At 41.8% G+C, this 72,089-nt stretch overlaps 1 protein-coding gene and 1 pseudogene across 1 annotated transcript; both read left to right on the top strand.

The window, feature by feature from the left end:
• The first annotated feature begins 37,288 nt into the window (after positions 1 to 37,288).
• On the top strand, positions 37,289 to 39,248 carry LOC147428542 (serine/threonine-protein kinase Nek3-like). Its single transcript, XM_086496854.1, has 8 exons — positions 37,289 to 37,438; positions 37,969 to 38,022; positions 38,407 to 38,453; positions 38,531 to 38,576; positions 38,679 to 38,759; positions 38,874 to 38,916; positions 39,010 to 39,059; positions 39,156 to 39,248. Exons 1-8 carry the CDS (start codon positions 37,289 to 37,291, stop codon positions 39,246 to 39,248), a joined length of 564 nt encoding a protein of 187 aa, XP_086352980.1.
• Positions 39,249 to 48,473: 9,225 nt separating this feature from the next.
• On the top strand, positions 48,474 to 59,382 carry LOC147428541 (dolichyl-diphosphooligosaccharide--protein glycosyltransferase subunit 1A-like; annotated as a pseudogene).
• The last annotated feature ends 12,707 nt before the right edge of the window (positions 59,383 to 72,089 follow it).

The raw sequence follows: 72,089 nt of genomic DNA, 5'->3' as shown, positions 1-72,089 counted from the left end.
GGAGTCTAGTTTGCATCTTGAAAATGAAGTTGTGAAAATTTGCTCTATGGAAATGTATCAAGTAATAGAAGCCTTCAAAGAAAACCAAACAGTTGGTCCAAAAGTCCATGTTGAAACTAAATACAAGAGTGTAGCAAAGAAGGTGAAACCATGAGCTTCACCCTTACCACCCAACATCAGGGAAAAGATTGAGCAGGCTTCTTTACAACCAAGTTTGAGGAATCCTAAAAAGATTGGGCATACCTTCATAAAGGAGTCTTTCCAAGAGTTGCAGATTGGTTGCAAGGAGTTTCTAACACAGGAGGAGACAAAGTGCTTCAAAGAAATGCTTTCAAAGCATGGTAAGGCTTTTGCATTTGAGCCACATGAGATATGATGTGTTGATCCTTCTATTGTAGATCCTATGGTAATTTTCACATACCTCATGTGCCTTGGAATCTGCGGCCTATTCCGGTTCCAAAGGCTCATTTGCCAAAGTTAGTAGAGCTACTGAATGAGAAAATCAAAATGGGAATCTTGGAGCCTTCTTGTGCTCCATACTCAAACAGGTGGTTCACAGTTCAAAGAAGAATGGTTCTCTATGCTTCATCCAAGATATGCAACCAGTGAATAAGGTGACAATTAAAAATGTAGGTACAAATCCAATTGTGGATGAGTTTACAGAGGTGTTTGCAGGGAGGGCAATCTACTCAATGGGGGATCTCTACTCAGGGTATGATCAATTTTAGCTTGCAATCGAAAACAGAGACTTGACAACCATGAGGACACCTTTGGGTTTGGTAAGGATGTGTACCTTGCCACAGGGAGCAACCAACTCGGTTGCACATATGATGAATGGGATGAATAAGGTATTACGTGACTTTATTCCTCAAATCACAATGCCTTTCATTGATGATTTGCCTATCAAAGGATATGAAGAAAGTGACAAAGATGAAGCTTTGGATCTCAAGGGATGTCGCAGGTTTGTGGTAAATCACATAAATGATTGTGATAAAAAATTTTGTCTAGGTTGGAAGAAGTGAATCTTACATTGTCAGGGAAAAAGTCCATGTTTGGTGTCAATGAAGTGCTCATTGTGGGGCACATATGCGGGCCATATGGTAGGAAACTTTGTCCAACAAAGGTAGATGCCATCCAAACAATGAAAGAAACATGCACTAGCATCACTGAGGTTAGAAGGTTTGTGAGAGACCTGTCTTCTATGTTATTTGGATTCCATATTATGCACATATAGCTGATCCTCTTTATCAGTTGCTTAGAAAGAATCAAAAGTTTAAATGGATAGAAGGACATGTAAAATCCATGAAAAAGCTAAAGGAGTTGCTCCAGTCAGCACCAACTTTGAGAAAGGTAGACTATGAGTGTCAAAGGCCAGTAATTGTGACAGTAGACACCAGTCCTACAAGGATTGGATGGGAAATAGGGCAAGATGACGAAGAAGGACGCAGGTATGCGGTAAGATTTGGAGCAAAGGTACTAAGTGCTCGCCAAAGAAACTATCCACAAATAAAAAGAGAGCTATGGGGTATGGTTATAGCCTCGAAAAATGGAAAAGAGTACCTAATTGGTGCATGTGTGGCTGTAGAAACAGATTGTCTACCACTTCTTGGGATGATTACAAGCTGCTCAACACCAGACATTGCTATGTTGCGGTGGATTGCCTACATTAAGTCCTTAAATCCCGAGTTTAAGCACATTGCAGGTAAAGACAATACAGTGGCAGATATGCTATCAAGGGCAAGGTATGAAGATGAGTCACAAATGATTGATGAGGGAGATGATGTAGGCACAAAGTTCTATTTTATCTCTCATGTCAAAGGCAACAATGTCTGCACGACTAATTCACTTGAATTGTTCTTGAAAGATCTTCATGAAGGTGATTGGCTTCTTATTGGAAGCTACTTGAGTACTCTAACAAAACAGGATGATTGGTCTGAACAAGAATTCAAGAGGATACGCAGGAAAGCATATGGGTACTTTTTGAGGGATGGTTACTTGTGGAAGCATCCTAAACAAAAGGGTGCTACACCACAACGGGTGATATGTAAAAAAGAGACTCAAGTAAAGCTCATGCAAGAGTTTCACGAGAGTCTATGGGTTGGACACAGAGGTGTGTGGGCAACTTTCTCCAAGTTAAAAGAAAAATACTGGTGGAAGGGTATGTATAAAGATGTATCTCAGTTTGTAGAGTCGTGTGTATTCAAATGTCCGACATCGTGATGGATTGCACCCTACATATCCACTAGCAATGCACTATAAATGGGTTGTGGATCTAGTCACAATGCCTTTAAGACTCTCGCAGATGAGATACTTGGTTCTTGCACGACAGGACCTAACTAACAAGGTTGAAGGAAGAGCATTAGGAGCTAAAACCACAGAAGCTGTGTGCAAATTCCTTCTTGATGAGGTGATTTTCCGTTATGATTGTGTGGAAAAAATCACTGCAGATAGAGGTGAACTGGATGCCGAAGAAGCAAGGGAGTTCTTTTCTAGATTAGGAATCAAGCTTTCTCTTACTACAGCTTATAACCCTGAAGGCAATGGAAAGAGTGAAAGAGGGCATCCTCCTATCATCAAAGCTTTGGCCAAGGCTTGCGAAGGAAGAGTTGGTCAGTGGCCAAAACTGTTACCATATTCTTTATGGGCTGATCATACAACGCATAGCTCAGTAACTCGCTACATGCCTGCAGAGCTAATGTATGGTCAAAAGCCAGTGATGTCAATTGAAGATACAATTCCCACATGGAATGTACTACCTTGGCAAGAGGGGCTTAGCAGGGAAGATCTCCTTACACTGCGTATAAGGCAACTAGAGAGAAGACCTGGAAACATTGAAGCTGCAAAAGAACGACTCAAAAATGCAAGGTTGAAAAACAAGGACTACTTTGATAAGCGAAATCGACTCAGAAGCAAAGCAATTGACAAAGGTGACTGGGTTTTAGTGTATGATAGTAGCCTTGATAACCAGCACACAGTCATGCGTAAGTTCTCAAAAACATGGTTTGGACCGTATGTTATAAAGCATGTGCATGAAAATGCTACTTACAGCTTGCCTAAACTAGATGGTACAGAAGTAAAGATTCCCATTGCGAGAAAAAGGATCAAAATGTTTAAGAGAAGAGGAGACAATGATCTAGAAGATGTTGATGAGGAAGATGTAATGTACCCAAAGATTCTCAATTTTGTGAGTCATCATGAGTTTATTAGAGCAATCGGATTGAAAATCGGGTTCAGAATCCATTTATTTATGATCTTTCTTCATGTGGAACAATAAGTTTATGTGGAAACCTAATCTATGTGTGAAGAAAAATCTTAGAGATAGTATTTTTAGGAAAGAAAGAGAGGTAAGTCAAAATTAGGATACTTTTTTTCTTCTCTCTTTCAAGATAGAATGGGAACTTGTAAGTATAAAGCTTTTTGAAAATCGCGCATAGGATTCGCGAACGCAAAAAGAATTATTATTATTTTTTTAAGTTTTTATAGAGCTATGACGATGCGCGAGCTTTTCCTTCTCCTATTCTTGAAACCTCTCAGTATTCTTAGCACCCCCCTAGGACCTATATAAACGATCCTTCTCCTCTCCCTTTGAACACACACATCTACAGAAGCGGAAGCTCTCTCGCAACGACGTGCCGGAGGAAGCCTCTCTCCCTTAACCTCTCACCTTCAAGCCATCTCCATCTCCAATCGTCGACGTGTCGTCACCTGATTTGTGAACGCTCTCTCTCTCTCTCTCCAACAATGCGCTTTTCTTTTCTCCATTCCGAAGCTATGGCTCCGAAGCGTGTAATGCGAAGTTCTAAGGACGCCCATGTCGTTGCACCACCAAGGAAGGTGGGAAGAAAGGTGTCAACTCCGAACGTACCTCATACGGAAGCGTCAATCAAAGAAGAAGTCGAAGCCATCCAACCATCAGCACAGGAGTTAGCCGCACGCGCTCCAAATCCGGTAAAACAAATTAATAATTATGCATAGTATTCATGTTGACCGGTAAGATGGACTTAAATATTACCTTAAACCGACCAGAAACGTGATTGTTCAATCACATGAAACAAGCATATGTTTCATAAAGTAGTAAAAGTATTGTTTTTATAAACTGTTATTGTTTGATAAAGAAATACCGTTGATAAGTGATTATGGTTTGAGAATATGATTTTGATTGATCTTGTTGAAAGAAACATTTAGAATATGAAATACGGAAAGAAAATCTTGTTTCTAAATGGAACTCGCGGTTAGCAAGAGGAATCCGCGGTTAGCGAAAATTAAAGTTGAGCTCATCAACTTTGTTTGTTTACCTTGCGGTTAGCAAGATGCCTTGCGGGTAGCAAGATGCCCCTTACGGTTAGCAATGGGGAAGTATGCGCATCTTGCGGTTAGCGATTGAGAAAAACCTTTGCAAAGGCTCTGTCGATTAGAAAGAGAAAGTCCGTGGTTAGCGAAAAAACTTGTATAAAAACTAAAGACTCTTTTTTTGCGGACTATAGAATTGTTTAACTCTGGTTATGAAAGAATTGTTTGATGATGTTTGAAAGGATTGTACTAAAGAACTTGTGTTAGAAACTAATTAAGGAACATTGTTATATATATCGTGGTAGTAATTAGATAACATTAAAAGAACGGGTGAGTGCGGTGTGAAAAGTGGAGACCGGCTCAAGTTGCCGGTCAAGGATGGGTGGATTCGATTAGTCGAGTACTTTTCACTTTGTCTTAGTTAGTTAGAGATCTATCTCATGTCATATTTCGGATTTAAGGATGGCGGCCGTGCCTCTTAAACGCGGGGAAAAAGGCATTTTTTTTTGGATCCTTAATATGTGAAAGGGATTTTCTTCTCTTATAATGTAGGATCTCGAGTCCATAGAACCTTTAATCTCATCGACCTGGCTTGTGGCGTAGGGTCTTGCAACTACGAACACATCAGGTGGAAGTCTTCTTCTCTTTCATTGCTCGTATCCTTGCTTCGCATTACCGAAGTAGGGTGTCGTCTCAGCGGATTTAGAGAATAAAGAAGGCTATCTCCCAAGTCGCCCCGGTCTTCTAAGACGGGGATCTTACAGAAGAAGAGCAAAACACAAGTGAAGATCAAAGTGAACATGAAGCTCTAGGATCATCCAGTGAAGAAGAAAGCAAGGAAGATGTACAAGAGGGCTGATCTTATAAAGAGACAATGTGGCACATACCAGAGGATGTGCAGGTTTAGAGGGGGTGGATGTCGTGCTGTGGCATGCATATAGTGGGAACGGGCATTAAACGATTTATCTTGTGAGTTTTTGACGCATAAGTATACTTCATATAATACTCATATGCATAAATAAAAGCTTTCTACCATACCTTAGTATTTACCTTTGAAGTAATATAAATGTACATTACTATTAGAAAGTACTCCAAGAGAAGTATCAATGATTGTGCCTCTTTTTGTCTGGGGAAAAAGCATTTGTATATTTCTTCTAATATCTCACCTATACCCTACCATATATAAATTATTTTTTTCTTTTCACATTTATTTAATAATATAACCATTCAATAATACATACCTTCTTGGATACATACAAGAGGGAAGGGCCTACTAGAAGACTTTATGAAAAGGAAGATCCAAAGCTTCTTGGACCATCCCAATTTGAAAATCCCGACCTAAGGGCGTGGAGAAAAGACCAAAACCAAGTCAAGCTCTTTTAGTAAGCCAATTTTTCTTTTTGAAGCATGTCAATCCGAGTTACAAGTCAAAAGTTACAGGGAAAACAATGAAAAATTCTCTCACAACTACACTGCAAGAAGAGATGGTAAACAGGTGAATCAAGTGAAAAGAGGTAATCTTGGTCTTTTTCCATAAAATAAGATATTTGGACGATAAAAGACACAAGCATGTGAATGTGATACCTCAAAGATGCCTTGAAGGACAAGACACACAAGTTGGGACCCCCAGTTGGAGCCACACAGAAGATGCCTAGGTGGGGCCCACATACATCATGCACCCACATGGAGCCTCAACGACCAAAAATGCTGAATTTCATGATATTTTGAGTCCTATATTTCCCATTTTAAGAAATATCCAAAGAACATTTGATTTGGGCTAATTCTTTAGCCTAATCAAGTGATTATGTAAAACATGGCTCCCTCACCTATAAAAAGGGCAACCTTCTCTTCATTGGGGGCAATTTATGAGTGAGTGAGAATAGCTCAATTCCATAGTGACACACTCATCTTAGTGCCATACTTTCCCTTGAAGAAAGTTTGAAGTATTGCCTCATCTTCTCTCTCCATTAAGGTGGTGACGATTGCTCTCATGTAAGATATATGTTGCTAGTTTTTCTTTCATTTGCATATCTAGTCCAATACTTGTCTCTAACTCTATCTCTATCTCTCATTATCTATCTTTAATACCACCACACTTAGATCTATCTCTAATTCTATCTTTACTCCTCCTTTCATCTCTCTTGTTGTGTCCTAATTGTTTCATTGGAAGGTATTCAAGCAGCAATCTTGTTTCATTGGAAGGTATTCAAGCAGCAATCTTGTCAATGTAACGGACACAACCTTCTTGCAGGAAACAATTATGTGCACAAGGTTAGAAACCATATCTTCATCTTTCACAAGCATCTATCTCTCTTAAGGTTCTCACTCTCTTCCACAAACTCTAGAATCTCCTTGCTACAGGTACTTCTCTCCCCGTAGTATGCTTATTGCCTAAGGGCAACAATAGGGCTTGGGAGAGAAGCTCTCTTCTTCTTCTCCTGTCACTTCTTTCACACCTTTATCTTTGAACATACTAAGTATATCATTGATAAATAACCATAATCCACATAGAGTCAATTTCTTTCATTTCCATTATGTGCAATCTATTAGGGTCAACATTTGGATTAGTCGACAGATTCACTTTCAGTAACGCATAGTGTTTCTATTTGGTCCTAAAAGGCTCAGCAAAATCTCTCACCAGATCCCATCATACTACCTATTATTGACTATAAATTCTCTTTTAATGTGAATGTGGTTATTTTATTATGAATCAAGAGGATTTGTACTCACAACTAATCCTAATCGCTAGACAAAACATATACATTATAGTAAGCACAAAGCTACAGTTCCAAAGAGCAATCCGTAGCTTATTTGGACAACAAAGATTAAATATCATTAACTCATCCATTAACCCTTTTATCCTACCCAAGATACAATATGATCGTAATCTCGATGTTTTCATTTTCGTTTTGTTTTGACTATCTTTCATGAGTTCTGTACACCATGTGTGTGTTTGTAAGGAAAAGTGAGCGGCTTCTTTGGCTACATTTCTTCTTTAGCTCTAGAAGCTATGTTATCTACATCTTAGCTCCTTCTCATAACTCTTGAGCTTCCTCACAAACTCTCACAGCAAGAGGCCCGGTGCCTTTCTGGCAAGACCGCCAACTTCTTGACAACGCGACAAGGAAACTTCTCAAAAGAGGAGGTTGCCAATAGAGGTGATTAATATTGAGGACGAGTCAACTCATCGACCAAAGTACAATTTAATCACAAAGGACCAACGATCAGGTGGATGGCCAAGGAAGATAGATTTTACAGGTGAAGCGACGTCAAACACATCTCTTAAAGAGGAATAAAGGGGAGGGTCCATGAGAAAGGAAATAAAAATCAGCAAAGCAATGTGGGCTATTTGATGCACCCACAAAGATTGCAAAGTGACATATAGTGGAACGCAAAACGAGGGGAGAATATGTGGCAGACTCGCTACAAGCTCCAATGTGGGAGTTTTGGCCCCCTCGAAGGATATTGCAAACACCCTACGATAATGGTTTGCCAATAGTTTTGGTTATGTCTCAAACATGTTTTATATTGTTGTATTTTGAATAGAAATATCAACACACAATGTGGGGTAGTACCCACTATTTGGCCATTGTAAATTGGCAAAAACCTTTTTCCAAAGAAGTGTAAAAATTGTATGAAGTTGGATATTAAGTGGAACAGGTTGCAGGGGAGTGTCCTCTAGATATTTTGGGGACACCGAGTGCCAATGAGAATGTAATGAATCCATCATAAATTCCAATGCAAAGCGTTCCTTCCAATAGTTGAGATGGGGTGCAAAAAAAGTACCACACCACAATCTCATTAGAGGCAAGTTGCAAAATCGCTTTGGCTCTATCTTTGAAGGCAAGGGTGGTAGAGGAAATTTTTGGGTGAAAAGAGTGAATGAAGTTTTTGAGGTCAAACCACATGGAGAACATAATCATGTGAATATGTAGAAGGTTCAAATTTGCAAAGAGCCAACTTGTACAAGCATGTATTTTCAAGCTCCTATAGTACTCAAGCGACCAAATCTTGCATGTAAGCACATTTGATTCATTATTTTTTTTTGTGTTAGGCTTAAGCCAGAATGAGAAACGTTTATCCACCAACTAGTGATTGGGAAGGTCCAAGTCTTCAACCTTTATTATGTCTCCTGAATGTCTTTTCCATGTTAGAACTCCATCAATGAATGTTTTTTGAAAACATGTTTTTTTTTTGGCCCCACTTGTACAAAGCATTGTCTAGAAATATTTATTTCGTATAGTTTCATAAGGAATGAGACTGTTGAGGTGTCAGATCAGTCAACTATTCAATTAAATATTAAATATCTTAGTCTTCACATCTTCTTTTCTTCACCACTCAACAACTAACATTGTACAGTACTCTTTCTAACCATAATGTCTAGAGACATCCATGAAATCTACTTGGGATGCTCTCAACGCCATTCCCAATGGTGAGGCAATGGTTCAAGCAAGCTATCAATACAGCAGTGGAAATATATGGACGTTATTGAATGTGCACTGAGCTCAAAATGCGCTCGTTGATTGCGGGTGCAACATATAAAGTGATGTTGTGTGTACTATAAGTGATATGAAATGTAATGGTTTTTATGAATAATGGATGTTCATCTTTTCAATGTTTTGATCAAATTGTACAATGGGTATGCAATGGAGCGTTATGAGTTCTATTGAAAAGAATGCATGTCTCATGAGATCTATTTTTATTTTATAAGGTTTATCCACATTCCTCTCTATCTCTATCTTTCTCTCTAGCTTTGCATCCCATTTTTCTCTCACTGAAAAGGGTGAAAGAGAGTGAGATACCCATGAAAATAAATTAGAATGGCCTTTGTGGAATGCAATCCTTCTCCTCCCATTCTCCTCAGTCACATACCCTCTCTCCCTCTCTCTCTCTCTCTCTCGCACGCGCGTCGGATTCATCATTCTAAAAAAAGTGCTCACCATGAAATGTTTGCCAAAAAATCCCCGTTCAAAAGCTTCCTTGCCACATGAAATTTGGCCGCAAAAAATTGCAAATGGGTACAAAAGTCTTGGAGGATTATTCTCTATACAAATAAACTAATCCTTGGAGGGAGTAGATCACATCACCAAGCCAATTTGGTTTGCAACCAATCACAAGATACTATTACTTGGAACGAATATGGAAAGCCAAGAATCTTCGCATCTTTGAGGAAAAATATTTTGTGGCTCAATTCAATGTTATTGTCAGGGAGAGCATTGAGCTCGTATATGTTGTAGGATCAAAGAGAGGGCGCATGTGAAGATTGGAAACATAGACTTAGTTGCATCGACTACTTGAGTGGTAATACTTAGCAACTCTTTGCCAGTCTCCTACTATGTCTTTGTACAAGTCCCCTTTTGGAAACATTGGCCCCTCAAGGCACATGTAGTGCTTGAAGTGCTTGAGATTGATAATATATTCTTTTTTGAATTAATATAACATCTCCACTCACAATTGTGAGTATGGCAAAGAAAAATAAAAAAGATCCAAGACCAATGGCCTAGCTCACTCACAATTGTGAGTGATAGATAATTTTTTTTTAAAATACATCAGCCGCCATGTTCGTCTCGAGCCATGGCACCACAAATTCAAACATCATCCACAGGCTGACAGGGGAGCCACCCCAACCCAACATAGCTACATACACCAAAAAATAACAAATTGTTAACATGTTGTATACATCGGCTGATAAGGGAGCCACCCTCGTGAGGAAGAAGATCGCAAGGCAAGCCAAATCAGGTGCCACCGGAGCCCAAACCTTTGTCACGAGAGAGAACTCCACCTAGATACGACCGTCGATGACAGAAACCATAAAGCCGCAAGGGGTAGGGCCCAAGGTCCCCATTACCAGTGTTGGTCACAAAGGGTACCACCAAGTCGAGGACCCTGTCACCAAATTCGATAGACTCCACGAACAGCATAAGAACGATCACCATCGGAGCAAAAACCTGACATCCTCAGAGACCAACCAAAAAAACGCAGATCCTTTAAACCACAAAACAACCAACCGAAGAGCAGGTAGATGTAAAGCCATGTCCCACATAGGCTAGGACAAGGGAGCCAATATTCTAGATACTATGAGTCGAATCCATGCACAACCATAACTCTCCCTCTGTTTCCGAGTCGAACCTCAACCTAGTACCACTTGTCGCCTACCAAGAAACCCACGGTCCAGTGCCAAACAAAACCTTCACCTGCACCAACCCGAGAACAAACCAACCCACCAAACACAGACTCCATAGAGCAGACCCCCAAGCAGAGGGCCCCAAACCGTCGCAAAGCCAAACGAGGCGAGCACTTTCGCTTCCGATCAAAGCAGGGAGGCTGCCATACCCAAGATTTGAAAAATATCCTTGCTAGTCCTCAAACACCAAGTGGCAGGGTGCAAACAGCCACTCCCGGAGCAACCCCTAATTGTGGGCCTCCCCGACCCCCACCACTCGGCCACAGCAACTGCAGCCCTCGTTGACCTCAACCCATACCCTGCCAAGAACCCCTAGACCAACCACCAAAGCGCTCCCCAGCCCACGTGCAAATGCTGAGGCCATCCCAAGAGAGGATAATGTAATGTTTTATTAGCATCAAAGGTCACACAACTTGCCTTTTCGACTAAAGTAGCTAGTTTGTTGCAAATGTGAGTGGAGAAATTAAAGTTAAAAAGACCATGTATATAAACTCCTGATAGAGAGTTGCAAAAAGAATTACAAGATATGTGAAGCTCGAAGGGGAGCCACCCACGGGACTATTTGACACCACTTTGTCAGGTGGGATCGGCGGTCCAGGATCTCTGAAAGATGTGGACCGTCCATTCATTCCCAAGAATAAAAGATTTTGACCGGTTTACCCCCACGATTTGAACCCACCACCTCCCACACCGGAGACATCGGCTCTCCCATTAAGCTATCGCGCGCTAGTTGAAAAGAGGGTGAGAATATAGTATGATATGGCAAAAGTGACGGGGTGCGGATCATACGGTGTTCACTTGAAGATCACTTTGGAATGGTTGGGGTCACACGATGATCACTTGGAGATCACTTTAGAATGGTTGGGGTCACACGGTGATCACTTTGGAATAGGTAGGTTCACAGGGTGATCACATCTCAATTGGGAATCACACGGGGATTACTTGGCGATCACTTGATGTTCACATTGCGTTTCCTTGGGGTTCACTTCGATTGTGATCACATGGAGATCACTTGAGGATTAATTCGCCATCGGACGGCGCAAAACCAATCCCGCCGCCCCAATTTGATAGCGACCATTGATCCCACCTGCCACAAGTGGTGTCAAATAATCCTGAGGGGGAGCCACCCCACCATTCAAAGCATCAACAGACACATCCTAAGATAACCCATAACTCAAGCAAAACGGCTAAGCAGGGAGCCACCCATCCATAACCGAAAACCTATATCCTAAGAAAGGGGGGAGCATGGGAGCTTCATTACCTGCTAAATCTGCACAACCACACCAGAATAAATGCCACAGATCTATTCGAGCTTCCACCAAGAAAAAATCCTCCAAAGGCATGAGCCAACAGAACCTAACCAACAAAAAAGAACCAGCATCGCGAAGCAAGTTGTAGAAGAGCAAAATAAACCAAAGAACCACAATATAGTTAGTTAAGGGGGGAGCCCACATGCCCCATCACCTCACAGAGAGAAGCTTCCACTAGAATGACAGGCACCCCACAGGGAGCCATGCACCAACTTCCGGCCCTTGGATAAATGTTGAGGGCCAGCAACCACGAACCATGCTAGAAGGGAAGCCCACCCCATAGGACCAAGAGCACCATTGCCACCATGAGAGGCAAATCTTGCCACGGCCATTAAGCATGTTGGAGATTGCCCATCTTACAAAAATGGTTCGATTATTGTATCTCCACTTACCATCAAAGAGGGTAGAGGCATTGGGTGGGTCCCTTGTCCCATTGGCAAGAGCCAACCCTCCCACAAAGATCGGTGGATGTAGCAGCAGCACCTGCCGTAAGCATGCGCCCCCCGCCAAGAGACCAACCTCCAATGGGCGCTTTTGTAGCTACCAAGTGGCGAGTGATGCAGAGAAGCGAAAATCGTCACACCCAACATCACACAAAGGTTCTAAAAAATTAAAGTAGCTAGGGTAAAGTAGCCAATTTACATACGAAAATTTTTGGGCCGCAAGTTTGGAACAGACCCACCCCCAATTTACAGACAAGAAAATTGGCATACTTGTAGAATCTTGCCTATGTGTCTTTGTTGTGATTTGCTAAAAAGTGTACGAAAGTTGGACCTTGAGTGTTTCTTATGCATCAAAAAAAGGTCAAAATTGAAGTTTCTCGAGTGGAGCGTTGAAAAAAAAATCTAAAAAACATCAATCTTGGTATCATCGGATTCATCTTTTCATGAGGATTTTTATGCAATTTTTAAAAATTCAAAATGATTAGATTTTCAAAATCTCCCCCAAGAATATTAAAAGCAAAAGGCTTGTTTGTAAACAGTCCCTAAACTGGCTACTTTACCCTAGTAGGCCCATACAATTTTGCAACCATTTCTTTAGCTGGAACCAAAGGGAGGGAGTCGACATGTGCAAAGGGATAAAACGTGGGAAACAAAAGGGAACGGAAAGAAAAGTCTCTCTCTCTCTCTCTCTCTCTCTCTCTCTCCAAGGATATATTTTTTTCCTTTCCGTGTCCCTCACACTGGAGCGTCGGCATCTTCTTGTGAGGGATATTGGGGCTGTGATCTTTTAGCATCATATGGTGCAAGTTTGGTCTGATCTTGTGTCATGCTTGTGCCGACATGTTGGATGGGTTGCATATTGGAGCACGTTGGCAGGCTTCTCTCTCTATTTCTCTCTCTCTCTCTCTCTCTCTCTCTCTCTCTCTCTCTCTCTCTCTCTCTCTCTCTCTCTCTCTCAGTTATTTGCAGGTGAGTCTCAATAATCTACGGGTGAGGCGTTGAGTGCAAGAGATGGTGGGTAAGTTTAGAGGCGTTGGGAGAGAAGGACATGCTCTCTCTCTTTCTCATTCCTTGCACTGCTAAGTGTGTTTATGTGTTCAATGCCATGATAATTTCAACACGATGCTATGTTGCATGGCATGCCAGAGAGAGAGAGAGAGAGAGAGAGAGAGAGAGAGAGAGAGAGAGAGAGAGAGTCTCTCTGTTATTGTTACCACAACATGGAATGGCTAGAGAGGACGCGAAGATGCATATTTTGGCTATGACGGGCAAGAACATCACACTCAAATTTGAGAGCAACGATATCGTCAACAATGTCAAGAGAGAGTCTCAATTTCCATGGGTGGCTCTGTGTGAGAGAGAGAGAGAGAGAGAGATGCCATGGTGTGCGCGAGAGTGAAACGAGCCGGTGCCATGGCAAAGGGAGCAAGTAGAGCAGAGAGATGGTGAGGGCAACTCGTGCAGAGGTGGCAATGATGGCGACATGTGAGATTTTGCCTTTTCCAAAATTTGAGGAATCTTAGAATCTAAAACCCTAATTAATGGTTTTTAGTGATTTTTGATCGAGTAAGGAGCCAAAACGTTGTTTTCACAAACCTATTAATAATTAGTTTTTTTGTTTTGTGTTTTTTTTTTTGGGGGGGGGGGGGGGGGGGGGGGGAGGAAAAGGGAAGGGTGGAGAAAAGAAAGGTAAAGGAGAAAGGGTACGGGGCTTGGGGGGGGGGGGGGGGGGGGGGGGGGGGGGGGGGGCCGTGTTTTGTTTTTTTTTAATGTTTAAGGGGAAATTATAGGGCAGCACAGGCGTATGGCCTGGTGGTTAAGCTTGAATCTTTGTTCTCCTACGTGTTGAGGTCAAATCATGTCCATTAGCAATGGTTTTAAATCGTGGGTTGATTGGAGATGCTGAAGCCTCTTGAGGAGATTCTGTGTAATGGAAAGAGAAAGTAGAGCCAAATAGTATGCGATACAAATAGCTATGTTGCTACAATCGAGTAGCTAGTATTTCTTGAAGTATTTCAAAAGGAACGCTAACAACAAGAAGCTCGGGTGAGAAATTAGAATACCTAGAAGAAAAGAAGGCTATCCCCACCTTCTCAACTCACAATTGTGAGTATGTTTTTTATGCAATGTGTGCAAATTTTATAACTTTTTTCCAACATATATGAAAGAAAATTCTATAGACCTTAGGCATAGACATAGATTGGGGAAAAGTACCAAACCAAACAAACAAAGATTAAAGAAAGATTCAACAGCAGTGGCCTAGCTAAAAACTTTGTTAAAAGGGCTTTCACACGGAGGGTTTTGTAACTACTCCTAAATTATACTGATGCAGCAACAAAAAGGTATCAGATTATTTCCATGTGCACATTACTTTGTTGAAACAGACAAGTGGAGGTCACTTTTTCCCAAATATGTAATAGACAAAGCTATTTAAAGAAAATAACTTACAACTTGAAGTCTATGAAGTGTTATTGTCCACTAGTAAAGAGACACCGCCTCCGGTGGCCGCATGGCCCCTCTTACCCTCAAACCCATCGCTCTTGATAAATTTCATAAAAATAGATCAAGAAAAGCTCTCTCTCTCTCTCTCTCTCTCTCTCTCTCTCTCTCTCTCTCTCTCTCTCTCTCTCTCTCTCTCTCTCTCTCTCTCTCTCTCTCGCGCGTCCCCCTCTTGCCATAGGCTTAGAGTAATCCCACCTCGATAACTTTCAATTCACCTTTTTTTTTTTAGAACTAACAATTGTGAGTGAATTATATTGATCATCCCAAAAAATTACAAGGTCTTGCCATGCTCGTGTTGAGCCATGACATCATCCAAGGACCACAGTTACATCGGCTATATGGGCAGCCACCCCTAACGAACCGTCCCCCTATCCTTGATACACAAGGTCAATTATCATGTCCTTCTGAGATCTTCTATTTACCATTGGCCAAGGTTTTCCCCCTTCCTAGGCATTCCATCTACTGACAACAAGGCACCAGTAGTCGTAGACCAATCCTCCGAGTTTTGCTTGCGCCCTAGAGTCCATATTAGCACTTTGCTTTTGTGTATAATTTCTGCGAAGCTTGCCACCTCAGATCCACCTTCAAACACACGGCGGTTCCTTGTCTACCATACATCATGTAAAAAGAAGTACCTGATGATTTGAGTGCTGATGAGGAGGGCAAGATTACCTGAATTCTTACCTCCAAGGAATAGATCAGTCTTGAAAAAACTAATTTTCCATGTTCTTTGGACCCACTTGCATATTTTCCCTACGAGGCCCCCCAAATTACCTTCCAGAAAAATACCTTCATGTGCTGCGGAACCTTTGGCTTCCAGATGTTCTCCATTACTTGCTCCCACCTTTCCTCCGGCCATTGTTTTTTCCATATCTTGTTAAGGGGGCTAGACCAATTCTCCTTATGCATCATTGTATGATAGATGCCTTTAGAATGCGGTTTCCATAGGAGACTGCTTCCGGGCCATTTCCAGGCATTCCAGTCAAACTCTGAATCACAGATTGGCGTCACTACATTGTCAAGCTCTTTCATCACTTTGTTGACAAGCAAGACCTCCAAGCTATTAAGTTGGTACTGGGTAACCAAAGGTCAATGGTTTTCCAGCTCTTGCAGTCACTGTCCCAAAAGTGCCCAAGTCGATTCAAACCCTTATTATTCAGCTTCCTGGCTGTTTCTATCCAATAGGGATTCTGTGGTAGATCTACTACTTTGTAGAGCCAAGGGGGCCAATGTAAAATGGAGTTCTTGAAGTATCTGGTTTCTTCCCCCCACTTTAAGACTCCTGCTACTCTAGTGCATTTTCTTACCAATTCTCTGGAGCTACCCCCCAGTCTTAGGGTAGACCATGTCGGGGCTAATAGTTTGTCATGAACCTCTACCCCTCTCCACTTTTCACCTTTCGAGCCAAGTTTAGTTGATTCTATCATATCTCTGATTCTGACAGCCCAAACTTGATCCTGTTTGGCCAAGGAAACAACAAATTTGGCACAGCAAGCCTCTGCATGGGCCATACGGTTGAGAACTCCAAGGCCTCCTTGGTTCACCGACCGAGCAATTGATTCCCAACAGGCCCATTGCCATGGCCTGGAGGATTTTTTGTTCTTTTCCACAGAAACCTTTTTACTGGTTTTAAGAACTCTTTCTAGTGACATTTAGCCATCTTGAGAAGCGGGCTAGTGAAGGCAATATAAGGGATCATAAAAGCATTAATCACTTTTATCCGACTTGCAATGGGAGAAGAGCATACTCCCACCTACTCATTTTTAATTTGATTTTCTGAAGCACCCACTCAAATCTTTGCTTGTGAGTTATGTCCACCCCCAAGGGGGCTCCCAAATGTTTGAAGATATTTCCTTTTGTGACAATCTCCCCCGACTAGTCAGAAGGGTCAAATGAGTCATTTTCCGACAGAGAGATCATCCTTGACTTCTCTATATTACACTAGGACCCCAAAACTACTGAGAATATTTGTACAATCTCCAAAGCTTTCCTGATGACCTGGGGGCATGCCTTCAAAAAGAGGAGAGAATCGTTTGCAAAAAGTTTTGCTAGTAGTTGGCTATTTCCTGGTAAAGCCAAGCCTTGCAACTCCCCTCGTTCCGCACTAGCTTCGAGCGCCATGATTAAAGGATGTGATCCTATGCGAAAAGCAAGGGGGCCAGAGGCCATCCTTGCTTAATGGACCTTTTGACCTTAAGAGAGCCCACAATTCTATTGTTAAATAGGAGCTCTGACTGGCTTCCAGCACCCAGTACACGTACCAGACGACATAGGCGAGGCCCAAAGCCCATAGCTTTTATGACAGCTTCTGTATATGTCCATGTTATTTTGTCACAAGCCTTATCAAGGTCCAACTACAGCAAAATGCACTCTTGCATTGTGAAAGTTGCGTATTCGATGCCCACCATTGCTGCCAAGATGTTATCGTAAATGGACTTTCCTTTGATGAACCCATGTTGATGGGGAGAGATGGTCTTGGTTAGTAGGGGGGCTAGTATGAGGGCTACTGCTTTAGCAATAATATTGTAGACCACCGATATCATTGTTATAGGGCACCAATGCTCTAGTTGAGAACAAAAAATCTGTTTTGATAAGCCCTCTCTTAACACTTATCTTCAACGATCCTTCGATAATAGATTTATTGGCCAACCTTGTGACTGGGACCTTGAGATCATCCCAAAATTCTCTAAAGAATTCCACCATCATCCCATCCCAACCACGGGACTTTTCCTTGCCAAGGGCTTGCAATGCTAGTGAACATTCCTCTTCGGAAAATGCCCCTTCCAAGCAATTAGCTTCTGAGTGGGGAATCTTCTCCTTGACACTCTGAAGTAAGGTCCCTCTGGCTTCTTCCACTTCTTGGGACTGAATCTTCGGCCGTCCAATGATTTGACTAAGATAGCTCAACATCAAACCAACCATCTCATCTTGGTTATGAACTTCTATCCCTTTCTCACCATAGAGTGAGCAGACGTGGCCCCAACTCTTCTTGATTTTTAAGGACCTAAAGAAATGAGCTTGATTAGAGGCTTCAGGTTGTAGGAAAGTCTCCCTAGAGAGAAGCCTTGCCTTTCTGATATCTTCTAGCTGCTCATTAGCCAGGTTAGATTTGGGTTCGAGCCATCGTTTGTGCTCCTCCTCAGTAGCAAGCCCCTTGGCTTTTATGGAGGTAAGCAATTGTACCTCCGCTGTAAGATGCATAAGGTGCACCTCCCTAGATTTTTTGATTCGGGGGCCCGAGGTTTTTATTGCTTTCTAGATGCTCCAAGAAAATAGGTTCCATGCATTGTGTTTGTTGAGGTCTACATTTGTTTTGAGCTTACCCAGTGTCTTCTTAGTTAAATTCTTGAAAAGAGGGTCTTTGAATAGGTGTGCCCCTGTTACTAATAGTTTCCCCCCCCCCCCTCTTGGGGGATGCTCCTCCCCTTTATTCTTCTTGAAATGTATGTGCAGCGGTATGTGATCCAAAAGGCTTTTTGTTGCAACTACCTTCATCTCCATCAGCATCGGTATCCAGTCAGCTTGGTGTGAGCAATAACATATGTCCAACTTGGAGGCAGTGCGGGCATACTGGAGACTTGTGTAGGTGAAACCAGGCGTGCTGTTACACGGCCCGGCTTCCCATAAGTCGATCATCGCCCACTTTTCACACAAACTTTGCCATTTAGTTCTTTCCGAGCCAGCCAACATACTGGAGGATCCTGTTCCATCCGTGCACTTTCCTACCGTATTGAAGTCACCTACAAACAACCACTCACCTTCAATAGGAGTATCTCTAAGATGCATCCATAATTTAGCTCTTTCTTTTGCATTGCAAGGGCCGTACACATTCACAATGGTGAAGGGATGCCCTTCCCATCTGATTCTAATCCCTAGGATTTTTTCGGATGGGTGGTTTGGAACCAACTTCGCCTCCAAATCCATGTCCGCAATGCTGAGGACGCCACTGAAATCGTTACTTCCTTCTCCATAGAATATGAGTTTTTACGGGTTTTCCACCCCTTTACGTTCCAAGATTGGACAGTGAGAGACTCCATTATTAATGAGGGATTTATTGGGATAGAGGAACAAATTCTTCAACATCCAAATCATGCCCATTCCCCCCCTCCTTGGTCTCAGGCAAATCCGGGGGTTCCAAGGAAGGGGATTTCTTTTCTTGGAGTGCTGCAAATGGATTGTGTAGTGGGACAGTGAACCCCCCTCCTTTCAAAAGGGTGGAGGATGGACCAGATCCTTTCACCTCAAGTGTTCTCACGACTTCAAGCACTTTTGAGTCTCTTGCCACTGCCTTCACCCTTTTGGCTCTTTTCAGACCGGGGACTTGAACAACCGTCACCGTTGTCACTGTCATAAATTTTGGGGTAGGAGCGGGAGTGATGATCCTATTATTATTGCATGCACCTTCGGCGATTCATTGTATGAGAATTGATTCCTCCACAATCCTTTCCTACATCTTTATATCCATTTTGTCACATACCATATCTTCTTTATCCTTCCCTGCATTTGCCCCTTCGTTACTGCCTCCTTGCTTCTGCAGCCCTTCCATCGGGGATTCCTTATCACTGGGGACCTATGCTACCGGAGCTGCAGTACCATTAGTCTTCAAGGGGAAATCCTTGGTGAAGTGTCCAAAGTTGTTGCATTCAAAACATGCACCAAAGTATGTCCCAAAGTTTAGTGGGATAGTAACAAGCCCAACTCCAACATTGATTACCATGCTCTTAGCTGGCATTTTAGACACATCCCTGCCTATACAAACCGTGTTTGAAGTTCTATCAAACCCTCTCTTGCTAGGTATAAATAAGGACGTGCCCAGTTGACTAGCAAGCATCCTAAGATTTTCCCACAGCCAGTTAGGCAATCCCACAAACTCAACCCAGACCGGATGAAACCCCTGTAGAGATTCAGTTGAGTCGAACACGGGCTCCCAAGGTACTACACAAACCATAGTCCTGTTAAAAATAAGGGGCCCTTTGTCAAGGATCTTTTCCACATCGGAGGCCTCTTTGAATCTCACTAAACAGAAACCTTTTGCTAGGTAAAAGGTACTTTCAATTGCTCCTCCATGACCAAGAAATTGAGGGCCCTGAAGCCATTGAATCATCTGAGGACCCTGAAGCCATTGAATCATCTTAAACCTGTTCGGGGTTCTTCCACTAAACCCAAATACAAGCATTAGCTTAGCTTGCCTAGCTTGATAAGTGTTGGTGGAATTGCTACAGTAATAGCCTCGACAACCTCCACCTGCTGTGGCAAAGACTTTTTTAAGGCAGATAAGGCCCGATCTGCCAACTCGTCTCCCACCAGCTCACTGTAGTCTGCTTGGGAGCAAGTTCTTTTGTTGTTCTTAGGGCTGGACTCAATCTTTTTGTTGAATTCTTTGAGCTCTTGCTCAAGTCTAGCTCTTGCATTCTACAATTTTTTGATATCTCTTTCACTCGACAGCCCTATTGATGAACCTTTTCCAGAGTCCTTAGAGACAGTCCCCTTGAGTATGCTACCAAATGAAATTCCTAGCCTACGAGCTACAGATGAACTTGAGGCCTTATTTACATTTGAACAGATGGGACCCTTGAGGGACCCCTTCTTTGAGAGTTTTTACCTCAAATTGAAACCCTTGAGCTGAGCCCACTTTCTCTCTTGTTTCCTCAGAGAGAGCTTTTTCAATCGAGACAGTTTTGCCCTCTTTCGTGATTGCAACCCTCGACGAATTGGGGCTTGACATTTCTGCAGCATATAACGGTCGCAAGACCGAGCCGTCTCCTTCATCCATCGGCACGACTAACTCTTACTCGGGTATTTTTTTCGACCGCTAACATGTGTGAAAATTTAACAATATCTTCACTTACAGCCATAACGTCGAGTTCCATTTCCAAATGACGCAGCCTTACAAAACTTGATTAAATTAAGGGCAAAAGGGCTTCTAGGAGAAAATAATTGCTCTTAGATAATAATTGCAATAAGGTAAACTCTCTAGATAATAATCGTGTGAACTCAAAGGGGAAAATAATCGCCTTCTCACTCAGTAAATAATCGCGAGCACTCTTATGCAGAAGATAATAATTGCGCTATCAAAGATGAAGTCAAGCCTAGGTATGCAAGGTCATCAACGTGCTTAGGTAGCAGGAAATGAGCACACTGAAAATACAAGATTCAACAGCTAGGGGCAGGTGGGGGCCTTGGCGGTCGACTAAGAGACCTGCAAACACAAGGAGCCCTGCAAGCAAAAGGCTCACAATACAGAGAGCTTCCACAAACCTCTGGTGCAAGAGAAGCCTTTGCGTCAACACTTTGCAACAAACTATAGGTCAAGCAGCCCCATGCAATGCTTTTCTGTTTGCTAAAACCCTATGTCACTTGCCATCGCTCTTACATCTTAGCGCAAGAACCCTCAGTGGGTGCAGCTCTTACTGGAGGTGAAAAAGCATACATACATAGTGATACATACATTTATCTCTCTTTTGACTATACTTTCATCTCTACTATAGTCCAAGAAACCACATCCTAGCGTAGAAGTCCAAACATACAAAATTCTTTCCTTGAATTTTCCAAGAGGAAATTTTATTAGGAAATTAGGTTAATGTTTCTCCGTTTCCCCTTGCCCTCAAACGGCATTTTTGAAATTGGAAACAGCACAATATTAAGCTGAGACAAAATTTAGGAAATTAGGTTTATTTTTCACCTTTTCCCCTTGCTCTCAAACGGCATTTTTGAAATTGAAACCGGCACGATATTAAGCTGCGACAAATTTTAGGAAATTAGGTTTATTTTTCTCCTTTTCCCCTTGCCCTCAACCGGCATTTGTGAAATTGAAAACAACACGATATTTTCCAAGATGAAATTTTAGGAAATTAGGTTAATTTTTCTCCTTTTCCCCTTGCCTCCAGTCGGCATTGAAACCGGCACAATATTAAGCTGAGATGTGGGCACGACTCTCTTTCTCTCTCTACAGACGAATTTAAAGTGTGTCTCTCTCTCTCTCTCTCTCTCTCTCTCTCTCTCTCTCTCTCTCTCTAGTGTTCGGTAAAATTCATTTTATGAAACATACAAAATTCCTTTCCTTGAATTTGTCAAGAGGAAATTTTAGAAAATTAGGTTATTTTTCAGGTTTTTACACTATTTTTCTCTATTTTGGGGCGGTTTTCCCCTTGCTCTCAACCAGCATTTTAGAAATTGAAAATGGCACGATATTAGGCTGAGACACTTTTTTCCTGAACATTGTGTCTCTCTCTCAAATTGCCTCGACTCTCCAGCTATTGGGTCTCTTCAACAAACGAATGGCAGGCTACAACACCGTAGAGTGCAGGTCTCTCTCTCTCTCTCTCTCTCTCTCTCTCTCTCTCTCTCTCTCTCTCTCTCTCTCTCTCTCTCTCTCTCTCTCTCTCTCTCGTGCATGAAATAAACTGTCTGCATTGTCTTCCCTCCATAGCCTAGTTTTCGTGCGCCAGAGCAAGAACCCCCCTTCAATTCCCAATGCACCTGGGCTTCGAATATGCCACGATGATGAGGTAGAGCAGATTGGGTCTTGCGAGGTTGGTCTGGTGGTGGAGCCTCTCTCTAGGTTCGAGAGCACACGCCGTAAAATGTGGAGCTGGAAGCCTAGAACTCTCTCTCTCTCTCTTCTCTCTCTCTCTCTCTCTCTCTCTCTCTCTCTCTCTCTCTCTCTCTCTCTCTCTCTCTCACACACACACACACACACACACACACACGTGCGCTGTGTGATTGTTCCTAAGTGTATCCTATCCATTGTCACGTCGCGTAGGGCAAACTGATCTGATTCTCGTCAGATGAAGCTCGTATTAACACGTGTCTGGGGGGAGGGTCTCTCTCCCCCCCCCCCCCCCCCCCCCCCCCCCCCCCCCCCCCCCCCCCCCCCCCCCCCCCCCCCCCCCCCCCTCTCTCTGTCATACACATACACATACAAACTCAACAATGTTCGCCGTTTGGCCTTAGCTTAACCTTGAAGCGGTTGAAAATTCAAAACAGACTACAGTTGATCTGAGAGAGGGGGAGAAAGGGAAAATTTGCTTGGCAAATTTAAGAAAATAGATCTAAATTGTGAAATATGATAATTATTTTGCATTCTCTCTCTCTCTCTCTCTCTCTCTCTCTCTCTCTCTTACACAAATGTAGACAAAGTCCATGACAGTGTTCGAGAAGGAAAAAAGGGTGGTCTGGTCGGTGTGTACAGTGTGGTGCAGGACATGCAGACGTGTGTGCGCTCTCTCTCTCTCTCTCTCTCTCTCTCTCTCTCTCTCTCTCTCTCTCTCTCTCTCTCCGACCCAAGAGAGTAAGCGTGCCAGCAGTCTTCGAGAAAATTCATTTTTACAAACATACAAACTTCCTTTCCTTGATTGTGTCACAAGAGAAAATGGTTATCTTTTGGGGGTTTTACACTATTATTCTCAATTTTTGGGCAGAATTTATCCCTTCCTCTTGCCCTCAACTGGCATTTATGAAATTGAAATCGCTTAATAAGGCCTCCTTTAAATTTTTTCTTTTGTCCCATAGAGCCTGAAGTAGTCAGGTGGCAGGTGTTTTTGTGGCTTGCCTCCCCGGCATGATATTAAGCTGATACATGTTTTTCATGAACACTTCGTGCCAGACAGACAATCCCTCTCTCTCTCTCTCTCTCTCTCTCTCTCTCTCTCTCTCTCTCTCTCGCAAGCAAGCAAGGATGAGGAGGGGTTTGGGGGGAATGCGAGGTGGAGTAGACATAGAATGAGAGAGGGGAATGGTTTGAACGGGAGGATGGGCATGGCTTCATGACTCTCTCTCTTCGTGCAATTCACAATGTCTATAGAATTTGATTCAACACCCGTAGTTAGGCCCATCCCTTCGTGTCTCTCTCAGACTCTCTTTCTTCATGCAATCTCTATCCGCTACTATCAGGCGACAGGGCACACCAACCAGAATGAAGTGTTGTTGACATGTGTCCGAGGGGAGGCCGGAATCCCTCCCCCCATTATAATAGTATGGATAAACTTTTACTCATTTAGCAAATGTTTATGAAAAGGAATAAGTCACCCTACCTTTTAGCTTAGCAACCCAAAATCAGCATGTGAATGTAATTTTTGTGAAAAGAAACCCGTTTTTCTTTTTGAAACTCACTGTGTGGCGACCCTCTAAGCAGCTCATAATGTATTTTTGATTGGAAGAACAAAACCTCCTAAGAGAGACAAAAGGAAATTATTCATTTGTCTTTTCACGTAAAGTAGGGACTATTTCTCTCTCTTCACACACACGCACACATTACTTAGCTCTTTGTTAGTATATTTATATCTGAAATCTGCATAAGAACATAAAAGCAAGCGATATGCATAAATTTGAGGAACATTTATATTATATATGAAGCAACTTAAATTTTTTGAGGAAGAAAAAAAGCATCCGTGTGTCACTCTCTTGCTCCACTTCAAAGAAAATCTTATAAGATGTTTCATTCTTAAGAAGCTTGGAATTTGTGAACCTTTTCAAGTTTGAACACTCAACCTATCCCGCAGAAATAAAAAGAAGGTTTGATTACTTTTCCTACCTAGACTTTATTGTTCCTTTTGAAAGCCAACTGAAGGGTGGTTCAATTTTGGTTTTTCAAAATTGGAAAGCCAATGGCCATAAAAGTTTAGAATTTAAGAAATTGTTTGTATGTACATTAGACAAATTTGTTAGTTTACTTTAAAAAAAACTTCAAATTTAACTAAAATTTTATAATTAATACATTAAACTTCAATTTCAATCGAATACGGATCTAAAATAGCCTCAAAATGGAAGGGTGGACATGCATGCATGCACACATATGTGTGTATGAGAGAGAGAGAGAGAGAGAGAGAGAGGTCTAAAAAAAAGTGTCAAATCTTTTTTCTTTGATCGAAATAATTAAAAGTAAATTTATCTATTCTATTTTTTTATGGAATTCGCAAGCTCTTAGCCATGCCACACATCGAAGAATAGAGCACCTCTTGAACATGTGCATGCACGCAATTGATTTATGGTAGTAGGAGCTTGGAGAAGCTGACACCATTCCGTGGCCTTTCTAGAGAGAGAGAGAGAGAGAGAGAGAGAGAGAGAGAGAGGGGGGGGGAGAGATTTTAATCAAATACGAATCTAGAGTAGTCTCAAAATGGAAGGTTGGACGTGCATGCATGCACGAACGCACGCGTGCACGTGTGTGTGTGAGAGACACACACACACACACACACACACACACACACACACACACACACACACAGAGAGAGAGGTCTCAAAAAGAGTACCAAATTTTTTTCCCTTGATCAAAATAATTTTAAAGTAAATCTATCTATTCTATTTCTTTATGGAATTCTCAAGCTCTTAGCCATGCCACACATCGAAGAATAGAGCACCTCTCAAACGTGTGCATGCACGCATTTGATTTATGGTAGCAGGAGTTTGGAGAAGCTGACACAATTTCGTGGCTTTCCTAGATAGAGAGAGAGAGAGAGAGAGAGAGAGAGAGAGAGATGGCATTAAATTGGATTGTAAAGAGCAATAGCTCAGGTAGGAACCATTCAAACACTAGTTGCTCTCCTTCATCAGCCTAGCCTATGCTCATGTGGACGATCCATCTTGCATGAGCTGAGCAAGCAATCCTAGGGGTGGTGGGCAATGGGTGTTCACTGATGCCGAGAGTGGTAGGGCTGGTCATCATACTATGGGCTACCCTATTTGCTAGCTTGGCAGCATGCAATAGACTGAGTGGCATGTCATCACGTTCGCTCTCTTTGTTTAGCCATGAGTCGTGTGTATGTGGGGGGGGGGGGGGGGGGGGGGGGGGGGGGGGGGGGGGGGGGAGGGGGGAGAGGAGAGAGAGAGAGAGAGAGAGAGAGGAGAGAGAGAGAGAGAGAGAGAGAGAGAGAGAGAGAGAGGAAGCTAGGTGCGTCCATGCTTCGCTCCTCTGTCATTTCCAGAGATGGAGATGCGTGACCTATTCTGCAAGAGAGGTTAATTGTGTGTGTATTGTCTACCTTTTTTTTCTCAAGAAAATCTTGGCTAGATTTTGAGCTTGCAATCAAGAAAATTGACAAAATTTTACAAGTTTTAGTGTGAACATCGGCAAATGCTTCAAATTTGGACCAAAAAATTGAAAGAATTTCAAGGGCGTTCTTATTTTAGAAATGCTTTTGGCAAGCATTGTGAGTACTCGATGTAGCAATAACATCAAGAAAGGCAGGTAGTCAATAGTAATAAGTACAAAAGAGGTACGTCTTTAACATATTGGATCAAGTCTTCAAGGAAGTCAATCGCTAGCATCACCACAAGTGTGCAAAACACTCATCTTTAATTCCCTGAGAGACCCTTGAGAGATAGTACCTTTCAACTACCAATCAATTTGAGTTATTATTTTTATAGATTCATACCAATTTCAACTATTTTGTAATGGTTTTTCTTGAGTTTTGAAGGTGCTTACGTACTTCATACCTCTTCTCTCTCCCATCACACTTGGGCAACGTCTCCTCTAGCACACCAAAGAGCTAGGGATATGCGATTGAGAGACCCTTCTTTACATGTCTAGAATGTCATTGAAGCCAAGTAGGATGCCCACACCACACCAGCACACCAAAAAAGCAAAGAGTAAAGGCTAGAGTGAGGGGGGTTGGAGTGGCATAATAACACCATGGACAAACTTTACTCACAAAAGTTAGATAATTCACTAGATACAAGAATTGAAGCAAAGAAGAAAGAACCTTGGAGAGGCTAAATATAAGTCCATGGACACCACTAGAGAGAGATTAGAGAGATAAAGAAGGTTGAAGCTTTGTTTCACCAAAACTTTTGGGAGGCGTATGTGGAACCAATGTATTAAGGGTTGTGAAGGGTTGGAAACACCATTCTCAAACCTTTGTGCTACATCTCCTTCTATATTTCACTCTTCACACCTCCTATGGAACCTACTAAAGGTTCTTTTACTATACCTACAACAACAATACCATGCATTTTCCAATACTATTATAGATTTTTTAAATCCATATTCATACCTCAACTTCAACTTGATGTTCTACTATAGAATCTACTATCTAAAGTAGATCATTATAAATCACCTCTTAGGATCTAAAAATTAAAGCCACCAAAAAAAAAGGCCAAGGATGATGACACTCCATTGTTCAAGAATCTTAGGCCTTTTGCTTCCTCCTCCTTTTTTTAGTCACAGTTCAACATCCTAACATTTGCACAAGTAGACGCACAGTTGTATGGCCTGTAACATTTAATGGCCTAAAAACTTGTGTGTAGAGGAAATTAGCATGAACATAGTGGGCATTTCATTAGAATAGATTTCTAATGAGAATTACAAGAGTGCTTGGGTGGAGAGAGCAACAAAAAGCATAACACCTAGTTAGATAGCATGAACAATACTTTCAAAAGAGAGAGAAATTAAGCTATTGACAACAGTTGAGGACTGGATTTGCATGGAGCCGGTCCCCCCTCCAAAAGGCTTTGTATTATGGTTTCTCCCATCAAGAGAGACATTGTACAATACAATTCTTTGTGTTCCTTCAAGACTAGCTAGTGCAATGAAGATGAAAGCTTCATGCACTAAGAAAACACTTAGCAAACACAACATCACTTATCCCCGGTCTCAGACCCAAGACCTCACACACCTTCGAAGATGGTGAGAGCTAGCAGGATATGAGAGTAGATTGAGAGGAAGTAGGAGTATTCTTACGAGAAAGATGTACATCTCCTCACATAATCACTCATATTAGCATAGCTTAGCTTAGTAATTAGCATGGTAGAGGAGATGAGCATGCATTGAAGCTTGGCTCTTGGTTGGATTTGCATCACAAAGCCAAGAGTTGTTGGTGTAGGCCTCCCTTCTCACAAGCTTGGAGTAGGTGATAAGCTTATTATTAAAGCTTGAGAAGGAGAGAGAGTCTTTTTTACTTCACACCTGAGATTGTGTGTGTGTGTGATAATGCCTTGCAAAAATCAGCCCCTCTCTCTCTTGGGCGACCCCTCTTGCTATTTGCTCTTGCTGACCTCTCATTGGATCTCCCTAGGGTTAGCCAATGACAATTAATCAGTATAAGTGATAGCCTTCTGACATGTGTCCCCCTTTCCCCTTTTGTGAGAGCTTTAGGTAATTTAATAATTCAACTAAACTCTCATTGGACCCCTTTGCCTCCTGGCCAATAGGAATTAGGCAAGCCATTGGGCAGTTGAATGCTCATTGGACCCCTTGGGAGACTGTCCAATAGTCTTCTAGAGGACTTAATTCTCATTCGTTCTTTTATTACGTGTTTTTAAATTAATTAAACTAGATTTACTCTAGCCTAATTCTCATTGGTCCACCTCCAAGGCCATCCAATAGGAATTGGGTACACCTTGTGGGCATCTGGCCTAGGGAGCTGACCTTGTGGACACCTTGTGGGCATCTGGCCTAGGGAGCTGACATGTGTCCCTCATTCCCTTTGTGTAAAGGGAGCTTGTGTGTGTGTGTGTGTGTGTGTGTGTGGCTTTCTCTCTCATCCCCTACATGCAAGGCTCGCCCCCTCCTAAGTAGGGATTGCAAAGACTTTTTTGTACACACACAAAGCATCCAATTCCCCTATGGTTGACCTTTGGACACAACCTTTGAATTTTGGAACCTTAGCATTTTGGAAGTCTTAATGGGCTGAACCTTAGGGTCTTTTTAGCCCATTGTTGCACATGGCTCTTTTGTGGATGGCCCCCCTTTTGGATCCCTATTTTCCCTCCTTTGGATCCCTACAGTGGCCGGTCTGCTAGCTTAATCAATATTCTAGATTTTTTTCCCCTGGCACTTTCCCATATTAAATGATCATTTTAACGTGAGAAAATCAATTAGATATTGATTATTATGACATGGCCAAACCACAAAAAGAGGGAGAGACAAAGAGAGAAGAGAGTTCTTGTCTTTCGTAAAAACAATCCAAAAGACCCTATAGGTCTATCAACAATAAGTCCTCAAGTCAAGATGTGTAGCTCGAAAGAAAATTGAGAGAACCAATCTATTAATGGCACTTAGTTTAGAGAGAGAGAGAGAGAGAGAGAGAGAGAGAGAGAGAGAGAGATCATATTGTCTCTTCAAATATCAAATATGACCTATGGAGCCAAATGAAACATGTCACATACAATTTTGAGATGATAAGAGACTCTCAAACTTGCAAGGGCATATTGTGCATAAACTAAGGGTCTCAACGCACTAATGCCCTATCTCGCACGAAAAAATGTGGAAGATGAGCTAGATTATTGCCATGATGTGGATTACAAATAAGGGGATATGTTCAAGTGTGTATGGGTAAGTGGGGAGGGAGAGAGAGAGAGAGAGAGAGAGAGAGAGAGAGAGAGAGAGAGTTTCCATTAAGAAACAAGTGATAAAATCACAAGGCCTGCCCTTAAGAAATGAAGATCATAATTTAGGCAATGAAACAACTTTAAACATGATGGTGAAGCCTTTAATTTTAGAGGGGGCTTGATAACCACATCAAGTAGTTTGTATGAGGATTTATACAGGGACATAAGATAGAGGCAAAAGAGAGGAAGATAAGCAAGTGGAGGAGTTATTTTCCATGCATAATAACAACGGAGAGAAAGAGGAATAACAACGGAGAGAAAGAGGCCAGAGAGAGTGAGGTAAAGGAGTGAGAGAGAGTGAGGTAAAGGAGTGGAAGATTTTCCAACCCAACTCATTAAATCAATAGAAATTAGGGGGGGGGGGGGTATGGGGATGGAGAGATATGCACGAGTGGAAATCACTACCGCACTGCTATAGTCAGTACCCACTCCCATTGCATATGAGTAGCAAAGTTACTACCTCCATTCAATTACAACAAACAACAATCCCAAAAGAAATAGCCACGTTGAAACTTCCAATACTTTAAAATACTTCAATTTTTGTATTGTTAGGCCGACATTTCGAAAACATATTTCCTAAGGTGAAAGTGAAACATCATTAAAAAATACACATGACAATTTCAAAAAAAACAATCAAACCATTCGATTTTAATCGTCTCTAAACCATCATAATTTTTCACCAAACCATGCTTCTTGAATTCCAAAACCTATGTACATCTCTCGCTCATGAACCCTAAAATTCACAAAGCGACCATGAGCGCATCAAAATGTATTGGGCATAGATGACACAACAATGTAATAGGACTCCAGTGCTCTCATACCCATAAAAAAACACTCCACATTAGTCTGCCAAGTGATAAAATCACAAGGCCTGCCTATAAAAAAATGCACGTAAACAAAAGACCTACTCACTCCATTGAATAAACTTAACAGGAAAATCACTTTAAGCTACTTCGTGCACTTAAAGATCAACGTCTCTAGTCTGTAAATACTTGCAAATATAGTGCTCATTTGTGCATGAAATATTTGTAGGTTCACGTTTAAACACATACAAAAATAATGATGCTATAGAGAAATGGAGAGACCAGAAAGACCTCTTCAAATTTAATTTCACTCTATAGAGAGAAGTGAAAACATTGGGTTGATTTCAAACTGCAACATATGGTTAGTACACTTATAATGTCCATTTGTTGTTGCTACAAGCCAAGTGTGATGGAGGTGGTGTTTATTGTGATGATTGTGTGAGACGGTGTTTATTGTGATGATTGTGTTTCATTCTGGGGCTTATAGGATTAACTTTAAGAGGTGTGTTTCACCTACGCTCCAGGCACAGCAAGAGGAGCAATAAATTTGCAGCAACGGTGTTGATGCATGGTGTAATACTGCAATTTGGTTCACTGCTAATATGCACAAGGCATGGGGGACTACGTAGGGATGGAGAAAATGAGAGAGAGAAAGAGGCGAGGTCGGTCCGTAATCTGGGGGAGGGGGGTTGGGCCCGCGACACGCAAGCACGGAGAGAGAGAGAGAGAGAGAGAGAGAGAGAGAGAGAGAGAGGACAATTCATAATGGCCTCAAAAACCTCACCCCACTTCATGCCAACCATCCACCTCCCAAGACAAAGATATCCAAGGTGACGACGTGACAAAAACCCTGAGTCTCAAAGACATGAATCACGATGTCTGCTTCTCAAGACCACCATTTAAATGCTTCATCATTTTTTTGACACGGTTTTACAACAATGAATGCCCACTATCTTATTTCAACCAATCAACATTTTTTGGCCTATCAAAAAATACTGAAAATATAACTCAATTTTTTTTCTATTTTAGTCAGTAAAAAGAGAAGGCATCGCTATAGCCTTTGCCCTCTGGGCAAACCAAAAAGAAGTGTAAGAAATGCAAGAGATAGGATGCAAACTAGACTAGTGGAAAATCAAAAACTTTAGATTAGCACACTATTACAAAGTGATGGCGTCATCGACCCATGCGCTCTCAAGGTAGAGCTTAGATGGCTATTTAGACAACTAGAGCAAGTAGGAATACAAGAGACTAACAATCCTTCAACAAGGATGTGTTGTGTGCGTCAAGTGTGCACACCATTCTACCGAATTACTCATGAGAAGACCTCCTTATATAGATGTAAGGGAGCCTCTAAACACCCATGTGTAGCCGTCCTTAGATAGCGAAGTCCAAGTAGGACTCTCCCATGCGTCCATGTGTAGCCGCTTTCGGGTAGACAAGTCCTCCTGAACTCGGCCACCAGCCAAGGAAATCCGACCAACAACCAAAGACCATCGGCCGCCGACCACCGACGAAAGACCACAGACAACCGGCCATCGGACGATCATTTTCTGATTGTTTTCCGACCGTTGCCTGGCCAATATATTCCGGCGATCCAAAGAGACCTCAAAGCTTAAGGAGATAAGATGTTAACTCAAAACGGTGATACTCAATGTGGATATTAAAAAAGTAGATACTCTACATAGATATCGAAAAGGTAGGTTTGCTCTTATCCAACGCGGTGATGTGTGGGTCACATCTATATATATACTATATATAATGCAGATTAAAATTTTTGAGGAAGGACTTGTCACCCATTGCTTCACTTTAAATAAAGCTTCACAAAATGTCTAGCTTGAAACTAGTGAACCTTTTCAACTTTCGACCTGACAAGTAAAAAACAAGTGAAAGGGTCACGATGGATTTCTAAAACAATAAGAAAGTGATAAACTCAGTAGGTTGAGTTTAACTAGAATTATATAAGGTGAAACATTGTTTGAAAATATCTCTTTTATTAAAGGACTGAGTTTCCTCCTTGCAAAGAAGCAAACCGGAAATAATAGTCGAATTTTTGAATTTGCAAGATTTTTAAACTAAGCTCTCACATATTTCACCAATTTTTCTTCTCTTTATTTTGGTTTTCTCCTTTAATATATATGTGTGTGTATGTGTATGTGTAAAATAAATAAATATATGTGTGTATGTATATGTATAAAATTTACTATAATTACGCAAAGTGAAGCTTCACTTTATCATTCTAAAAGAATAGAATGTAAGTGAAGTCAAGCCATGTAATCATTGAAATGAAAGGTGAAATAGAAAGATTCATTTAATATTTTAAAATAAAAATAATATTTAAGATAAGTCTCGATCATCACAAAACATTGAAAATATGCCTAGCTCAACTCCTTTCTTAGGCTTCTTTTAGAAAGTCAAAAAGGCCGTCTACTCTACTTTACTTTTCTTTTTGAAGGAAGAGTCGACAATACTTTTCCTTTTGAAAGCCAACTGAAAGGTGGCTCAAGTTTGCTTTTTGAAAGCCATAGAAGTCTAAAATTTAGGAAACTGTTTGTATCTATAGGAACAAAAGTTTACCGGTTACTTCAAGGTGAACTTAAAATCTAGCTAGGATTTTGCAATTTTAGTCCATTAAAAATACACTAGATCCCAGTTTTTATCAAGCATCAGACTCAAATAGCTCCAAAATGGAAGGGCGTGTGTGTGTGTGTGTGTGTGTGTGTGTGTGTGAGAGAGAGAGAGAGAGAGAGAGAGAGAGAGATAGAGAGAGAGAGAGATCTCGAAGAGGGTGCCATTTTTTTTTTCTTGATCAAAATAATTTTGAAGTAAATAAAGGACACACTAAAAACTCTTTCGATTTTTAGGTCAAAATTTGAAGAACCGATGGTATTTATACTAAAACTTGCGAAATTTTGATGGCTTTCTTCAAGATAATCTTGGAATCTATCGAGAATTTTATACTTTAAGTTGGTTAAAAATACAATAAGCCTCAATTTTTTGCAAACTCTAGGTCCCAAAATGGAAAGGATGACAAACATAGAAAAGTTGGATGCTTAATACATCCAAAATCACTCTCCCCACCCTGAGGACATGCTTTTCAAAGAGAGGAGGGACACACATGTTAAAAATCTATTACATCCTCACATGTGACACCGGCATGAGAGAGAGAGAGAGAGAGAGAGAGAGAGAGGAAGAGAGGACGACCGGTTGCATCAACATTGTTTGATGAAGGATGACTCTATTTTTCCTCTTGAAGGTGATTTGAAGAGTAAAAAATGGAAGGGCACGTGTGTGTGTGTGTGTGTGTGTGTGTGTGTGTGTGTGTGTGTGTGTGTGAGAGAGAGAGAGAGAGAGAGAGAGAGAGAGAGAGAGAGAGAAACAGAGAGAGAGGTCTCAAAGAGGGTTCCAAATCTTTTTTCTTGATCAAAATAATTTTGAAGTAAATAAAGGGCACACTAAAAACTCTTTCGGTTTTTATGTCAAAATTTGAAGTATCGATGCTATTTGTAATAAAACTTGCAAAATTTTGATGATTTTCTTCAAGATAATCTTGCTAAGGTTTTATAATTTAAGCTGGTTAAAAATACAATAAACCTCAATTTTTTGCAAGCTCTGATTTGAATAGCCCCAAAATGGAAAGGGATGACAGACATAGAAAATTTGGATGCTTAGTATATCCAGGATCTCTCTCCCCACCCTAAGGGCATGCTTTGCAAAGAGAGGAGGGACGCACATGTTGAAAATCTATCACATCCTCACATGCGACACTGAACCTGCCAATATTAACGCTAAAACTTGCAAAATTTTGTCAGTTTTTCTTCAAGGCGAGCTTGGAATCTAGCCTAATTTTGTAAATTTATCCAGTTGCAAATACATTAAACCCTGGTTTCTTGTGAACATGGGCTTTGAATAGCCCCAACATGGAAGGGCATGATGGATGTAGAAGAGTTCGAAGCTCAGTACATCCATTGACATTCTCTCATCGACCCCAAGGATAGTATGTGATGAAAGGAGGGGTGCACATGTTGAGTACATGCTCACGTGGGGCACCGGCATGAGAGAGAGAGAGAGAGAGTTTCCCCAATAACCTGGTAGCAGCAAACCAAAAGCTATTACATATTGTTTCACGAAAAAAGAAGTCAACTCTACAATACAAAATGCTTTATCTACTTATACTATTTTTTTAATTGCAATAATTTAATAAATAAGGGTACAAATAAAACCCTTTTGATTTTTAGGTTAAAATTTGAAGAATTTACACTGAAACTTGCAAAATTTTATTGATTTTCTTCAAGGCAAGCTTCGAATGTAACCTACGTTTTACAATGAGAGAGAGAGAGGGAGACAAAAAGAGAGAGAAAGGGGGGAGAGACAAGAAGAAGAGAATTTTCATCGATCCAAAAAGATATCAAAGATCTACTCAACAAATCTTGATCTCAAGATTTGAAGGAAGAGAGAGAGAGAGAGAGAGAGAGAGAGAGAGAGAGAGAATTGTCCTCTTCTTGGAATGATTATAAGGGCTACAATCCACCCTTTCCATTTGTCCTTTCCATTTGTGTGCATACGGATACACACACACACCCCCTATTAATGTGTGTGTGTGTGTGTGTGTGACCCAATGGCCATGCTTTTCTTGGCCGCAGCAACGCGCGGGTCACACACTAGTATTAGTAATAAGCGAATTGCATTAACAAACACCTTCTATGTACACACAGAGAAAATTTGAAGCTCTACACACACAGCATCATGTTTTAAAAATCTTCAATTCATCACCTATATAACAATCATCCATCAAAGATAAATTTTAACAACTTAGGTGCCCAGAGACAAGAAGTGAGTGATGGGATAGTTGATGTGACAGCAACTCATGCTAACTTTTGATGGGTTGATGGAGGGGTAAGTCAAAAGAGTTACTCCCTCTCTGTACCTAGTAACTAAATGGCACGGGCTTAAATGACCCCCCCAATCATGGGATCGACTGTGAGGGATTTAGGGCGGGCGTCTCGAGGAGATTCGACGGTGACAAATTTTTTGGTGACAGGTGCTTGGAACTCAGATGGGTGTTGTGGCAGCCCAGTACTCTAATCAAACACATGTAGACATTTCACTGAAGAGTAAACATGTTCGCATATACTTCTATTTGTTCGAATTTGGGATCTAGATGTCCAAGTTTATTAAATTTGTTCGAGTTTACTTTTTAAAAATTTGAACGACATCACATGCTTCTATTTGTGTACGTGAAGTTCTCCTCCGTAGATCCTATGACGGGGTCTTCATTCAAAACCCGGTGTTCTTTAATCTTAAGGCTCTCCGTGTGGAGGTCCCTTTAAAAGAATGAAGGTCTCTCAAGAAATCCTCATAATTTGTCATCATCAACTAGTTATCATATACGAGGTGATTACACTTTCAATATCGGATTCCATCGTCCCAATAAACAACACTTCCTACTGGGTCTAAAATCAAAGAACTCATTAATTAACTAGGAAGATTCTCCTCTTCCCATATCAAAAAGTCGAAGTCTTTCCATTGTCCCCGATTCTGGCGCCGAGCCCCCTGCACACCCCCCCCACCCTCTGCCATTGCCATCACCAGCATTGCGTTGTGCTCCTTGCCTTCCCCTACCATCGCCATGGAATGCTCCCATGGGCTCCACAGAGCAAGAGGTAGCGAGCTCTCTTTCTCTCTCCTCGTGTCCCCAGCATGCTGCCTCTCTCTAACAACCAGGCTTGCGCACTTGTAGTTGCACCTGCTATGCTGGAACGCATGCACACAAACGAGCGACTTTGCGCCCTTTGTGCGTGCTCCACCCATAGCCTACCCTCGTGAGCGAGATGCTGGCTAGCTCCTTGCACACACATACATCTACTCGCCCATCTGTTCTCAAAAAATCTCTTCGAATCCTCTGCGACCCAAGGTCCACACAATGTTGCATTACCGCCGACAAAGTAAAAAGATCTCCTTCTCTCTCTCTCTCTCTCTCTCTCTCTCTCTCTCTCTCTCCACGTGTTTTCACCTCGCTTTTTCCCCCTCAAAGACACACAAGGTATCTCCTGAGAATTCTCGTTAATAAAGCTCTTTACAAAATTGGCTGGGCCTACTAGAAGAAATTATGAAGATTGTTTCAAATTGGAAGTCAACATCAACAGAATTTCAAAAGTCAAGGCCAAATGAGTAAGACTCGTGCCCTCTAGTAATATTCAACTACGTGAATACTACTGGTAGGTCCCTACCCATGTGTTTTCAATAAGAATCTTGAAAGATCCTTTGAAGTTTGGATTTAGGAGAAAGGGGCAAAGAGAGGTGACTTTTCCTTCAAGAGTTTCTAACTTTATTCTTTTTTGGCCCGCCCAAAGGGCAACGCTACAGCGATGCATTCTCTTTTTGCTGACTAAAATAGAAAAAAAAATAAAGTTGTATTTTTAAGCATTTTTTTATAAGTAAAAAATGTTGATTGGTCGAAATAAGATACTGGGCACTCATTTAGATGACTGGTGTGTATTTTTAAATTCGTATTTTGTCTTGTTGGAATTTGCAGATGCGGTAGTGGGTATTCATTGTAGCGTGAACTTTGAAGGCACTCAAGTATGGTAAAGCTCGAGATCTGACAGAATTAGTTATTGATGGGTTAAGGGTGTGCACTGTGCAATGCATATATTTGGGGGCGACGCCGCGACGACTTGAGACTGCAGGAGCCGCCTAGCAACAGAGACCAAGGCTGTGTGTTCAGCAATAGATATTGATGAGTGGCGAGGGCGGTTAAGGGTGTGCAGTGCATATATTTGGGGGCGACGCCGCGTAGCAGTAGAGACCAAGGCTGTGTGCTCTACAGTAATCATTGTCTCCGGTATATGTTGAATGCCCTGCAACTCACCCTCAAGCCTCGTACAGCTCGTGGATGGTAACTACATGAGCTACCTCCTCTTGCTTGAACTAATCTGTAGCTCGTATGTATGATTTGACCCTGTTTGTGAAGCTTCCCCCTTATTCTGAGCCTGCTTCGGACGCTAACAAGGGCACGATGTTCGGCCACCAGCTCTCCTTGAGCCGACTTATAGGCTTGGTTCCAGCTTCACATTTTGCATGCGCGTGCTATGGGGCACATAAGAGATTTCTATTTTTTTTGTGCTGGCTTGCTGAATGTGGGTATCGACATGAGAGTGGATGTGTATTCACAGATTGTTTTCTGGACAATTATGATCTGCGCATATTCTTTTCTGGAGTTGAACGCCTAAACAATCTACTAGTTTGAGCAAATTGATATCAGTTCATTGCTATTGCTGACAAATTTTGTTGATGGACAAAGGGCAACATAAGACTCATAAACTAGAGGTGGGCAGCATTAGAGGTGGGAATTAGAGGCCAATAGCAAGAATCCAAACAGCAGTAGTAGCAGACAACAATAATGACAACAACAGTCACAACGATAGTGTGACGATGGATGTGGATGCCTCCTCTTCGGTTGAGGACGGCAACATCTCTGATTATCTTAACTCTCATGCCTTTGGATGGAGGCTTGACGAGCTACTCTCTGATCTGGTTGGTGCTAGATTATGTAATAGCAGCCGAACTTTGTCGCCTCCCAAGGTAGCACTGTATTGCTACTTTAAGTCCGTTAAAGTCATTGAGTCGATAGCAAGCTGCCAGTAAATGTATTTCACATGTCACAGAAGGAACAACAAGTTTGTTTTGGGATGTTCCTAACAAAGGAATCAACATTTATTTATCTGTCATTATTTGTGTCTCCATAGTTGTGCAAGCACTATCTTCTAAAATACTGCAGATTTGTGATGTCTTTTGATTATTGAGCTTTGCTTGTATTTTCCTTTTGTTGATTTTTTTATTGAGCTTTACTCGTGTTTGCCTTTTGGTTCTTCTCTACGAAAGCAACATACCGGGCTTTGGCCTTCATGAAGAGCACTCTTGCTTTGCAAAGCTACACTTCCTAGAGGAGCATGAGCTCAACCCTTCTCAGGAGGAGATTGTGGCATTGGGTCCACAAATGCCTTCCCCTCCGACACATTATGGCCTTGGTGCGTCTCGAGGGCCTGGGAAGCTGACATGTCCAGTTGCTGCTAACGAGCCTTGGGCATTTGACTACCTGTTTATTGGTCCAGATCATAACATCAATGATTTCTCTGTTGTTTTGGACGTCTTCATGGGTTGAGAAAGTGAGTACAAACAACAACTCATGCATTTGGGCATTGAGCTTATGTTGTTATTGGTGTGTTTGTATACTGCTCACTGTTATAGCTCAAATTGCCCATTTTAGAGGAACTTAACAATCATTCATTGTAGGATGAGGCATGTAGTTGTCAGCAATTGTTCTCCTCAGTGAATTGTACTTTTATACTCAACACATGTACACAGACCAAGTGCAAAACAGTATAAACTATCAAGGGTGCTTATTCCCTCCAAGCCAATGAGTTTACCATTGGTCTATTGCTTGTTTTGTTGAAAAATTGATCTTAAAAAAATTAAGTTTTGCTTTCCAAATCTAATGTACTACATCTAATTTTATGCTCTGCTGAAAGTGTTTTGTTGGAACCTTGTAGGGCTGTCATGTGTGCATTGTCCTATCGTATTGTGATGGAGGAGACATGTAAGTCAGCCGAGTCTAGTCTGCTTCTCTTATAACTTCTTAATATTCAGTAAATTATTCATGTTTTGAAATTCCAGGGCTGATCTTATCCAAAAGTCGAACAGTATATATTTCCCAGAGGAGGTGGGTGTTGCTTCCCCAGTTGTGTGAAAAATATTGGGCTTGATAAAAGTTTTTTGATGTGCTTGTCTAAAGCGGATGCTTGTGCCTTGACATCGTTCACAGAGATTGTGCAAGTGGATGGTTCAACTCCTTCTGGCTGTCGATCATATTCATGCAAATCACATACTCCATCGTGACCTGAAGGTGAGCTTAGCTTACCCTGGTATGAGTGACGGGGAGGCACATTGCTAGGCATACTCAAAGCATAGAGTTCCCATGTTACGTTGTTATGTGACATTGCTCAATTATGCTTCTTAGTGCTCAAACATTTTCCTAACAAAGGATCACAACATACGACTGGGTGATTACTGTCTCCACCTGTTTTTAAGCATGTAATCCAAAAATTGTGGTGTGTGTGTGTTAAATTTCATTTCTTTGTAAATTGTGATTACAGGTGATTTTGCCTTAGCTAAGATGCTTAGTGGAGATGGACTAACTTCCTCTGTAAGCTTCCAAGCATGCGCATAATTCAAGAGATCATGTAGGATACTGATTTATCAGTTTTTCACATACTTTGTATGGTTGGATGTATATTGATAGGTGGTGGGAACCCCAAACTACATGTGCCCGGAGCTTCTGACAGACATTCCTTATGGATTCAAGTCTGACATATGGTCTCTTGGTGGGTTCTAATGGCAAGCTTCCCCAACATCACTGCCTCGAGGCAATGTAAACAAGAAGCGCAAGTATTGGCTAAATGGTGCGAATAGATATGAACAGATTTCTCTTGGTTGTCAAAGCTGATGGTGGCCCATATAGATGCAGCTGCTTAAATTCACCCCGCCATTTTTCCACCATGGTCATGAATTTTTAATGGTAGACGTGTTGGTGTCCAAGTTCATGTTAACCATGAAGGTGCAATGGATAAACTAGTGCATTGATCCTTAGTCATTTCATGCTTAGGGAGTGGACCATTAGGTAGCATGTACTGTCCATGTTCATTTTCCAGATAATACTATAAAATCATTGTATATTTGGTTGTAGGTGGAAGGTGCACACTCTTATTTTGGATACACAGAGTTTTGTATAGGTGGTTTGAGAGCATGAGTAACGTCTATGTGTGCCATGTTTGTGTGGGAGATAGCTCTCTCTCTCTCTCTCTCTCTCTCTCTCTCTCTCTCTCTCTCTCTCTCTCTCTCAAAGTAGCTTTATGACACCGAAGATTAAACATGAGTAACGTTTGTGTCTACCATGTTTGTGTGGGGGATAAAGATTATTGGGTAGACAAAGATTATTGTGTGTTTAGAACTTGAAGCTTCTTCTCCCCTCTCTAGACTATGCATCTGTGGTGGGGGTGTGTGATCATGAGGTCAATTAGGGTCTAGAGCCCAAATCGACACAAGAAGACTCGAGAGTGTTTTAGAGAAAAATTGTGTGTGGAGTGAGAGCATCGTTCTAGCGAGCAATGAAAGAGAAAGGGAAGAGGAGAAAGATTGTTGCTTCATAGCAGCTAGATTCTCAAGGTTTTGGGTCTCTACACCCCCCTATATTCATACACTTCACACTAGCACAATGTAGAAGATTGCACATACACATGCATGCAAGAGGTTGCTAGATGTATGGAGGGTTTGAATCTCTTTGGGTTTCCTATTCATTCGTAGATTGGACCATCATGAGGCTAGGAAGGTATGCAAAGCACAGAGATAAGGTAGCAAGGAAAGAGAAGAGGATAAAGTTGCCAAAGGGCCACAATTCTACCGGTAGTAGTGTTACCATAAGGGAAGGGAAGGTCCAAAGTCCAAAACTCCAACTCTTTGGTTTGATGAGGATAAAGTTGCCAAAAGGCCACAATTCTACCGATAGTAGTGTTACCATAAGGGAAGGGAAGGTCCAAAGTCCAAAACTCCAACTCTTTGGTTTGATCACATGATTCTCACCCCATCAAATATGATGGGTGTGGATGGCATCTAAAGTCAATCCTTCTTGGTGCATAGAGACCCCATATCAATTCAAATTTTCATCGATGTGGCCATGCTTGGAAATGAGCCTACTATTTTGCATGATTGAAATTCTGAGGACTTATGGCCATAGCCAGTGTAGTTCAATCCTATTTGCAGGCCCTGTGATTTTATCACTTGTTAACAATTGAGATGCGTTTTTGAGTGCTTAGCATGTTATTTGTTACAAATTACTTTATCCATATTAATTAATAAAAGGGGAGGGAGTTTTAACTCCCTCCCCTTGACATGTGGCATGATATCCTTCATTTGACGGGTGTGGATTGCAGCCCGATCAATTGAGAGAGAGAGAGAGAGAGAGAGAGAGAGAGAGAGAGAGAGAGAGAGAGGTTACTTTGTATGCGATAAAGGGGGAGTGTCAATGTTTCTCAGTGCTCATTGTGGGGCCCTTGCTCCCGCCAATGGGCCTCTGTTCCCAATATAGCTAGCCGTTTTACGACCTATTAATGAATTTGAAATGGAGGCGAGGATGGAGTCTATGCCGACGTTTTTGATCCTGTAATGAAAGCCGAAATCTAACAAAGAAAGGGATAGGAGGCAAGGAAAGCCGAGAGCTAGGGTGGTGAGGTCGCTGTCAGTGATGGCTGGTAATCTATCACACTACTCGTGCTACTGGAGGTGGTGTAGGTGGAGATGTGTGAGAGATGGGCAAGCTACAGTGAGGGTTATGTCATAAAATATAATACCTAACTTTACCAAATGATTTTCTCATATTAAACTGATCATTTATTGTGGGAGAATAAACGGGAACAAGAGTTAGAATAGAGACGTGTGCTTCTAAACCTATCTCAACACGGGACCAAAAGGAGAGATGGTTGCATCTCAATAGGGATCCAAAAGGAGATGGTCTATCAAAGAGCAATGTGCAATAAGTGCTTCTAGACTTACCTCAACATGGGACCAAGAGGAGAGATGGTTACATCTCAATAAGGGTCCAAAAGGAGGTAGTCTATCAAAGAGCAATGTGCATCTAATGGAGATTAAAAGATCTTAGGGTTAGCTTCATTAAAGACCTCCAATGGTTAGTGTTAAAATTCCTTTGACCTTAAGCAAGCTAGGGTTGAGCTTGAGGTGGGAGCCCGACGTAAACTCGTCTTTGACCTTAAGCAAGCTAGGGTTGTGCTTGAGGTGGGAGCCTGACCTAAACTTGCCTTTGACCTTAGGCAAGCTAGGGCTGAGCTTGAGGTGGGAACTCCACCTAAGGTGCTTGTCATGCTTGATGGCTAAGGTACTTGAGGTACTTGTTATACTTAATGAGGAAGTTGCTTGAGAAGCTTCCTATGCATGGGAGGTAAGATGCTTGAGTCAAAAAGAGACCCTACACATTTAATGAGGAAGTTGCTTGAGAAGCTTCCTATGCATGGGGGGTAAGATGCTTGATTCAAAAAGAGACCCTAAACACTTAATGAGGAAGTTCCTTGAGAAGCTTCCTATGCATGGGGAGTAAGATGCTTGAGTCAAAAAGAGATCCTACACACTTAATGAAGTTGCGTGAGAAGCTTCCTATGCATGGGGAGTAAGATGCTTGAGTCAAAAAGAGACCCTAAACACTTCATGAGGAAGTTGCTTGATCAGCTTCCTATGCATAAAAGTCCCAAAGTTAGGAGAATTTTTGACCTAACCTTCCACTCACCCAAGGGGCACCCCTTTTCTAAAAGGGCACATGGGACACATGTCAGACTCTCACTAAACTTAACCACATGGTGTGCTTGAATGCTATTGGTTGGGCTAAAGAGGGGTCCAATGAGCTCCTACTTCCATCCAGCAAATATCTAGATATTTTCAATCTCTCTCTCTCTCTCTAAGGGGTAAGGAGGACACTTGTCAAAAGACTATCCATGTACTTGATTGCATGTTGCATGTGATTGGCTAGGAGGAGAGGGGTCCAATGAGGTTGCAGCATGTGGAAAGGTTGCAACTCGCCCCAAGCAAGCAAGGGGGGTGCTAGGGGGATATACACCACACACACACTCATTTTGAAAAGCCATTCTCACTTGGTGAAAGTTGAGGAACTCCACCTCCTTCTCCAAGCTTGTGAGAAGTGAGAGCCTACACCAACACTCTTGGCTATGGAATGCAAATCCAACCAAGAGCCATGCTTCACCGCTATGCTCACAAAATAATCTCACAAAAGTGCTTCACCTAATTTCCTAATTCCCTACTCTCAAAGTTCATAGGCCATTTCCATTACATTGGTATCAGAGCATTTGGTTTCTCTTTTCTTGCTTAAGAAGAGAGGTCCTCAAGTAGCCTATTAATGGTTGATTTTGTTAATTATATTAGGGTAAGTGGAACTGGGATCTATTATCGGTTTTTTTGAGCCCACTATGTGGGATATGGTGCACACCTCGGGAGCTTTGGTTTTAATAATGGAGTCTTTTTAGACTTGTTTACGGCTTTACCATTATTGAGCCCTAAGAAGTCCAAAAGAAGCTATCCCTCGGAAACTTCGATATGTTAGACTCACTCCACTACTCTCTATAATTAACCATTTCGATCCGTGGGTGTAGATACTTTAGTGCCTATTTTCAAAGACTAAGAGGAGTAGCAACTAAGGTTTTGAATTCCCAAAGCATACTCTAAGTAAACACCTAAGTTTAATTAACATGGTTGACAATAACCAAGAGAGTAGAATGAACATTGATAACTTTGATTTGCACATGAAGGTGTTCATGATGATGCCCCCATGTTTGTTAATTATCTTGTTACTAGGTTGCAACAAGCTATGGGAAACCCCTCTTTGCAAGACGAAGTTACTCAACAACTTCGTGCTTATCAGATTTCCTTTCCTCTCCAAGAGGAGAGAGAGCTTAGGAGGCCACTTGATGAGACCCCCAAAAGAAGACTCTCTCCCATATGAGAGGAGGAATCCAAAGATCAAGAAAGTAATGAATCCCTAAATTCCTCTGAAGACGTGGCTCCACAAAGAAGGCGGACTAAACAATTTCCAACTCCTCCCAAAAGGAAATGGTGAACCCATAGTCCTTCTCCTCATCACTCCAAAAGGGAAGAGAGGAAACCAAGGAAGAAAAGGGCAAGAAAGAGGTCACCCTCTTCTCCTTCTTCTTCACCTTCCTCCTCTAATGATGAAAGCTATGGCTATTCTCCTAGAGAATACAAGAGGGGAGGACATCGCAAATCTTACCCTGCATGGAGAACGTCACAAAAGCTAAAGAAGTTCAAAGAGGGAGGAAAGTGTAACTCTTTTCTCACCTATGATGGAACCTTTGGTGCTACTGAAAAAGTATTGGCCTTCATCCAACAATTCGATGGGCCTTTGGAGACGAGGGCTTCTCGCAATCCTCCAAGCTATGCAATGTAGCTATGCACTTCCAAAAATCGGCTCGTCAATGGTGGGCTAGCCTTCGTGGCAACGGCGAAGCCCCAAAGACATGGAAAACTCTATGAGTTTCCATCATGAAGCAATTCCTTGCAAGTGATGCAAAGGACAAAGTGCTTACCAAATGGCAAAGTTTAAAGCTTCTCTCTCATGAGTCTATCCACAAATATGTGGACAAGTTTTGGGATTTAAATATCAAGGCTATTATCTTTCAAAATATAGACTTTGCCGAGCAAAAGCAACAATTTTGTGTGGGATTACCCAAAGAGATGGCCGAGTATGTCGACTCTCAACGGCCTGGACCTATCACTGAAGTAATCCACCACACCATGATTGCTACGCGCATCAATTTCCAACAAGGGGCTAGACAGAATGTCAATCCCATGGAAAATAAAGACAAAAGTGATGCCAAGAGGAAAACCAATGCCCAAAATTCTTACCAAGGCTATTCCAACAACAACAACAATCGATCCAAGGAAAAGGGAGTTTACAAAGGTAAATATAAACTCTCTCCTAAGAGCTAGAAGCTTTATGAAAGGACCACAAATGTTTAAGTGTGAGAAGCAAGGCCATGGTTATCGTCCTTGCCCCAAGAGAATTGCCCACAATGAGACTCCTAGAGTCTCTATGTTTGAAGCTCCAAAAGAGGATGCTCATTGCCAAGGATTTCTCCTTTCCTATGCTTGGGGAAAGATGGAAGAGCATGATGCCTTTATTTTGTTTGACCCTAGTTCAGACCCTAGTTCAACTCCCAACTTCATATCCATGGAGTTGACCAGTAAGCTAGGCATACAAGCCCACGAGATGGGAGATGCATTGAAAGCCAATGGAGCTATCAAGGGACAAGACGTCTCAGTTACTTCCTTAATTGAAAAATTAAGGCTTCATGTCCAAAGCTATGTGGACAAAAAGGATTTATTCACCTCCCCTCTCAAACATGAGAATGTTAATCATTGGGGCACCATGGTTTAATTGCATGGCTTCCAACATGAATTTCCTTGAAAGGAAAATCTACTTCACCTACAGGGAAAAGAGCATGTACATAGATGCTAATGAGTCGGGGAACACCATATCCTTGCAATAAAGGGAATCAAGAGGAATTAGAGTTGTCTAATTTTCTAAATGGATCCCAAGATGTTTTCATTGATGACATCCCTAGTGAGCTACCTCTAAAATGAGGAATGATGACCATACAATTGAGCTCCTACCAAGAAGCTCAATGCCTAACAAGCCTCCTTATAGAGTTTCACAAGCTCAACAAAAGAAGTTCATGAGGCAAGAGCATGAATTGGTGGAAAAAGGGATGGTGAGGTCTAGCTCCTCTCCATTTTGTTCACCATTGCTTTTAGTGCAAAAGAAAGAGGACACATATCACATGTGTGTCGACTATAGAGCACTAAATAGGATTACTATCAAAAATAAATATCTTGTGCCGCATGTAGAAGATCTATTTGATAATTTACAAGTTTTGGCCTCATAAATGCTCCAATCGCATTCAAACTCATGATAGGCAAAAATCTTCAAGCCATTCAAATTCTCTTGAGAAGTACAACCGACACCTCCAGGTAATCTTTCAAGTTGTGAGTGAGATTAAGCTTTTCATTAATAAAAAGAAAAGTGAATTTTTCCTACAAGAGATTCAATACTTAGGTCACATTATCTCTAAAGATGACACCCGATGGATGCAACAAAGTATGCAACAAAGTTAGAGGTAATAAAAAGATGGCATAATCCAAGGAATCTACAGGAGGTACGAAGCTTCATAGGTATGCGTGCATACTATAGATGCTTCATTTATATAAAAAAATTCTCGCTAATAGCAAGCCCGTTACATGACTTAACAAAAAAAGAATGTTAAGTATTCATGGACTACAAAAGTGCAATAAGCTTTTGAAGAAGCTTAAGGAGAATCTTATCTCTCAACGTGTGCTCACACTACTAGATCTCTCAAAGCCATTTGAGGTCCAATGTGATTCTTGTACAAATTGCCTTGGAGCTATTTTGCTTCAAGAAGGGCATGCCATAGCATATGAGAGTCAAAGACTCAAATTCGATAAGTGAGTATTGGGTAAATACGAAAAAGAGCTACTAGCTATTCTATATGCCCTAAACATGTGGAAACACTATCTCTTGGGGACTCCATTCATCCTACGAATGGATCACAAAGCCTCAAGAACTTCATGATGCAAACCAAGCTCTCCAACAAACAAATGAGGTGGGAAAATTTTATTTTGCAATTTAAATTTCATATTGTGTACATTGTTTGCAAGTACAATCAAGTGGTAGTCGATGCACTTTCACAACAACCAAGGATAAATGCAACTGACAATGATCTATCTTTTATAGATAAGTATGCTCCTGATTGAGACTTTAAGTATGTAATTAGAGCCTTTGCATTAGGGAAGGAAAAAAAACCATTCACCTTGAAGGATGGTTATCTTCCAAACGGCAATCGGCTATGTGTTACTCACCCCATACAATAAGAAAGTCGTGTATGAATCCCATACTTCTCCTTATGCGGGGCAAAGAGGGAATCCATAATCTACTCTTCAAGGAGTAGAAATGTATTTCTATTGGTCTACCATAAAAGGTAAACATACAAGAGTATGTTCCAAAATGCGTGGTATACCAAAAGTTGAAATTTGATCGAGGGAAGCAACTTGGATTGTTTTAGTTGACAGGCTTAACAAGAAAACACACTCTATGCCTGTCAAAAAGACTATTTAGGCACATCAAATGGAAACCCTCTTCAGATCTCAAATTTTCAAGCATCATGGATTTCCAACACCCATAGTGTCGGACAAAGATCCTAGAATGACTAGTAATTTCTAGAAGGGTCTCTTTGAGAATCTAGGAAGTAGATTAAATTTCTCTTTCGGCCTATCATCCACAAACGGATGACCAAAGTGAAATAACTAAACTAACGATTCTTGATATACTAAAAGCCTATGTCATGGAAGTAGATCAATGTTCTCAATGATAGAAGTACCTACCTCTTATAGAGTATGTGTACAATGATATTGTACATACTTCTATGGGGAAAGTACCTTTTGAGGTTAAAGAAGGAAGATCCAAAAGTCCCTTACTACTTAAAGTACATGGGAAGATCTATGCTGCTAATGAATATAGCTAAGACCTACAAGAATCTTTTCAAAAGATCAAAGGGGTTATATCAAATCTCACAGGAAAGGCAAAAAGGGTTGCTGCTAATAAGCACAGAAGAGCCTTAGCCTTTAAGTAAAATGATTGGGTCTTGCTAAAATTTCTCAAGGCTCATCTAAGGCCAAGAATACGATGCTAAACTAGCAAAAAGATACTATGGTCGTTCAGATTCTTAAGCCAGTCAGTGAGATGGCTTATCATTTGAAGTTGCCCAACCATTGGCTCATGCACAATGTTTTCCATGAGAGCCTATGTAAGCCTTACAAAGGAGCGCCATCAAAAGAATCAATAGTTGTTGCAGACCCTCCAAAAATCGAAGATCAAGAAGAAGTACTTCAACCTGAGTCAATTCTATGACATGAAGACAAGGCACTAAGAAACGGTAAGATTATCTGACGATATCTTATTAAGTTTAAGAATTATTCTTTTAAAGATGCTATATGTATGCAAAGAACCTAGCTTTAGGATATTATGAACCTTGTCAATGCTTACAATGTTGCACTAGAGTAAGCATATGAAAATGCATTTTAAATGAAAAATGTTTTTGTCTTATAAGACTAGTTCTCTTTTTATTGTGCACAAATTTAAGAAGTATGCATGCTTAAAATCATGTTTGTGGTGACGACGTCTCCCAAACACCAAGTAGAACTTTTCACTCTACTTTGGAAGTATGATATGGACTAGAGAGCAGACATGCTTGCGGTAGCTATGTCTCCCAAGCACCAAATAGATTAGTCATCCATCTTGGAATGATGTCGAAGAGTAAAAAGGGATCCTCTACCCGCCGCTAAGTAAAATGGACTAATGACTAGGCTTTATCTTCTCTACCTCATAGCTGAGGACGACTATGATTTCAAGAGAGAGGTAATGCCATAAAATATAATATCTAACTTTACCAAATGATTTTCTCATATTAAATTGATCATTTAATGTGCGAGAATAAACAGGAACAACAGATAGAATAGAGACGTGTGCTTCTAGACCTATCTCAACACAGGACCAAAAGGACAGATGGTTGCATCTCAATAGGGTTCCAAAAGGAGATGGTCTATCAAAGACCAATGTGAAATAAGTGCTTCTATACTTACCTCAGCAGGGGACCAAGAGGAGAGATGGTTACATCTCAATAAAGGTCCAAAAGGAGGTAGTCTATCAAAGAGCAATGTGCATCTAATGGAGATTAAAAGATCTTAGGGTTAGCTTCATTAAAGACCTCCAATGGTTAGTGTTAAAATTCCTTTGACCTTAAGCAAGCTAGGGTTGAGCTTGAGGTGGGAGCCCGACGTAAACTCGTCTTTGACCTTAAGCAAGCTAGGGTTGTGCTTGAGGTGGGAGCCCAATCTAAACTTGCCTTTGACCTTAGGCAAGCTAGGGATAAGCTTGAGGTGGGAACTCCACCTAAGGTGCTTGTCATGCTCGATGGCTAAGGTACTTGAGGTACTTGTCATACTTAATGAGGAAGTTGCTTGAGAAGCTTCTTATGCATAAAAGTCCCAAAGTTCGGGGAATCTTTGACCTAACCTTCCACTCACCCAAGGGGCACCCCTTTTCTAAAAGGACACATGGGACACATGTCAGACTCTCACTAAACTTAACCACATGGTGTGCTTGAATGCTATTGGTTGGGCTAAAGAGGGGTCCAATGAGCTCCTACTTCCATCCAGCAAATATCTAGATATTTTCAAGCTCTCTCTCTCTAAGGGGTAAGGAGGACACTTGTCAAAACACTACCCATGTACTTGATTGCATGTTGCATATGATTGGCTAGGGGGAGAGGTGTCCAATGAGCTTGCAGCATGTGGAAAGGTTGCAACTCGCCCCAAGCAAGCAAGGGGGGTGCTAGGGGGATATACACCACACACACACTCATTTTGAAAATCCATTCTCACTTGGTGAAAGTTGAGGAACTCCACCTCCTTCTCCAAAGTTGTGGGAAGTGAGAGCCTACACCAACACTCTTGGCTATGGAATGGAAATCAAGCCAAGAGCCATGATTCAATGCTTAAGCTTACCATCTTCTCCATCTTCATTACTATGCTATTATGTATGCTAGCAAGAAGAGTGATGATAAGTGAGGAACTATTTCTTTCTCCTATGGAATGTTTCTTCTTCCTCTTCCCTACCCTCATTCCCGCTAGCTCTCTCCACCTTTGAAGGTGTTTGAGGCCTTGGGACTGAGGCTTGGGATAGTTAATGCTTTCTACAAAGTTTATGTTATGTTTGTGATGCATGAAGCTTCCATATTCATTGCATCACCTAGGTCACAAGGAACACAAAGATTGTATTGTACCAAGTCTCTCTTGATGGGAGAAACTATAATACAAATGCCTATTGGAGGGGGGATTGGCTCCGTATGAATCCGGTCCTCAACTATTGTCATGTTCTCTAAACTCTCTCTCTTGCAAAAGTATCGTTCATGCCAAGTTAACTAAGTACCATGTTTATGTTGCTACCATCAATTAAGTTCACCTGCTATGCTCACAAAGTAATCTCACAAAAGTGCTTCATCTAATTTCCTAATTCCGCTACTCTCATAGTTCATAGGCCATTTGCATTACAGTTATGGCCCACTACGGGCCAATGAAGGAGAATGTAGAGGGTGGTGAGGCGGGCCATTAAGCTGGGCGGCAGCGGGGCAGGGAGATATGAATTTCAGGAAGTCACCCAAGAGAAGCCCCCTATGGTGAGAGATGAGGTTGTACGACACACAAAAAACGCGTCAAAAAGTTGGATAGGCAAGTCCCTCCATAGCTGCCTCATCCTACGTATCTAATATAGAAAGGTTGGTTTAAAGTTGAAGGAAAGCTTTGGCAGGTAAGTTATGTAGAAGGGGTTGAAGGGGTGCAGAATGTGGAGGGCGGTCATAGGCTTGCAGAAAAGTAGGGCTCCGCAGTGGCCACAAGTGAGGGCGGCTTCTTCCATGTCGTTGACATTGGCCAGGAATTAGCTGAACACGTGCATCAAGAAATATCTGACACATGGATCTCCCACTGTTGCTGTGCTTATGTCCCCGAACCCTAACACCAACCTGTTGCCCTTCTCTTGCTGCATCCCCTTTTTCCTTGTCACAGTGATAGAGAGTGTCAACCCCAGTGCAAACGAGGTTGGATGCTCTATTAGTGGAAACCTTGGGATGGAGCTCAAAATGGAGACACTCAATAGAGACGAGGTGCAATGTCCTTGAAAGGGCAACGAGCTCGGTGGCAGCAATCTTAACAGTTTGCAACAACAAGACATAACTCTCTTGACAGATTTCACGCGAGTGCGCCTTGCGTGATGCGACACAAGAGAGAGATGTACTAAAGTCGAATCAAAGGCAAAAACACAGATCAAAATGGACGAAGAAGATGCGGAGAGAGGAAGCTAAGAAGAAAAATGTAGAAGGTGCAAAGGATCCAACAACAGAGTGTGTTGTTGGCGATGATGAAAAGGACGTTCAGCAAAGCACTACTGTGTTTGTCTATTTGGTTTATGTCGCAGCGTTCCATCACCTTGCTAACCTTCTCTATGCTTCTCATATCCAGCATCATCCCGTCCAATGAAGAAACAAAGTTATTTTCCATCGTCTAGGTGCCAGCTTTTTTACGTACCACTCTCTCATTTTGAGCTTAGCTTCCGATGGTCTTCATGTCATTGTGTTGCATTTCCCATTTGTTGTTGGGAGTTCTGAAGAGCCTGTTGTGAATCAACACGGCCCTTCTTCAAGCTCAGAGATGTCTACAAAGAGATTTTAGAGAAAGGTTTGCTTTAGAGGTTCAAATAAATGTTTGAACTTTGAAACAGGTGCTTTTTCCAACCAGACACCTAGGGAGGAACAATGGATAGAGGTGGGCACAAGAAACATTGTGTTCGGGAATCGGGGGAAAACAAACAGCAACAAATGTCTCCACAAGCGGATCACCAAATGATAATATCCACGTGGAAAAGGAAAGGAGAAGTCAATATTGATGGTGATACTTTTCATTGTTACCAAACGAAGGCCTAAAACTTAGGAAACTATGCAAATTCTTGTAAGGCTAGGTGTTCAATATGATTCTAGGGGATTTGAGTGCTAAGAGAGTCTTCTCATAGACCCTCTAAAAGGGCCTTTGAGAGCACCTCCCAATCAAAAATCCATGCCCGTAGGGATGCTACAACCACAGGCGAAATGAAAAGTGTCCCCCTTGTTTGGCGGGTGGTTGAACCTGAAGTCATGGAGTGGAGCTTAGATCGACTCACACACACACACACACATAGAGAGAGATACACAGACAGAGAGCTTACACAATATGTAGAGAATTCGTTGAAGGGTTATCTCCCAAATCTTATTCACACAAGTATATGTGAGTATATACAAAGAGTTAGTGATAAGCGAGTTAGGCGGGCGGGCGGCCATATCCTTATAAGAGGCCGCTTGGGCTTTAATCCCAAAAACCTCCCAATTAAAATCCAATGTGGCACTTTAAGTAACTGTAAATCTATCAACATAAATGTACAGAGATTTACATGGCTGGCATCTATCCAATGCCCAATAACTCACGACAATGCACAAAGCCCTCTCCTGGAAGTCCCTTTGTGAGTAGATCAGCAGGATTGTCCTTGGTGTGGATCTTCAGGAGTTGTATCTGCTTGTCTTCAAGTACTTCCCTAATGAAGTGATATTTCACATCAATATGCTTAGTCTTCGAATGGAACACTGGATTCTTTGCCAATTGTATAGCACTTTGACTATCACAATATAACTCTGGCATATCTACTTTGATTCCCAAGTCTGCTACCAATCTACCAAGCCAAATAGCTTCTTTGCATGCCTCATTTGCTGCAACATACTCAGCTTCTGTAGTAGACTGTGTAATACAATCTTGTAATCAAGATCGCCATGATATGGCACCTCAAGCCAATGTAAAGACATAGCCTGATGTAGATCTCCTCTTATCCAAGTCTCCTGCAGAATCTGAGTCAGTGTATCCTCTGACACTCAAATCCTGACTACCATAGCATATGCGCATCCTCTTTGTATGTTTTGAGTATCTCATGATACCTTTCGCTACCTCCCAATGTTTCTTGCCGGGATTTGACATATATCTACTAACCACTTCCACTGCAAATGCAATATCCGGACGTGTAGCAATCATTGCATACATCAAACTCCCACATGGAGACGTATACATCACCGTATCCATTTCAACCTTTTCCACCTCAGACTGTGGGCAATCTTGGTTGCTTAGTTTCACATATGACGGCAATGGTGTCATCAATGCCTTTCCCCTATCCATATGGAAACGTTGCAACAACTTGTCAATATACTCTTCCTGAGATAAGTAAAGCATCTTCTTTGACCTATCTCGCTGGATACGCATACCCAGTATATGACTTGTCTCACCCATGTAAATAGTACCCATCAATCACTATCAAGTACAATCTGTTCAAATTTAAATTGCGAGTACTTCATAAAAAGGTGATTGATACTTGTGCCTCTATTCCGTGGCATTATTTTTGTATTTTGAAAACAACTCTTATGTGTTTTCTCTCATCGCACATCACATCACTCATTAAGATTCACAGACATGGAATTTTGTGTACACTTAAGTTGGGCTCTCGAAAAGCATTTTGTACGAGCATGCATTTAAGTGATTGAGCAAACTTTTACGTATGTACTATGAGAAATAGAATTCCAAAAAAAAGCTTTTACATTTTTCATAATTACCTCTCTCTATGCTGAGTTGGTGTTTCTTACAGGGCCCAAAATTGAGTCCAAGTTTCTCATAATGCCACTGCTTCTGCCCAAAATCCATCAGGCAACTCAGCATTTGACAACATGCTTCTGACCTTCTCTTGTATGGTCCTATTCATACGTTCTACAACTCCATTTTGTAAAGGATTGTATGGTGCAGTAAGTTCCCGCTTTATCCCTTTTGCTTCACAAAAGTCTTGGAAAGCCTTGGAAACATACTCTCCACCATTGTCTGTCCTTAAGCATCTCAACTTCTGACCACTCTGATTCTTCACAAGTTGCAAGAATGTCTTAAAGACCTTGAGCACCTCATCCTTGTGCTTCAAGAAGTAAACCCATACTCTGCGAGAATAGTCGTCTATAAAGGTACAAAAGTACGCTGCTCCCCCTAGCGACAAACTAGGCATTGGTCTGCATAAGTCACTGTGTACAAGAGCTAACCATTCATCCTTACGATTTCCCTTTGATCTATGCGGTTCCTGTGTTTTCTTACCATAAACACAATGCTCACAAAACTCGAAATCTTGAAATGAAAATCCAGGCAAATAACCATAACGAGAAAGTATTTCCATTCCTCTTTTTGACATATGTCCCAGCCTACGATGCCACAGTGACACACTTGGCTGCTCAATCACATTAATTACATGGTTTTTAACTTCTGAAACAAGTAAAGTGTACAGAGTTCCTGACTTGCTGCCATGTGCTGCAGTCATCGAACTTTTGGAGATCTTCCAAGCGTTGTTCTCAAAAACTGTCGCATAACCCGCATCATCCAACTTCTTTGTACTGATCAAGCTCTTTCGGATTGCTGGAACATGTCTGACATTCTTGAGCCATAAAAAAGAGCCATTTTGAAACTTCAATTGCACATCTCCCACTCCAAGTATGCCACAAACCTGCACATTGCCAAGTCTGACATAATCTTTAGTAGCCACATATGATGTAAACCACTCTTTGTGCGGAGAAACATGTAAAGATGCCCCTGAGTTGATAATCCAATCACTCATAGCATGTCCATCCTCTGCAGTCAAGAAAACAGAATCATAATTTCTTGTGAGGAAGATGTCACCAGCTGCTATACCAGAATCACTGTCTGAACCAGATTTTGTGACATTCACCTCTTCAATCTTCACTGAACTCTTCTTTTCATCTTGCTCAGAACTCTTTGTTTTTCCTTTTTCTTGTTTCCACTTCGTACAGTCTCTCTTCACGTGACCCTTCTTACCACAATGGTAGCATTCTATGTCATCCTTTGACTTTGAGTCACGATACTTACTTCGGTTTTGTGCCTTCTTACCCTTCTTCTCTTTAGACTGTCGTCTCCCTCGAACGACCAAAGCACTATTGCCTTTGCCTTTGTCAATGTTCTTCCTGTTCACTTCCTCTGTGAGCAAGGTGCCTTCTACATTGGCACTTGTAAGACCTTCTCGCGCGACAAAGTTACTTAATGCCGTGCGAAAAGTATCCCAACTGTCTGGCAAAGTGGTTAAGAGAAACATAGCCTTCACTGAATCTGGAAAGACTATCTCCTGTGCTGTTAACTGGCTGAAAATTGTGTGAAATTCATTGAGATGATTTGACATGGCTGTCCCTTCCTTCATCTTCAAATCCACCAATTTCTTGAGTCAGTAAATCTGAGAAGCAGCACTTTGTTTCTCGTACATACCACATAGCTTTTGCCATATGCCATACGCTGTAGTCTCTTCTGCTACATTGAAGTAAACATTTTCTGCCAGTGTCAACATGATTGTGGAACAAGCTAACTCGTCAAGCTCTTCCCACTCATCTTCAGCCATACCTTCTGGTCTCTCCCCTTTGAGCTTCAACAGCTTCACTTGTTTTTTCTGCACCAAAACCTGTCAAATCTGCTTCTTCCAAAATGGAAAGTTTGTGCCATCCAGCTTCTTTATGTTATAAAGAGTCTCACTTTGAGAATATGCCATGTCTGCCAAACTGTTTACTCCTAGGAAAAATCCGGTAGAGTTTCCCCTGTAAACTGGCCTCTATACACAATAAACAAGCTGTAAACAACAATTTGAACACCTCTCCTCAAGAATTGTCTGTATTTTGAAAAATTTTGATAGAGTCTCCCCTATAAATTGAGCTTTAGAAACCAAAAGATAGCTCAAAAACAACCATAAATAGCTGACTAGTGATAAATCTAAAAATCTATGTAATATGCTATCTTGTAAGCATACACTGTCTCCTGTCTGGGCGATCACAGAACCTGTATCTATCTCAAGACTGAACCCTGAACAATGCCTCAACGGCCTGACGCATAAGATGAAATCTAGTGTCTACACAAAGTCATTATGGGATAAAAGTCGCCGAAGAGGATGCGTGTAGAGGGGAACTCCAGCAACCTAATCCACCTCACACTGGGTAACCCAGCCCCCAGTGCTTCGCTTCAAAAAACCTCACACATGACCCTCTTAGATGGCTCAGTAAACTGGCCAGAACTAGCATACATCCTACAATAGACCAATCACTATCCTATGACGGCTGCGGCGGTCTGTCTTCTAGCGTGACTCACAACTAGTGACGAGAGCAAAGCGAACCCCGAACCCCTCTAAAACACCGGGGACCGAATGGCGCACCTCGAGCCTGTCATGGTAAAGCAAACAGGGGGCACCACCTAGCTTCAGCGGCTAAGACGCAAACAACACACCACCATAACAAAGTTTTCATCCAAGAGAGATGGATGCTTGGGAGTAATGATGAAGAGGAAAGGGAATGAGATCAAGTGGGAGAGAGAGAGAGAGAGAGAGAGAGAGAGAGAGAGAGAGAGAGTGAGGGAGGGGGTATAGCGGCTTAGTACTTAGGCACCACAAAAGGATGGTGAATCCGCACACCCTTCACACATACACAAGCTCACTCCAAACACAAAACTAGGTGGCGATTCCGCACACCTCACATAGGCAAAACATTGCAAGAAAACATACTCACAAAACCTCAAGCTTTATTTAGAGAATAAGGCGATGAAATGGGGAGCATAGGGTAGGGGAATGAGAAGGGAGAGAGTGGTAGAGCACATGGCGGATAGGTGGGAGTTGATGGCGAAGATTTGCACGAGGGTTATGGCCATCATCCTTCATTTAGTTGCCCTTCATCTTCCATAGCCCAAGGGTGTAGAGGTCATGCTCAAGATGAGCATGGTGATTGCGGTGATGGTGATGGTGTGGGTGTGTGTGTGTGCACTAGGCACACACAGTGCATAGTGTACTCTTTGGTGATGTTGTGTGTGTGTGAAGTGTGATGATGACCCCTCTTTATATAGGGGAGGAGGGGAGAGAAATTCTAGAATTTAGAAATGAAGAAATCATTATCTACATAGGCCATGTGACTGTGGGCCCCACTTGTCTGGCTGTGTGTATATGTGCCAGAACAGCAGTCTCATGAGAGAGAGACTAAGAGAGAGAGATGGGTTGATGAAAAAAAGTGAGAGGTGACATGGAGAATAAAGTAATTACAAGAGGGGAGAGAGGGGAGTGTGTTCAGAGGTGAATCTGTGTGCAGATGTGTGTGAACACAAGAAAAATCAGGTAACCACCGGGTGGGGATGGGTCTGTGGGCACCTTTTTCAGTGAAACTGAGTGTGTGTGAGTGTGGGGGAGGTTATTTAACTACAAGACAAGAGACATGGCGCCCTTTAGAGAGAGAGGGGGGTATTTGGGTCATGGGATATGATAGGAGAGAGAAAGGGGGGGTGGGGTATACTATTTTGGAAGATAGGATAAGTTGCATGTGAGTTAGGGTGCATTATTGGTGAGTTAGAATGCATTATTGGTGAGAGGTGGGGTAGCTTGAGGGGAGAGAGAAAGGAGAAAGGACAAGGGGAAGAGAGAGGGGGTTGACCTTTTGAGTGGAGGAGAGGAAAAGGGACACACGGCGGGGCAACAGTGAAGAAAAAGGAGGCAAGGTGGGGATGGGCTGCCCCGCAAGCATGAGGTGGCCTATTTTACCTTTCTCATATATTTACATAATCATACTTTATTTTTTCTTACTTTTTCCAATGCCTTTTATCACTCCCTCCCTAAGAGGGGGTTTTCATGGGGTGGAGACGAGAGAAGAGGGGTATGGGAGCTTGGCTTGTGAAAAGCCCCCATCACTAGCAGACCCACAATCACAGTACATCAATCTGCAATACATGCCAGTGGTGTCAAGCCGTCGTATGGCCACACCTCCCCTGGAACCTGGCAAGCACAAGAAGTAGCAATGCAGACTGCAATATATATATATATATGATGATATATATGTGTACCTGGTCTATAGATGATGCTTTGAAGACTAATGAGTGATGTATGTCGATGTCGATATTGATGCTGACCAACTCCTGCTTGCCAATCTACACAGGACGGGTTTATTTGCGGCCGAAACCTATCTTTTGATGTAGTGCTCAGAGCGAAATTTTGAGGGCATACACAGCTTCGAAAGGGGGGTAAAACCCCAGGCCACCTACTGGAAATACTCCCGGAATTCCGAGTGTGAATTTCCAAGCTCCGGATCCAGAATCTGGCTAAAAAGTGTGCGCACGCGATTACACAAAAACGCACTGAACCTTGCTCTGATACCAATTGAAGTTGCGGGGCGGAGCTTAGATCGACTCACACACACACACACACACACACACACACACACACACACACACACACAGATACACAGACAAAGAGCTTACACAGTACACAAAGAATTTGTTGAAGGGTTATCTCCCAAATCTTATTATTCACACAAGTATATGTGAGTATATACAACGAGTTAGTGATAAGCGAGTTAGGCGGGCGGGCGGCCATATCCGTATAAGAGGCCACTTGGGCTTTAATCCCAACAGAACCACCCTCCAAAAGGGCCTTCCGCCTCCAAAATCGGCAGCTGCCAGTGCACAAAGCCAACTCATCGAGTGACAAGCCCTGGAAATGGCAGCGCCTATACATATCGCCATTTCTCCCTCTCAACCCTCTCGCAAAAATGGCATTGCCATGCCGCTTGGGATGCTGAAATGCAAGCGACTGCTTCTCTCCCCTGCGATCATCTGCACATCCTTACTTTCCCTGGCAGACGAATGCGAATGCCGACCTTGTTGTTATCAAGGCGGATCGCAAGGTTGATTTAAGCTCTCATAATGTACGGAGTATCACAAACCTTAAGGTTGAAAACACAGGCTTGGATTCTGTTTCAGAGGTGCTTTTTCCTTTACCTTCAAGTTTGGCAAGTAACTTGGCCTTTATTGGGGTCTCTGCATACGAAGGCAAAGTGAAAAATAGAGCTGCACCAATCAACTTACCTGTGAAGCTAATAAAGTCTGAGGCCATTTTATCAGAAGGGGTGGTTCTGTTCTCTATTATTCTAAACAAGCCTTTAAAAGCAAGCAAGTCAACATTAGTGGATGTTTACACAGTCTTTACACATCTTTTGAAACCTTTTCCAGAAGAAATTACTCAATCACATGTACAGCTTGTGCTTTATGATGACAGTGTGTATGTTTTGTCTCCTTATCCTGTAAAAGTACAGACAACCTCCTTCAAACTGCCTAGCAATCCACGGATTGACTCTTACACAAAGGTTAACCCAGTAAAGCTAGAAGATGCTGAAATAAAATATGGTCCTTATGAAAATATTCCAGCATTTTCTTCTCTACCCATCACTATATATTATGAGAATAACCATTTGCTGTTGTGGAAGAGTTGGTGCGGGAGATAGAAATCTCTAACTGGGGCAATATTTATGTAACTGAAAACTATCAACTTACTCATGGTGGAGCTAAGCATAAGGGTGGTTTTTCAAGGCTCGACTTTCAGGGTAGACCAAGAATAAGTGAGAGGCCATCCCTTCGTGGCTTGCAGGCTCGCCTTCCTCCACGAGCTCATTCTGTCTACTACAAAGATGAGATTGGCAATGTTTCAACATCACATCTGTGTCTTGACAGGACAAGACAGAGCTTCTATTTGAGCCAAGGTACCCCTTGTTGGGAGGCTGGCATGTGACTTTTACTATTGGTTATGGAGTTCCTTTACAGGACTTTGTTTTTCGGGCAGCTGATGGGCAAATATACCTGAGATTTCCTTTTGGATGCCCTATTCAAGATGTTGTTGTAAAGAAACTTGTTGTGAAGGTGGTGCTACTAGAAGGGTCGAAAGAACCTTCTGTTCAGGTTCCATTTACTATAGACGAATCAAATGAGGTCAAGTATAGCTATCTTGACAGTGTTGGAAGAACTGTTGTCGTTTTGACAAAAAAGAACGTAGTGCAGGAGCATAATGTTTTCTTGGAGATATACTTTAAGTTCAACCCAATTGCAATGCTAGTTGAACCACTGATGCTCGTTACTGGATTTTTTCTTTTTTTCATTGCCTGCGTTGCGTATGCTCGGCTAGACTTTTCTATATCAAAATCCTCAGCTTCATACCAGGCTCGCATTCAGCGTAAAGAGCTTATCGATGTCGTCGGTCGGACTGCACTTATTGCAGGATATGCCCAACATGGGCAGGGTCACGAAGCTCTGGGCTGTTTTCATCGCTTGTGAAGCAAGGGCCTCTCTCCGGATGCGGTCACCTATGCTTGTGCCTTGAAGGCATGCGGTATTATTCAAGACGTTGATCTGGGTAAACAAATTCATGACGAGATTGCTACTTAGAGGTTGTTGGAGAAGAATGTTGTGCTTGGCAATGCGTTGGTATACATGTATGCTACTTGTGGTGTATTTTGGAAAGCACAACAAGTTCTGGACGAGCTTCCCAACCGAGATGTCATCTCTTGGACTGGATTAATTGCAGTATATGCCCAACAAGGCTAGGGCCAGGAAGCTTTGAATTGTTTCCATTGTATGCGAAGTGAGGGTTTCTTTCCAGATGCACTCACCTATGCTTGCATTTTGAAGGCATGTGGCATTATGTGAGACATTGTATGGGAAAAAAAATTCACGATGAGATTGCCAATCAGGGGCTATTGTAAACAACTGTCATGCTTGGCAATGATTTGGTTGACATGTATGCCAAGTGTGGTGTACTATTGAAAGCTAAACAAGTCCTTGACGAGCTTCTTGATCGAGATGCGGTCTCTTGGAATGCATTGATTGCAGGTTATGCCCAACAGGGGCAAGGCCAAGAAGCATTGGAATGTTTCCAGCGGATGCGAAGCGGGGGCTTCTCTCCAGATGCAGTTACCTATGCTTGCATTTTGAAGGCATGTGGCACTTTGACAGACGTCCACACAGGAAAACAAATTCATCATGAGCTTGTTAGTCGGGGACTATTCAACAAAAATGTCGTGCTTGGTAATGCTTTGGTTGACATGTATGCCAAGTGTAGTGTACTTTTCGAAGCACAACAAGTTCTTGACGAGCTTTATGTCCGGGATGCAGTCTCTTGGAATGCATTGATTACAGGAAGTGCTTCGCTGTTTTCATCAGATGCAAAGTGCCTTTCACAATTGATCACCATCGTTCTTGCTTCCACCAGATTTGGACGCATGAAGCGACCAGTGAATTTTGATAGGCTTTGAATTGACACAAGCTGAAATATAAAAATTCTCACTTCTTTCTAAAGTTCCTCCACCCAAATAGTCACAAGCTTATCTCCTTCATCCTCCATTGTTGTCTCTTGCAGCAGGTTAAGAGCAGGAGATGCCCAGCATCGTTGATGCAAGGTGCATCGACGACAGACGGTCAATCGCGCGGTGAGTAAGCATTATCATTCTGTGATTTTTGACATTTTTGACAGTGCGAACGCATTTGATGAACACACTGAGAATCGCACACTGCCGTGGGAATGGCACGTTCCCTCGTATTATAAAATTGGGGAGGACTGTGCAAACTCCTCCGTGCAAGGAAACTTGCATGTTTTTTTTTAAAAAACATAAAAATTGGAACAACAAACAATTAATAACATTGACATCTTGTATGATTACGAATATTGAGCTTGAAAAACCTCTAACCCTCCTCGTGGTTTTCTGCAAGGTACCCCTCTGAAGCACTACGATCGGTATCTCATTCTTTCGAGGCACACATTTGAACCACGGAAATCGGTGGCCTCTCTCTCTCTCTCTCTCTCTCTCTCATCCTTTCATAAATTTTTTTACTTGAGAATTTTGAAATGGCATATATAGTTTTCAATATTTTGCTCGAGAATGATTTAGAAGAGTTACGGCAATAAGGAGAGGATGCCTCACTGGTATCTGGAGGGGGACGTATGCATGTAACTATGGATCTCTATGAGGTACCTTGTGATTACCAAATATCGACAGCTGCCTTTTGGTTTGAAAGAGCTTGCTAAGATTTTGATATGGGTCTTAATGCATCCGTGCAAACACCTTAAGAGCCAAGATAGGATCAATAGGATTTGTCGTTGTTGATTGTTTCACTTTGATTTGGGTATGCAAACGCAGTCTTGAAGAGTTAGTTTTGTTGGGACATTGTGAAATAGAATGCCTAGAATGTCGTAAAAAGAGGCTGGGATGCACACGTTCTGGGAGAAGCTCCTCACAAGTTCAAGAGTGGTATAGAAGCTCTTATGCAATTGAAGGCAGATAATCCAAAATTCAGTGACCAATACTGTCCTCCAAAATTGCAAACTTGATGGTTTGTAGTATTCGGTAGACTTTTTATTGAGCATCATGAACACATTCATATTTGTGATGAATTAGATTGGAAAGAATTCACCTTCGAATTTTGAAATTGTTTCTCAAATTTTCAGCCATGACCTATACCTACATACATTCTGCTCTCGCCATAGCGTGGGCTCTCCATTGTGTCTCGTCACATAATCCTTGAGCATTGAGAGTCACTTATCCATATAGTTCATCACATGTATCTTTTGGTCTCATGCATCATATTTACCACCCAAAACGATAATAAAACATCACGTGTACCTTTGGTCCTACAAGTGCTAAGACACTCTTGCACTTTTCTGAAGAGGATGAGTCCGCACGAGAGGAAGGAGTGTTGAATGAATACGTCGGCGAGGCTCTCTCTCTCTCTCTCTCTCTCTCTCTCTCTCTCTCTCTCTCTCTCTCTCTCTCTCTCTCTCTCTCTCCGTTGTGAGGCAGTCTTGTCATGATCAGGAAAGTTTCTATCCAAGTTGATGGAAGATCAACGATTCAGCAACGAAAGCAGGGGAGAAGGATGCCGCTAAAATCTTCCTGAGATTCCGTTTAATGAGAGGGGACCAAGAAGTAGAGTAGTGATGAGTAGGTGTCGTCAACACTTTGAATGTAGGAGGTGAGCACCATCAACTTGCTACAAAGTCCACTTTATAGGTAGGGTGGTAGAAATTAATCTACTTTATAATATTTTTGACTTGCCTGCCCGCACAGGCGTTAGTGTTTGGGGGTTTTTTTTTTCCATCCTCTTGAAGGTGATTCGAAGAGTAAAAAATGGAAGGGCAAGTGTGTGTGTGTGTGTGTGTGTGTGTGCGTGTGTGTGTGTGTGTGTGTGTGTGTGTGTGTGTGTGAGAGAGAGAGAGAGAGAGAGAGAGAGAGAGGTCTCAAAGAAGGTTCCAAATCTTTTTTCTTGATCAAAATAATTTTGAAGTAAATAAAGGGCACACTAAAAACTCTTTTGGTTTTTAGGTCAAAATTTGAAGAATCGATGTTATTTGTACTAAAACTTGCAAAATTTTGACGATTTTCTTCAAGATAAGCTTGGGAGCTATCTAAGGTTTTATAATTTAAGCTGGTTAAAAATACAATAAACCTCAATTTTTTGCAAGCTCTGATTTTGAATAGCCCCAAAATGGAAAGGGATGACAGACATAGAAAAATTGGATGTTTAGTACATCCAGGATCTCTCTCCCCACCCTGAGGGCATGCTTTGCGAAGAGAGGAGGGACGCACATGTTGAAAATCTATCACATCCTCACATGCCAATATTAACGCTAAAACTTGCAAAATTTTGTCAGTTTTGCTTCAAGGCGATCTTGGAATCCAGCCCCAATTTTGTAAATTTATCCAGTTACAAATACATTAAACCCCAGTTTCTTGTGAACATGGGCCTTGAATAGCCCCAACATGGAAGGGCATGATGGATGTAGAAGAGTTCGAAGCTCAGTACATCCATTGACATTCTCTCATCACCCCAAGGATAGTATGTGATGAAAGGAGGGGTGCACATGTTGAGTACATCCTCACGTGAAGCACCGGCATGAGAGAGAGAGAGAGAGAGAGAGAGAGAGAGAGAGAGATTCCCCAATAACCTGGTAGCAGCAAACCAATAGTTATTACATATTGTTTCAAGAAAAAGGAAGTCAACTCTACAATACAAAATGCTTTATCTACTTATACTATTTTTTCTAATTGCAATAATTTAATAAATAAGGGCACAAATAAAACCCTTTTGATTTTTACGTTAAAATTTGAAGAATTTACACTGAAACTTGCAAATTTTTAATGATTTTCTTCAAGGCAAGCTTGGAATGTAGCCTACGTTTTACAATGAGAGAGAGAGAGGGAGACAAAAAGAGAGAGAAAGGGGGGGGGGGGGGGGACAAGAAGAAGAGAATTTTAATCGATCCAAAAAGATATCAAAGATCTACTCAACAAATCTTGATCTCAAGATCTGAGAGAGAGAGAGAGAGAGAGAGAGAGAGAGAGAATTGTCATCTTCTTGGAATGATTATAAGGGCTACAGTCCACCCTTTTCATTTGTGTGCATACGGACACACACACACACACACACCTATTAATATGTGTGTGTGTGTGTGTGTGTGTGACCCAATGGCCATGCTTTTCTTGGCTGCAGCAACGCACGGGTCACACACTAGTATTAGTAATAAGTGAATTGCATTAACAAACACCTTGTATGTACACACGGAGAAAATTTGAAGCTCTAGAGACACACAAAACATAATGTTTTAAAAATCTTCAATTCATCACCTATATAACAATCATCCATCAAAGATAAATTTTAACAACTTAGGTGCCCAGAGACAAGAAGTGAGTGATGGGATAGTTGATGTGACGGGAACTCATGCTAACTTTTGATCGTTAATGGAGAGGCCTCCATACGGGAGGGGGTAATTGTAATTCAATTACCCCCCTCAAACTGATGGTGGTGAGGATTACCCCTCCCACCAAAAAAACTCGTGTAGCCACACGTAAAAGCTGTGGACTGTTTTAAATAAAAAAGTAAAATGAATATATGGGGTTGGTGCTTTTGGACAGGTCCCTTGTGTAGGCATTTTGATTTGAAAGAATAAAAAATTGAAAGCCTAAGAAAAGTGGAAGCTACGAGAGAATAAAAAATTCAAAGTCTAAAAACGTTGGAAGCTTTGAAAGAATAACAAGTGATAAAATCACAAGGCCTGCCAGGCATGATAAAAATTTCTTTTTGACATCCAATTTTTCAAGCCCCCTTTCATATGCTTTGTGTAATGCAATCAACTTATATAATTGGCCATATATAACGTTAACTTAAAGATATAAATACAAAAAATGACAGACAATTTTGAGATTGTTTTGATAGGCAAAATAGCCCTTGATAAAAAAAGTAGGTGTCAATTTTAGGCCTTGATCTGAGGGTAGATCCCACTTTAAAATCACTACATCTCTAAGCTTTTTTAAAAAAAAACATAACCGTGCACATAGAATTGAATTAAAAAAGCACCCTTAAGCTTTACACCTTAAGCTTTAGATCTTTATGCTCTACACCCCACTTTGAAAACTCTACATTTTTAAGCTCTAGAATCTTTTTTACAAATTTAAAACTGTAGATCCGTAAGTTGTAAATCCCACTTTAAAAGCTTTAAAGTTCTAAGTCCTAAAACTCTAGCGTCTTGGGGTGACCCTCCCCCTACTTGTGGATCCATGCAACATTTTCATTTTCTTTAATTCAAATTTTTACCTTCTAATAAAAAAAAACTCTAGGTCCTCATTGGATCATCGAAGACCTTACTTTAAAAGTTCTACATCTTTAAGTTCTAACTTAGCTTTAAAATCTTTAAAAATAAAAATAAAAAATCTTTAAAAATTAAAGCTCCAAATGATAAATTCCTTCCATAAAGTTTTAACTAACAAAAATGACAACTTTAGTCTATTACCTCAAGTTTAAAGGGGTGAACCAAATTCTCAAATTGAAAAGGTAGGTAACACAAATTTCAAAATGAAAAGGTGACTCTTGGGATTTGTGGAGCCTCTAAGGCTTTATCATTTAACATGTAAGGCTGTCAACTTTTCATGCTTCCAAAGGCATTGGGCAACCCAAAATCTTCTCCTTGATATATGAGAGTTCATTTCATATTTCAAAACTCAAGACATATCCATCATTAGATTTACACAATTCATTTCAATGAGTACCCACTATCTTATTTCAACCAATCAACATTTTTGACATATCAAAAAATGCTTAAAAATACAACTCAACCTTTTTTCTATTTTAGTCAACAAAAAGAGAAGTGATCTCTATAGCCTTTGCCCTTTGGGCAGGCCAGAAAATATTTCATTGCACTTCTTTTCATGCTCTTCACCGTTGAAATTAATGTTAAACATACAAAGGTTTGAAAACGTGGAAGAATATCACGTTGCACTGGGCACCACAAGACCCAAGGCAAATTGTTGCGTTCTACAAAAGAAGGTTGAGCCAACTTCAACCCAAATGGGTGCAGTTGCTCTACCCCCCTTCTTCCAAATAACAATGACTGTGTGCAAGGTATGTGTGGCCATGACATGGATTTGTAACATCACCTCAAATAACAAATTACCCCCCATTGTGTGGGGGGTACCTTACTCCCTCTCCGTGCCTCGTAACTAAATGGCACGGACTTAAATGACCCTCCCAATGATGGGATCGACGACGAGGGATTTAGGGCGGGCGTTTCGAGGAGATTCGACGACGACAAATCTTTTGGTGACGGGTGCTTGGAACTTAGATGGGTGTTGTGGCAACCTCGTACTCTAATCAAACGTGTGTATACATTTCATTGAAGAGTAAACGTGCTCACATATACTTATGTTTGTTTGAATTTAGGATCTAGATATCCAAGTTTATTAAATTTGTTCGAGTTTACTTTTAAAAATTGAACGACATCGCATGCGTCTATTTGTGTACGTGAAGTTCTTCTATAGATCTTATGACAGGGTCTTCATTCAAAACCTCGTGTTCTTTAATTTTAAAGCTCTCCGTGTGGAGGTCCCTTTAAAAGAATCAAGGTCTCTCAAGAAATCCTCATAATTTGTCCTCATCAACTAGTTATCATATACGAGGTGATTACACTTTCAATATATCGGATTCCATCATCCCAATAAACAACACTTCCTACATAAACAACACTACCTACTGGGTCTAAAATCAGAGAAGATTGTTCCAAATGGAAGTCAGCATCAACCGAATTTCAAAAGTCAAGCCAAATGAGTAAGAGTCGTGCCCTCTTCTTACTTGACCACGTGTTTTTAATGAGAATCTTGAAAGATCATTTGGACTTAGGAGAAAGGGAAAAAGAGAGTTCACTTTTCGTTCAAGAGTTTCTAATTTTATTCTTTTTTAACAATTGAGATGCGTTTTTGAGTGCTTAGCATAATTGTTATAAGTTACCTTATCCATATTAATTAATAAAGGGTGAGGGAGATAACTTTGTACGCGATAAAGGGGGAGTGTTAATGTTTCTCAGTGGGGCCCTTGCTCCCCCCAATGGCCCTTGCTTCCCAATATAGCTAGCCATTTTATGACCTATTCATGAATTTGAAATGGAGGCGAGGATGGAGTCTATGTCGACGTTTGTGATCTTGTAATGAAAGCCGAAATCTAATAAAGGAAGGGATAGGAGGCAAGAAAAGCGGAGGGCCAGGGTGGTGAGGTCGTTGTTAGTGATGGCTGGTAATTTATCACGCTACTCGTGCTGCTGGAGGTGGTGTAGGTGGAGGTGTGTGAGAGATGGGCAAGCTAAAGTGAGGGTTAGGCCGTAAAATATAATATCTAACTTTATAAATGATTTTCTCATATTAAACTGATCATTTAATGTGAGAGAATAAATGAGAAGAAGAGTTAGAATAGAGACGTGTGTTTCTAGACCTATCTCAACACGGGACCAAAAGGAGAGATGGTTGCATCTCAATAGGGGTCCAAAAGGAGATGGTCCATCAAAGAGCAATGTGCAATAAGTACTTCTAGACTTACCTCAGCAGGGGACCAAGAGGAGAGATGGTTACATCTCAATAAGGGTCCAAAAGGAGGTAGTTTATCAAAGAGAAATGTGCATCTAATGGAGCTTAAAAGACTTTAGGGTTAGCTTCATTAAAGACCTCCAATGGTTAGTGTTAAAGGTCCTTTGACCTTAAGCAAACTAGGGCTGAGCTTGAGGTGGGAGCCCGACCTAAACTTGCCTTTGACCTTAGGCAAGCTAGGGTTGAGCTTGAGGTGGGAACTCCACCTAAGGTGCTTGTCATGCTTGATGGCTAAGGTACTTGAGGTACTTGTCATACTTAATGAGGAAGTTGCTTGAGAAGCTTCCTATGCATGGGGGGTAAGATGCTTGAGTAAAAAAGAGACCCTACACACTTAATGAGGAAGTTGCTTGAGAAGCTACCTATGCATGGGGGGTAAGATGCTTGAGTCAAAAAGAGACCCTACACACTTAATGAGGAAGTTGCTTGAAAAGCTTCCTATGCATAAAAGTCCCAAAGTTAGGGGAATCTTTGACCTAACCTTCCACTCACCCAAGGGGCACCCCTTTTCTAAAAGGACACATGGGACACATGTCAGACTCTCACTAAACTTAACCACATGGTGTGCTCGACTGTTATTGGTTGGGCTAAAGAGGGGTGCAATGAGCTCCTACTTCCATCCAGCAAATATCTAGATATTTTCAAGCTCTCTCTCTCTAAGGGGTAAGGAGGACACTTGTCAAAAGACTACCCATGTACTTGATTGCATGTTGCATGTGATTGGCTAGGGGGAGAGGGGTCCAATGAGCTTGCAGCATGTGGAAAGGTTGCAACTCGCCCCAAGCAAGAAAGGGGGGTGCTAGGGGGATATACACCACACACACACTCATTTTGAAAAGCCATTCTCACTTGGTGAAAGTTGAGGAACTTCACCTCCTTCTCCAAGCTTGTGAGAAGTGAGAGCCTACACCAACACTTTTGGCTATGGAATGCAAATCCAACCAAGAGCCATGCTTCAATGCTTAATCTTACCATCTTCTCCATCTTCATTACTATGCTATTATGTATGCTAGCAAGAAGAGTGATGATAAGTGAGGAACTATTTCTTTCTCCTATGGAAGTTTTCTTCTTCCTCTTCCCTACCCTCATTCCTCGCTAGCTCTCTCCACCTTCGAAGGTGTTTGAGGCCTTGGGACTGAGGCTTGGGATAGTTAATGCTTTCTACAAAGTTTATGTTATGTTTGTGATGCATGAAGCTTTCAATCTTCATTGCATCACCTAGGTCACAAGAAACACAAAGATTGTATTGTGCCAAGTCTCTCTTGATGGGAGAAACTATAATACAAATGCCTATTGGAGGGGGGACCGGCTCCGTATGAATCCAGTCCTCAACTATTGTCATGTTCTCTAAACTCTCTCTCTTGCAAAAGTATTGTTCATGCCAAGTTAACTAAGTACCATGCTTATGTTGCTACCATCAATTAAGTTCACCCGCTATGCTCACAAAATAATCTCACAAAAGTGCTTCACCTAATTTCCTAATTCCGCTCACTCAAAGTTCATAGGCCATTTCCATTACAGTTATGGCCCACTACGGGCCAATGAAGGAGAAGGTGGAGGGTGGTGAGGCGGGCCATTAAGCTGGGCGGCAGCGGGGCAGGGAGATATGAATGTCAGGAAGTCACCCAAGAGAAGCCCCCTATGGTGAGCAATGAGGTTGTATGACACACAAAAAATGCGTCAAAAAGTTGGATAGGCAAGTCCCTCCATAGCTGCATCATCCTACGTATCCAATATAGAAAGGTTGGTTTTAAGGTGAAGGAAAGCTTTGGTAGGTAAGTTATGTAGAGGGGGTTGAAGGGGTGCAGAATGTGGAGGGTGGTCATAAGCTTGCAGAAAAGTAGGGCTCCGCAGTGGCCACAAGTGAGGGCGGCTTCTTCCATGTCGTTGACGTTGGCCAAGAATTAGTTGAACACGTGCATCAAGAAATATCTAACACATGGATCTCCCACTGTTGCTCTGCTTATGTCCCCGAACCCTAACACCAACCTGTTGCCCTTCTCTTGCTGCACCCCCTTTTTCCTTGCCATAGTGATAGAGAGTGTCAACCCCATTGGAAACGAGGTTGGATTCTCTATTAGTGGAAACCTTGGGATGGAGCTCAAAATGGAGACACTCAACAAAGACGAGGTGCCATGTCCTTGAAAGGGCAACGAGCTCGGTGGCAGCAATCTTAACAGTTCGCAACAACAAGACATAACTCTCCCGACAGATTTCACGCGAGTGCACCTGCGTGATGCGACATAAGAGAGAGATGTACTAAAGTCGAATGAAAGGCAAAAACACAAAGCAAAATGGGCGAAGAAGATGCGGAGAGAGGAAGCTAAGAAGAAAAATGCAGAAGGTGCAAAGGATCCAACAACAGAGTGTGTTGTTGGCGATGATGAAAAGGACGTTCAGCAAAGCACTACTGTGTTTTTCTATTTGGCTTATTTCGCAGCGTTCCATCATCTTGCTAACCTTCTCTATGCTACTCATATCCAACATCATCCCGTCCAATGAAGAAACAAAGTTCTTTTCCGTCATCTAGGTGCTAGCTTTTTTACGTACCGCTCTCTCATTTTGAGCTTAGCTTCCAATGGTTTGCATGTCATTGTGCTGCATTTCACAGTTGTTGGGAGTTCTGAAGAGCCTGTTGTGAATCAACGTGGCCTCTTCTTCAAGCTCAGAGAGGTCTACAAAGAGATCTTAGAGAAAGGTTTGCTTTAGAGGTTCGAATAGATGTTTGAACTTTGAAACAGGTGCTTTTTTCGACCAGACACCTAGGGAGGAACAATGGATGAGGGTGGGCACAAAAAACATCGTGTTCGGGAATCGAGGGAAAACAGACAGCAGCAAATGTCTCCACAAGCGGCTCACCAAATGACAATATCCACGTGGAAAAGGAAAGGAGAAGTCAATATTGATGGTGATACTTTTCATTTTTACCAAACGAAGGCCTAAAACTTAGGAAACTATGTAAATTCTTTAAAGGTTAGGTGTTCAGTATGATTCTAGGGGATTTGAGTGCTAAGAGCGCCTTCTCATAGACCCTCTAGAAGGGCCTTTGAGAGCGCCTCCCAATCAAAAAGCTGAAAACTGCCCCTTGTTTGACGGGTGGTTGAACCACCTTCTAGAAGGGCCTTCCGCCTCCGAAATCGACAGCTGCCAGTGCACAAAGCCAACTCACAGAGCGACAAGCCCTGGAAATGGCAGCGCCTATACATATTGCCATTTTTCCCTCTCAACCCTTCGCAAAAATGGCATTGCCATGCCGCTTGGGATGTTGAAATGCAAGCGAGTGCTTCTCTCCCCTGCGATCATCTGCACATCCTTACTCATTAAAAACCTACGAGGACTATTGGGAGAGTGGGAGAGAACGAGGACAAAAGAGATGGGCAAAGGAGGCTGATGAGCATGCACGAGGTGCGGAAGGAGGGATTGATGGAGCTATCGTTGGTTGCAGCCGGTTCAAATGGTGGTATGGGACCGCTACGCTAACTCGAGAGGGCTTTCCAGCTAGGTAGGCCAGCCACCCAAAAGGCATCTTTAGAGGGATTATGGGAAGGCGCTTTCAGCTTGCTAGCTTCTTATCGTGTTCACGTAGTGCTTTACGATACAACTGTAGAAGCTGGTTTGACTTGGGCCACTTCAAAGTTTAGTTTGAAGCATCACACTTTTTGACACTTATCCTGGCACTCCAAGCTTTCGTGCTGGCCTTTCAAGTTTTCAAGGACTAGGTTTATTGATCCTTGGGTCTTCAATTTTATTGTAGATGCTGCTTCAGCATTGTTGTGTTACACATGTTGCACATGTTGAGGCCCGTTCTCCTGCTTTTTTGCTTAGGATCCATGGCAGACAAGAGTCAATTGTTCGGACGTGGGAGATAGCAAATGCCAGTTTTGAATTCATATTCACGTATAGAATAGGGAGACTTGGGTGTTTACAGGTACAACTTGTAGGTTCGACGTCGTATACATCTGCAATAATATATCGAGCTTGAGATTAGCATCCTTCATCAATGAGAGAGAGAGAGAGAGAGATTGTGATTTTTGGTGCGGTGGGGGAGCTCATGCAACCGGACAACTGAGAGAGAGAGAGAGAGAGAGAGAGAGAGAGAGAGAGAGAGAGAGAGAGGCCGCCGAAAGCGGCCGGCCATACTAGTGTGTAAAAACAATTCATCTCCAAAGCCTACACTCGAATTCTAGTTTTAGCATCTTGTATTGATAGATGATCAATCTTTTTATGGAAAGCTACAAATTTTTTAATCTTTGGAGATATTTAATCTCTCAAGCAAGGGTATTCGGGGAATTTGGACAATTTTGAAGGGCATTTGGGGAATTTATGACAAAATATTAGGGGTACTTGAATGGGACAGGTGGCATAACAAAATCTATGCCTCAAGACATGTCACACGTGTGGCAGAAACGAATGCGGAGAGAGAGAGAGAGAGAGAGAGAGAGAGGCGGTGTATGTCAGAACAAAGACGCACAATAGAAAGGGGATAGATTCTCTTGCAATCTTGGGAGGGTCAGGATCAGCAACGCAGCTGCTAAGACACTCTTGCACTTGGTTGAAGAGGATGAGGTCGCATGGGAGGAAGGAGTGTTGAATGAATACGTCGGCGAGGCACTCTTTCTCTCTCTTTCTCTCTCTCTCTCTCTCCCCTATCTGTTGCGAGGCAGTCTTGTCATGATTAGGAAAGTTTCCATCCAAGTTGATGGCAGATCAACGATTCAACAACGAAAGCAAGGGAGAAGGATGCCGCTGAAATCTTCCTGAGATTTCGTTTAATGAGAGGGGACCGAGAAGTAGAGTAATGTTGAGTAGGTGTCGTTTGGCTTTAGTGTTTGGGTTTTTTTTTCCCATACTCACAATTGTGTTAAAAAAAAAAAAAAGCTTGAAAACGCTAGAGGAAAGAAAATTAAGAAAGACAAGTGAAAAGGTCAGAGTGGTTTTCTAAAACAATAAGAAAATGATAAAATCATTACGTTGAGTTTAACTATAATTATATAAGATAAAGCATTGTTCAAAAATATCTCTTTTATTAAGGGAGTGAGTTTCCTCCTTGCAAAGAAGCAAATCTAAAACAATAGTCGAATGAATTTGCAAAAAATTTTGAACTAAGTTCTCACATATTTCACTTTCTTCCTTTTATCGAGGTTTGCTCATTTAGT

This window comes from Adiantum capillus-veneris, chromosome 23 (assembly GCF_014529385.1).
Source record: "Adiantum capillus-veneris isolate H3 chromosome 23, ASM1452938v2, whole genome shotgun sequence".
Taxonomy (NCBI): domain Eukaryota; kingdom Viridiplantae; phylum Streptophyta; class Polypodiopsida; order Polypodiales; family Pteridaceae; genus Adiantum; species Adiantum capillus-veneris.
Note: the sequence above shows the minus strand (reverse complement) of the source record. Positions and strands in the feature narration are given on the sequence as shown.

What these genes read in the sequence shown, in the direction of transcription:
- LOC147428542 (XM_086496854.1), top strand. Translation starts at nt 37,289, where the DNA reads ATGGATGTGGATGCCTCCTCTTCGGTTGAGGACGGCAACATCTCTGAT. An exon ending in GAACTTTGTCGCCTCCCAAG is followed by an intron (nt 37,439 to 37,968) that starts GTAGCACTGTAT and finishes TTATTGGTCCAG; the next exon opens with ATCATAACATCAATGATTTC. An exon ending in GTATATATTTCCCAGAGGAG is followed by an intron (nt 38,577 to 38,678) that starts GTGGGTGTTGCT and finishes CATCGTTCACAG; the next exon opens with AGATTGTGCAAGTGGATGGT.